Raw genomic sequence first — 72,089 nt, 5'->3', positions numbered from 1 at the left:
AAGTAGAGTTTGAGATGCATACAGAGAATGTGACAAATGTAGAGAAGAATTCACAAAAAGTAGTTCCAATTAGAATTAGTAATGCTTACACACACAAAGATAGAACAATTAATAACTTTTCTAGTAATGTTTTTTCGAAACTGTTATATGAATATGTGAAGACAATGGAAGTAAGGGATTGCTACGTCTGTATGCAATTACCTGCATCCGTTTCAGAGGGTGTTACTTATCATCATTTACCAGCTACATATGGTATTTCCTGTAGTATTTTAAGTAGTGTTTTTTATTTGTTAGGGAAAGTAGATTATAAGATGTCTAACAGAGATAGTATTTTTGGGCACTTGCCAATGAACAAAGAGCTGAATCCAGCTAAAGAAGCTAACACTTTTGGTGAGATTTTTATTGAAGAAAAAGGATTAACATTAGATTACATTTTTAAGAATAATTTAACTTGCAGTTTGAAAGGAGAGGAGAAAGCTTTCCTGGATATGGTAGAAGAAAGGAGATTGAACATGCATGAGAAAGCAGGAAAATATAGAGTGAGTGAGACAATTTGGGACATTGAGATGGGAAAAGAGTTGAAGAATGGGGCTAGTCCAACTTTAGCTCTAGATGCACCACAGAAGGGTAAACTTTGTATTACAAGAAGGAAATCCCAATATGATACGTATTTTGTCGGGACTAGTGAGTGCCATGATACATACTTCATTGCAACAGGTTGGGGTTTCAGAGGTGGAAAAGATACGATTTTTCCAGGAGTATATTATGTTTGTGGGAATAAGGCTTATTACAAGTTGCCTGACCATTGGTATGGCACGTGTTATGTGGGCCTAGTTTTTCCAAAGATTTTTCATATAGATAAAGTAACAGATGTAGAAGATGTTAACTTACTAATGCGTTTTAAGAGAGAGACTTGGTCTGAAATAGTGGGTGATATTTTGGGGGTTTTGATTCCAGCAGTGGGAATTTCTTTGAATGCTTATGGAATTCGGAAGCTGTCTACAGTGGTTGATCGCTTATCGACAAATACCGCTGGAGGGTTTCTTTTGGTGAATACGGAATTAAGTGCCGTACGTGCCATGTCTATGCAAAATCGACTTGCCCTTGATATTCTATTGGCCAAGGAGGGTGGAGTCTGTGGAATGCTGAACGTTCAACATTGTTGCACTTACATTCCAGACGAAAGCAGAGACCTAAAGGTCTATATCAAAAATATTACTGATTTGCATGAAGAATTAGTACCACTTGAAGCTGAAAGTTTGTGGACTAAAATAGCTAATAAAATGATAGCTGTTAAGGATTTTATTGCAAAAATAGGTAGTACTATTATAGGTAGAATATTGTTTCCCTTGTCTTGTATAATTGTGGCTTTATTAATAATAAGATTGGTGTGTGTGTTGTAAAAACAGGGGAGGGAGGAAGAAATTGAATAAAGAAAAGAAAAATAAGAGGTTGAAGAGAGAACCTCAAGAAATTGAACTAGAAGAATTGAGGGAGAGTGTTTACTTAGAGACAAAAAGGGATGATGAAAGAGTGACTGGTGTTTAATGTTGTGTAAAGGGGAAAAAGACATTTCCGATTTCTCCTAAAATGGGACTAAATTTTCACTAATTTTTTTTTTTGGTTTATTTGGTGAAAAAATCACCAAAGGGGGATTGCTGGAGCAGAGTTTTCAGTTTGAAAATTCTGGGGCTTTTGAAGCTCTGGCATGTGTATTCGTTGTATTAATTCATTAATAATTAATAATTAATTATTTGTCTTGTGCAAGTGCGTTTATATTAATCAATCCGTTTGTTTTAACAAGAAAGAGTTACACGTGAATGTGCTTAAATGTGCTGACTGATAATAACGCGTGTGTTAAATGTGTTTTCATGTTTAAACGTTGCTATGTGCTGTTTATTTTTTAGCACAAAATGCTTTTGAATTAATGCTTTTCCATGTTGCAAGTGCTAGATAAATGCATACACATAAGGGTATTAGTGGGGTTAACACTGTTTAATCACTATGCTGTAGTAACGTTGTTTTTGTCTCTTTTAATTAAGATGGTCTATTAAGGCCTATGTTGGCCTGAGAGAGAAGGCTGAATAAAGTGAGCCTGACTGTGATTATAATTTGAAAGCTGAGACGAGGGAGACCCCTGCTGGAAATGGTTCTGAAGCTAACTGACCATGGTCCTTGTCGAGAAACTTTCCATGAGGACAGCAGCAGTTTTTGGGAGTTCTCCAAGAGAAGTGAAAGTGTCCTTGGCAGCCTTGAAAAACAAAGGAGCCTTAGAGGGAAACTCTGAACTGTGGCTCGATAGCCGAGGAGAAGCCGGATTAATATGATACATGTTTTATTTTCTTGGTTCCTGTTCCGTAGTCTTCGCTATGTGTATTTTTCCTGAGCGGAGATTCACAAATGTTGCAATGTTACATCCTTTCCTTCTCGCTCTGCTCAGCAAGTCCGGCGGACATTATGATTTTTCCTATTTCCAATGTATCTTTCTATTGTTTAGAATATTATAAGATGTTAGCCTAGAGAGGGTCTTTTTGCCACTTGCCATTTTGCCTTTGCCGCGTGATGAACCTGCGTTGCTGAGGATTAATGCTGAAGGGACTTCGTCTTGAGAGACATTTACCGAGAGACTTGTCCTGACCCGTTCTGACATTTAGCTAGAATAGGTAACTATGAGAAATGATTTACTCTGATTGAATTTTCTTTGACTAATTTTAGATAAAGCAATATAATTTTAAACATGGTGTTGGATATTCATTTTTGTCAATTATTGGGTTTGCTTTATTGATTATTGTTGTATATATTGTATAGACTATGCTTAGGGACAATCATAAAAACCAGGTCTTATCGGCCTCGATATAGATGCAGGGTGTTTAGGAGTGTTTCCTTCCACAGGTTTATTGCTGGTAGAGTATTTGAGCGTATGTTAGTGAAATGGGCCCTAGCGTATGATGTATGCATGTGCGTGTAACTGTGAGATTACTCTATCCATGGTAGTGGGAATATTATATACACCCTGATCTCTATCACAGGAAACAGTGAGAACATCAGACTACTTTAAATGGAATTGAAACTGAGGCATGCTAGGATAACAATTATGTTGCAAATTGGCCTTTATGAAGAGTCAGCCCAAAAGTTTTGCCTTCCTCCTCCTCTTTTTGCTGTACTGTTTCTGATGGCCTTAGAACTCTGAGCACTTTACCACTGCTAACCAATGCTAAAGTGCTTGTAATTCTCCCCTAAACATGATGGCATTGGTATATACCGGATTGGAATATTTGTTGTACCGGTAAGTCCCTTGTAAAGTGGTATACCATATACCCAGGGCCTGTACTTCAAATGTTACAAGTGGACTGCAGCATTGATTGTGCCACCCACAGAAGTAGCATTTCAAGCCTGTCTCAGGTCTGCCACTGCAGTGCCAGTGTGTGCAGTTAACTGCCACTTCGATTTGGCATTTAAACTACTTGCCAGGCCTTAACCTCCCAATTTATTACATATAAGTCACTCCTAAGGTAGACCCTAAGTAACCCTAAGGGCAGGGTGTGCCATGCAAGAAAAAGGTAGGACATGTATGTGTATGTTTCACATGTCCTGGAAGTGACAAACAGCCTATTTCATATTTCACAACTGTGAGACTTACCCCTCTCATGGGCCAGAATTGGGAATTCCTTAATGCACTTTTAAGCTGTAATTCCTGATCAGAGAGGAGTAGCTTTTTCATGTTTCATATCTTTGGAATGGTAATGATAAATTCTCCTTACTGGGGGAGTTGGATTTAACCTTACTGTTTTAGAAATGTCACTTTTAGAAAGCAGACATTTCTCTGCACTTACTGCTCTATATGCCTGAAGGAGAGCTGGACTCTGACTTCCCACCAAGTGATCTCAAAGGGCTTGCCTCTTGTATTCTGAACTCTCAGGGACACAAACTACTTTCTGTAATTCTGCTGCTGCTGCTGGACTCTGCATTCTGTGAGTCCAACCCCTGCCTGAAGTGCCCCTCCAAGTTCTGTGCCTCAGAAGTGGGTTCTACAGCAGTTTTCTTAAAAACTGATGCATTGTCACCACTGCACCGATGGGAATCAACTCATTCCCGTTCAATGCCTTTGCAGAGGCTGTTCAACTACACTCGTTCTACAGCCTGCGTAGCACAACTATGACACTCTGTGTTGCTCAATGACGACCCATTGCCTTCACCTCAGCAAAGCTTGAAGATGACACAATGACGTGACTGCATGGAACAGATCGATGCATCGTGCCCTCCGCATCGATGATTAGCTCCATCCAAGGTACTTTCTCAGCAGGCCCTGCATGGGTCCTGTAGCCGACCTGCCCTCCATTGCGGTCTGCCTGAACTTTGGATGAGCACTGATCCCTCGCGACCTCAAGTGAACTTTTGACTGATAGTGACTTCTAAGAACTATATTTGCATTGAATCTTTAAAAATTCACATGTCAAATTGTACTGATTGGATTTTTGTCATTTTGGTCTTATTTTGCTCAGATAAATATTCTCTATTATTTTAAATCGATGTGGAGTCTTTTTGTGGTGTTTCATTGTGTGCTGTGTGTGTGTGTTGCACAAATACTTTACAGATTGCCTCTTTAGATAAGCCTGACTGATCCGGACCATGTTACTAGATGTTGACCATAGGTTATCTTTTGGTGTGTATCTAGCTTACCCTGACTAGAGTGGTGTTTCCTACCTGGCCTAGGTCCATAAGTTAGCCAACTTAGAATCCCATTTCTAACAATTTAAGAACTAGGACTTTGTAAACAGCCATGTTTTGAGAGATTTACAAACAAGAGTCAAACTGTTTTGGGTATTTAAATGCAGGGGCAACCTGTTCCACATGATGACATGACATGATTGATTTCATAAGAAAAAGTCAACTCATCATAGAAAATTACTCCAAGATTCTTGACCTATCTGGAAGGATATGGGCAAGTTCTAGAGTCATAAGGCCACCAATCATGGGACCAATCATGGGACCAGAAGAATGTGTCATTTCCAATGAGCAAAACCTCTGTTTTACCAGAATCTAATCCGATTTAAGACAATTTATTTTCATTCAAGTTCCTACGTCCAGCAATCAATCATGAAACCTGATAGTAACCTCAGAGTAATCACTTGAGATAGAGACCATGATCTGAGTGTCCTGTGAATAAGTTACCAAGAAGAATTCAAATGAACAGATTAATCTGGCTGGGGGTATGACTTAGACCAGTGACACTCAAAGTATGGCCCGGGGGCCGCATGCGGTCCTTCTGACCTTTACATATTGGCCCACTGTGCTGCTGTTTACGTGACTCAGTACTAACATTAAAAGAATCTAAATAAACAGGCAAGCGTTTATTTAAAGGTTAATTGAAGTTAAAGTAAGCTAGGGTATCGTGAACTGCTTACCTGTAGGCATACCTTCATTTTCAAAGACATCTTGCAGAAAAAGTTTAAAAGTATGACTAATTCTCTTTAAAATTCAAGTAGTCTATTTCATTAATATGCAAAACCATTTCTACTTACTACATCAGATTATATCAGTGCATTAAGAAGTATTTTTTTAAAGGGTAAAGTTTTCAAACATGAATTGAGAAACATAAATTCCTCCCCCCAACATGATGACATCAATGCCAATAGTGTGGAAAGAGGCAAGCCAGTTGTTAAGTGTACTATTTGGGTGGCCTGGGTTTCTCTTGCACATGAACAACATTATAGTGTAATAAATCAAATACAGGAGAAGGTTTTGTACAGCACCCCTCCTGACGTCAAGTATTTTGGGGTCCTCATATGTGATAATGAAGAAAAGTAGGGAAAGTGAAATAAAACAGTTGCCTAGGATCACACAATTTGTTTAAATGGAGAAGCCAAGATTAATCCCAAGCTTTTGGTTTCACATTGTGTAATTCACACCCTCGATGTAAATGCCTCACTTTCCTTACACTCATCTTAACACCAACTCCCAACCGCCACCCTGCTGGTATCAATGCGGCCCTCTGTCACATCACAGACCAAACTTTGTGGCCACTGGGAAAATGTATGTGAGTACCCAAGGCATAGGCATTGAAATGTGTAGGACTTAATGACATTTAATTGCACCAGCCACCGGCTTCTTAGGAGGGCTTTGGGCACCGGCACTCATTATTTTACTCTTTTACAGATTAAGCACTGAGGTCATAAAATGCATGAAAAAATACAAATATGTAGAAATTATATGATAAAAGGCACCTTTTGGATCATTCTGTGACATTATAATCTAAAATGTTTGACATTTTAATCCATATAGGTATTGATACAAAATAGATCTCAATGAATTAGAAAATGTAGCCGAATTTTTCTTAAACATAAAAAACATGCTACTCAGCAAAAATGATTAAAAATGGTGTTTACCAACAAAGAATCATTTGCTTTTTTGGAGAGAATCACGGGGAGACCATTTTATGAATGATGTCCACTCTGTTTCTCAAAGCCAAACAGTGTGAAAAACACATACAATAGTATACTAAGGTGAAGACTGCTGTAGATATCAACACTTCTTGTGATAACATAATCTTTATTATACTGCCTATGTTACTTACTATATATTGTCTCTGTCCTGGAGCTAAGTGCTGAATTAATTCTCTGATCACACTGCCGAGCTTCGCAACCTATTTTCTCAAGGTAAAATGCCATCTGATGTTTTGACACTCCCCTCCTATTAGCCAAAGTCGACTGCCGGAGTCTTAGCGTTGCAACGGTCCTGGATAGCTGAAATGGTTCGATTCACATAGAGAATTTATAATACAAGCAACTAACACAAAATGTTCCTGAGAGCATGCTGTTTTGGTTAAAACTTTAGATGGTCTGATTGAAAGTTTGCTTAAGAAAGGGCTTTAATTTAGAGATCAATATTTTATTAAATGCTTGATCAAATCTGTGTTATTGTAATTGCTGGTAGAGGTAATCTGTGAATTATTCTTTTGAAATCTGAGCCTGCATAGAAGACGGCCTCATCCTGAACTGAGGAGGCTAGTGATGTAAGATTTTGGCAGTACATCCCTTGTCCCTGGCCAATTTACTAACATTGAAGCTTCACTTTGGAACCAACCAGAAATAACCCCAGAATTATGGTAAGAAGGAATGCATTAGAAGCTTACATTTTAATGACTGTGCCCCTCTTCTACGGCATGCTGAATATATCCTTGAAGCAAATTCAGTAGGGAGCATACAGATATAGCTAAGAAGGGATACAAACTTGGGGGCATATCAGCAACACTCGGCAATAATTATCGCTCAGCGCTCTAAGCGTGAGGATAATTATCGCCAATTAACGTGAATTTTTATCACTGAGATAGCGTGCTATTAGCAACGCTTATCTCCTCAGCGATAAAAATCCTCACGCTAACTGCCTAACGTGAGATCATCACTGGAAATCCAGCGATAATCTCACGCAATGTGGCGTTAGCTTGCTGATAGGGACTCACAAACGTAGCCATGATATTCACTTTCCACCTTCCATAGGATATCATGGCTAAGTCATTCCTGAAGCAGGAGTAAAGAAAGTAGCGATAACAGGGGTTATCGCTACTTTTCATGATGCTATGCTTCATAGCGTGGGGCTTGATGATAGGAGAAATGTCGCTTAGCGCCATTTCTCCTTTGATGTAAGGTCAGGAACGCCCACTTTGCACCTCATTAGAGATGCAAAGCTGGGCATTAGGAATCCTGACGCTAAAGCAAGGTTTCATGCGTTAGTGTGGCCTTGCTAATTAGGCGATAAAATTATCGCCGCTTTTCGGCCGAAAACGGCCGTAAAAGCGGCGATCATTTTTTATCGCCTGCTTGTAAACATGCCCCCAAGAACTTCCGCTATCATTTCGCCATCATTTGCTCGCCCTTTCACCTTTCTCTTTTGCTTTTCAATAATTCCATGGATGACTCGGCTTCCTGACCTATGTATTTCATGTTATTTATTTAACAGTGATATTTAAGGGTCTGAGCCTGTCATCATGTAGGAGCACATCGGTGCTGCAAAGCGTACGGGTGGCTTTAAAACCTGAAATGTCCTATCCTCCTCAAGTCTTCAGAGTTACTGACCTCTGGCTCAGCAATTTGTAAACAACTCCAATCTCACCTAAGTAGGCAGCGTTGCTCGTCCCCATCTTTGTAGGTGCAACTAGGTCTTGACCGGAGCTTAATTTATGCTTGGAGGAGCACGCATAGAGGCATCCACATTCATTTTTGGGTATTGGGGCTTAATTTCCTTTTCGGACTTGGACCCAGAGAAAGATAGGCAGAAAAGTGAGAAAGAAGGAGAAAAAGAAAGATAAAGAAAGAAATGGAAATAGGAAGGCAAAAAGCCAGAAAAGTGAGAACAAGGACTGGCAAAGCCAATAGTGGTCACCTTTGCAAGCTATTGGCTTTGACAATGGTCTTTAGCCACAGTGCAGAGCTTCTCAATGCAGTGCAGCATGGTTAAATTAAAAGAAATAAACGAAAGACTTTGTAGTGGTTACTTGTAGAATTTAGTAGGTGTGCATCGCCTACAAAAGGGCACAGGAGTGTTAATTTCCTTTTTTTAGTTACAGGTCGAATTTGGATCCATAACTAAAAATAAAATAAAACACACAAAAGCAGTGATGGGGTCAGAAGCAACATGGGGGAGAGTGGGGTAACAGAGAAGCAACATGGGAGGGGACATGAAAGCAAAAGGTGGAAGGGCAGGAGCTAAAGCAACACGGGAAGAGGGAAGTAATTGGGGAGAAGCACAGGAGCAAGAGCAAGCAGGAGGTGGTGAGGCGGAACAGTCAGACACCACAGAGCAACACGGAGTGCTGGTGAGAAATGTACTCAAGGGAGTGGGTCTAAAAGACACACATTCTAAAGAAATACTTCACTTAATCGAAAAAAAGTAGTGCTTGAAAAACAAGCAGTTTAAGATGTGATGCCAGCCAATGAAATATATTGTAAAGAGGCACTGTTCCATGGAATGCCGCTGGCCGCGTCCCGCGCAGGGGGACATTAGCACGAGATCTCTTTGTTGCCTTGCACGCCATCTGGACATGTTGTGCAGGCTCGCCGGGTCATCATTGTGCCGTCTTTGCCGTCAGGGTTATTAAGGTGAGCCAGGGTTTGTGTGTGTCGCTCCTGCCTCTCTCGGTGTATCTCCGGCTGTTGTGGTGTTAGGCTGTACTATGTTTTGGCTGTGGTGGCGTGGCTGGTGCCCCGTGAAACTTATTGTGTCGGAACGGCAGGTGCAGGCTTTGAAGCGCGGTTAACCGGAAACAATACAGTCTTAAAATGCTGTGCTGCAATGCTTGTGCATCTACGTCCAGCCATGGTTTTAGCGGGGTTGTAATTTACCCTGAGCGTAGCGGTGCCCGTGGGGTTTGTGTTATGGAGGTCCTGTGGCGTGTTTTTCCTGGATGTGGGTTGTTTTGTGGCCGTGGTCCTGACTGGGTTGAGTCTTGGCATTGGCACAACATGGTGGTTTTGGACAAGTGTCTTAATAGACCAGTCTATATATGTCCCTGGGACTGAAATGGCCAGCAGAAGGGGCCTCGCGTATAGTGATTGAAGTTCCACAGCATGATAGGGGCATGGTTTGAGGTAGAGGATGGTTCTCCCGCGCCGATCTTTGTTCGGATTTGAAGCAGCGAGTCTTTGCAGCTCAGTAAAACGTGCTCTCGGGAGGCTGTGCGAGAGGATCGCACGATGTCCAACCATGTGGTAATTTGTCAGCTTATAACCTCCCCCCACCTCAGGGGGTTTGCTATTACGGCCTCCAATACAGCCGTTCCGAAGGATGAATCGGAGCGATGAAAGTGGGGTGCTAAATGAGCGGCATGGCGGAGACCCCATAGGGGCCGGGCATCCGTGTGTTAGAGCAGGGCGCGGTGGGGGGCCAATTGCTCCATGTGCTTGAGCACCATGAATATCCACATTTTACGTTCATCCTCGGCAGAGCGCATGGGGGAGGGGGCTTAGAGAGGGATCATGGTTTCAGGAGAGTTCGCGTTTGCACCGGCTCCAGGTTCGTTGTTACACATGTGACTTTGTCGTACGGGAACCGGTCTATCAAAACGTTTAAAGTCCGCTCTAAATCGCATATGCGCACGCACTGTTCGCACACATTTACCTGCGAACCAGTGGCTCTGACTTCCGGTTTGGTGTTGCCAGGCCTGGGGGGGTCCAGGTTGAACTGGACGCGCTGGAGCGAGATAGGAGAGTGGCCCACCGAGGGCCTGTCGGTCGCCGGGAGAGTTAGTGAGACCCCACTGGGGGAAGGTCTAGTGTTTGGGACCCTCATGCCAGTTACACTCATGCTGCAGTCACCCTCATACCGCGGGGCATCTTTTTCAGATGCCGGTCCCGTCGGTGGCACATTCAGAGGAGTGTCAGCCTGTACGGTCATGGCTTGTTGATGGATTCTTTTGGGTCTGCCCTGAGAGTCTGAGGGATGGCTGCATCCACCGAGGTGTGGTGCGCTTGCCGCTCGGCATCTGGTGGGAGAGTGTGACCACAGCAGAGGGAGTGGAGGAGCGTCGGGGCCTATCCTCAGGATTTGCGGTGAGCCTAGCACCCTGTCCAAGGAGGTAGCAGTCACAAGATGTATCGGGGTGGTACAGCTTTGAAGATAAGAACGTTGTTGCGGTCTGCGAGCCCCCCTACAATGGCTCCACTGTGCGGACCCCCGGATCGCACAGCCTTGGCTTGGTGCGGAACACAGTGGACCAGGCGGCGTGGCCGTGCCAAATGCAGCCTGCTGGATATGTCGGGGCAAGAGCTGTGACTGATGTGGTGCAGTTGGCGGAGGCAGCAGAGCTTTTGGTCTGCGTGTATCAGGCATCCTTTTGTTACTTGCAATGTATATCGTAAAGCCCTAACAGTCAACTAGAGCTGCATACACACCGCTAAGCATACGTTATTAGAATATTGATTAATGTTGCAAAGAGGGTTAATTTGGCTAGAAATCGACTGGGCTTGTGCTCCTCCATACCAAGCAGCCTTAAACTATACTGGGGCTTGCGCTTACAGCAGTTTGTTTCTGTGTGCACACGCTTGCTTGGTTAGGTGTGAGCAGGGGAGGGCTTTCCCATTTCTTTTCTCCACAAGATTGCCCATGAATAGTCTGGCCTTCCGGTGCGGTTTGACGGTCTCGTGTTGGGGTGCGCACTGGATAACGCAGCGACAAAGCGTAGTGGTAGACATTGGTGTGGGGGATGGACACTGAAGGGAGTGTCCTTTCGTTTGGGTATTTGGTGCATTCTGAGCCAGTGGGGCATGGTGGCGCCTCACCCCCCCCCCCCCCCTTATGTGCAGGGACTCAGGGAGGAGTCCAACACTTTCATCACGGAATATCCTTCTTAGGGTGCTGTCGACCACCTTGTTCTGAAATGTGCAGAGGGTAGCTGACATGGGTAGGTTGTATGCACCGTATCATTGTTGGATGTTTTGCGCGCAAGTATGCGTAATTCATAGTCTTTTGAATGTCAATCACAGTTGCACTGAAATGATGGAAATGTCACACATAGAAATCTGAAACCTGAGCAGCTATGGATGGGAGCGGACAGCTCTCGGATGGCTAGGCAACTGATCTACAACCGTGGTTACTTCACCTTATGCAAATAGAACCACTGATCAGCCAATAGTTGGGCTGGTTGTAGGTAGTGCCCCCTTTTGTAGTAAATATAGGGATGCAATGGCTTCGAGGAATATGTAATGTACCTGGCGCTCATGTGTAGCGTTTCAATGCCTTGGCATCCATATACACGTTACATTTGTATATTCAATTCAATAATACTTTATTTCGACCTGTTTCGGCCATAAAAGTAACAATAAAAACACAATACAATAAAATACAGAATAAAAACATCATCAGTTAATAAAAGACAAACATTTTTCAGCTAACACCCCAGATTAGTCTAGGCACTGTTTCGAATTAAAAAACTCCTTTTTATCCAGAATGCATGGAGATACTTGGAAAGTGCAAACACAATGTGAGCTGCTGTATTAGATTTAAAGACTCTAAGTGCATCTGCATATTTACGAAAGCCCAGGTTCCTACAAACAGGTATAATCCAGTGCTTCCGAGCTCTGCTATACATGGGACAGAAGAAAAGAATGTGGCATTCATTCTCTAGATCCGAGCCACAGCCAGGGCATTTGGAAACCCCGGAGCTAGACCACTTGTTTGTGAAACATGCAAGGGGGAGGCAGCCGAACCTCCATTGGATGTATAACTTTCTGGCCAGCACAGGGTAGATTACATTTAAATAGTCCTCAAAGGAGTATACAGATTTGTACTCTAAAAATGAATTTACCATAGGACCAATGTGTGAGTTATGCAGCCAAACACTAGTGCATCTAGCTCTATATGACTGGGTAAGGTGTTTTCCTGAGATCACACTACAGGCAATCGCTGGCTGGTACCACAAATCCGCAAGACCCATTAACATTAATTCCTGTTTGACATAGGAGAGCCAGGGGATGTGCGCAGCTTTGCTCAGGTTTAATACTTCCTGCAGTTCGGTTCTATATTGTGTGAGTTCAGGAGTTAGCCATAATTTCCTCCAGAATCTAAGGGGTTTAAGAGACAATTCCTCCTGGATTGGGAGTAGGCCCAGGTCAAGCCGAAGAGGAATAAGGGGGGTACTCTGCGGGAGCATGAGCAGCTGCCTCAAGAATCTGTTCTCCGCTTTAGTTAATTCGGGACTCACAACATACCCCCATAGTTCACCCCCATACAGGGCCGCTGATCTAGCCCTGGTTTTATAAATTTCTAAACCTGGGCTTATGGGCCTATATGTTGAGGCATTGTTCATTTTCAATATTCCACCCGCTGTTTGGGTCAGTTTAAGCTGGGATTTTAAGAGATGGGGCACCCAGGAAAAGTTTTCGCTCAACGTGACACCTAGGTATTGAAAGGTCTGCACTCTCTCAAGCAAAACTGTGTCCAGTATAGAAGGGGGTCTGGTGCGTCGTGGGGGATTAAAAATCATGAATTTAGTTTTGTCTACATTGATTTGTAGACCATGATCAATACAGAATTCGTGGAACCCAACCAATGTACGCTGTATCCCCATGGGTGACTTAGCTAATAAGAGAGTATCGTCGGCAAACATTATTGCCGCGATTTTCTTACCTGCCAGCCTGGGTGCATCGTTGTTTAAGACTGCATCCAGGCGAGAGATCAACCCATTCACGTACAGGCAGAACAAAGTGGGGGCAAGGACACACCCTTGCCTAACTCCCTTGTCTACCGGGAACCTTGCGGACAAAACTCCTCCCCTCGCACACCTGACTTGCGCAAAATTCTGAGTGTGCAATCTCACTAATATGTTCAACAAAGCATTAGGTACTCCCATGTCCCGGAGAACAGCCCACAATTTCCCCCTAGGCACGGTGTCAAATGCTGAACGGAGATCAACGAACACCATATAGAGGCTGCCACCCTCTATAGTGACGGTCTTCCAGTATAGCATAGCTAGGCGGAATAGCTGATCCGTGGTGGATGTTTTACTCCTAAAGCCAGCCTGGTAGGGTGACAAAATATTATTCTCATTGATCCACTCTTGCAGGCGATCTAAAATAAGTCGCGCAAATATTTTTTGGGGGACATCAATGAGACTGATAGGTCTGTAATTTGCTGGGAGCAGAGGCGACCCCTTTTTGTAGATAGGTATAATCTCTGCTCCCAGCCACGACCCGGGAACTTCAGCGCCTCGCAAGTTGTTATTAAATAGAGCGCACAGATACGGTGCCCAAATCAGGGGCTGGTCCTTAAACATGTCACCTGGAAGTTTGTCTAAACCTGGGGCTTTGCCCCACATCATTTTTCCCAGGGCAATGATAGTATCCTCGTGTGTAAAGGCCAAGGTCTCAACCTCGTCAACTCCAAGTGCAAGTGGATAAAAATGCAGAACATCTAGATCAGAAGATCCTGCATAGAGAGACTTAAAATGGGATTCCCAAACCCCGGGATCTAAATTTACTTCTATAGCCTTGCTGGGTTCTGCAGTCTCATTGTTTACAATTGCCCAGAATCTCCGCGAATCCTTACTAGTAAGTGCAGAGGCAAGATCGTGCCAGCGCTCCCAATCCCAGGCAATTTTTGCCTGTTCCATTATTTCCTTGTAGGAGCGTCTGAGGGCACGAATAGTTGAACTATCCGTGCCATCCTTAATTGCATTTACCAAAAGAGTTTTTGACTTCCTGCACGCCGCATTATACCAGGAGGAAGGGCGGGGCACCATAGGTTTATTGGAGGTTACAACTGGGTTAAAAATATCGGCTAATGAGACCACCAAGTCCTGGTGAAGAGTGAGCAAGTTCACAGAGGGAGCAGAATGCTCTTCCGCGATCAGGATATCCCGTGCCTTGGTGAGAAAGGGGAGAATAGTTAAGTATAATCTAGGGAGGGCATCCCTCTTATCTTGCAGTTTCGCCCATTTGACACGCCGCCTGTTATTAGATAGAATAAGGCCAGGGTCAGATGGCAGTTCGGGATGTCGCTTTAAAGCAAGAGGAGATAACATCTTTAGCACCAGAGCGTTATGATCGCTATCAATCCTGGGCAGTACCTCCAGATCCACGATCTTTGGCCAAAGCCTTGTCTCGACCATAACATAGTCTAGATGAGATTTGTGATCTTTTTTGTTGTACGTGCATCTAGACGGAATGTCCGAGGGTTTCCTACCGTTAACCGCCCTAACTGAATTGTGAAGGGTAAGAGACATAATCTGTGTAGCTAGTGGGGACCAGGCCTTAGCAGGAGCAGAGTTGCATGGAGGAATTCCCCAGAACTCATCCTCTTCCAACAAGGCTCCCTCGTCCATCCCTGGTAGGGGCTCATAATGGCAGTTAAAATCACCTGCAATAATAAACTGGATCTCCCGATTCAAAGAGTCGAGAAAAGCTGAAAGTTCTCTGATGGTTTGAGATTCTCTAGCCAATGCTGTGGGGCGGGAATAAACATTGATTAGGGCTAGTTTAAAAGAGGATTGCCATGTCAGTAAGACACATAAAATGTCAGCTGAGTTGGTCTCTATTAGTTCTGCATTGCAACCCAGGTGGATACCAACCCACGTGGACAGGCCGCCAGACGGCCTCCCAATGCCACCCCAACGTGCCATGGTATTAAAGGCTACAAACCCCAATCTATGAGCTCCCTCCCTAGCCCAAGTCTCTTGGAATAAAATCACATCGTAGGTGTCTACAAAGGAACCCCATTCAGGGCACTTAAGTTTGGTGCTTATTCCCGCCACGTTCCATGATATTATGGACATTTGCTGGACGTGGCTATTGGGTAGAGATGGAAAAACAGTTGAATGGGGTAGACTCTGCGATGGGTTGAGTTCAATGGGATCCTCGGGGGCAATGATGTCATTGGCTAGATTTTCTGTGGGGTGTTGCTCGATTAGACTACAACCAATACTCTCAAGAGAGTGACCAGAGCTGATCGCTTCAGGGGGGGAAGGTACCTCCCTACTACAGGGAAGCATATTGCCTTCATGAGTTGACTCAACCTGTGGGGAAGCCTGAGTCCCGTCTAGCGACCATATCAGTCAGTCAACCTGATCTAACTGGCTGTACCTGTTGTAGAGGGGGATAAAAGTGCGGGACACGGTATGAGCTTCTCGCCTTGGATGCCCGACACGCCCCCTTCGGGAATGGGATACAAGGGACCATTCAGTTTCTTGACTATCTGTGGATTGACTAGGATAGAAGTGAGAAAGAGGGCATGTTGCAATTTTTGTTTCAAGGTGAGAAAATCCCCCCCTGCAGATATACTCCACTGTTTCGGGGTCCCTAAAATTGACTAGGACACAATCACCCTGTATAGTTTTACGAGTATGCCCTATCCAGCCCACCCTTCTAACCATAATAATCTCACTGTTGACATGGGGGGGCAAAGGCCTGTGGGTACACAGCCATTGCATCGTCTTATTCTTTAGGGAGATGTAATCTTCTGTGATGGCTTCACTTATTTCGGGGACTCCTGTGAGAACGACCACAAGGGGGCAGGATTCGGGAGGTAAATCAATTGTCACAGAAGACCCAAGTGCCTCTCCCAGATCTCCCCTTCTTGTCAAACTTCCACTGACACTGCCTTTTGCCACCAGAGCAGGTGCTGGAATAATGGGAGCAGATGGTTGGATGTTAATGGCCCTGACTTCAGTTTGGAGGGGTGCTGGGTTGACAATGTGGGCAAGAGCTGCCTGATCTATAATAGGGTGATTAGACAGTTGCTGAATGTTTGAATTAATTAGGTTGTTTAAGGGTGTAGCTGGGGTTATCCCATCCGGCCTGTTATTGTGATTGCATTTGCAGGGACGTTGCAATTGTGAGGTGTTATGGACGTTTCCCTGAGCTCCGTTGATAATGATCTCAAGCTGTGCCAGGTGAGTTGTTATCCTATCTAACCTAGTAAGAATGGGATCGAGTAGGGTGTGCAGCATTGAGTTAAATTGCAGCGGTGTTACAACCCCTTCAATTTGCAGCGGGATGTTGGATGAAACGCCTGCATCGACCATATCAGTGGGGGGAACTGAGTGCGGGGAGCATAACTCAAGAACTTCACTTAACCTGATAGGGACTTCCATGGTTAGATTGTCCCGGCGATTTGGGGTTTTCTTACCCCCAGAATGAATTCTTTTCCCCCTAGGTGCTTTAGATTTATTCTTTGGGGGCGCTATCAGAGTTTTATCCTTTTTATTGCGCAGGATAGGGCCTAAGCACGGCGGTGGAGGGGGACTAATTTTCGATGAAGTTAATAGTTCATCGCAGCTCAAGGTGTCACTTTGTGGAGTGTCATCAATAAATTGGGTCAGTGGGAGTGCAGATGATTTTGCGCCTGTACAATTAGAAATACCCTCAATTGCTCGAGGAGTACAAACAGAAGCTATGGGACCCAGGGAAGACCGTCTGGCCTGGGCAAGTTCTTGCGAAACCCTTCGTTCCATAAGAACTATGCCCTGGTCTATCACTGAGTTGGCTCTGATGATGAAATTATCTAAGGTGCCCGTAAGATTGTCGTTGCGAGCAGGAATCCTGCCCGTTTTAGAGGCCATTGCGCTAAACTGAGTATGGGGGAAACAATTGCGTTGGAACGTTAGAGTACCCGCAGCTATGACAGGCAAAGCCTAACACCCACTGTGCCCACTAAACTCTATCAACCCGCATGCAATACGACAATATGGATGTAGAGGCCAAATCAAACCTGCCCCCAAGTCCGTGAATGAAAGGGACGTGGCCCGGACCGGACTCTTGCGGGCTCGAACGGGCTACAACGGGCCCGCCCTTGGCCCGGGCTTCGCCCGCGCTGCGATCCGCGCTGCGGATTCGCGTAGACGGGACTAAGTAGTGAAGAGGGCGGGGCTGCCGGAGGAGGAGCAGGTGAGCTGAATTAACGGAGCGCAATGCTCCCAGGTCCTCGCAGTCCCGTTGTATTAGGCAGTTCAAGGGCCCCACAAGCAGCGTAGCATCCTGGGCACAAAGAGCAAAAAGAAGACCCAACCTTCAGCACGCCAGCCGAGCTTTTAAGTGGTGGTGAAAGAGCCTGCGAGCGGCTCCCGCGCAGCGGGGGCCGCGAGGCGTGGCGTCGGAATGACCAGCGGGAAGAGGAACAGGTGAGCTGGATTAACGGAGCGCAATGCTCCCAGGTCCTCGCAGTCCCGTTGTATTAGGCAGTTCAAGGGCCCCACAAGCAGCGTAGCGTCCTGGGCACAAAGAGCAAAAGGAAGACCCAACCTTCAGCACGCCAGCCGAGCTTTTAAGTGGTGGTGAAAGAGCCTGCGAGCGGCTCCCGCGCAGCGGGGGCCGCGAGGCGTGGCGTCGGAATGACCAGCGGGAAGAGGAACAGGTGAGCTGGATTAACGGAGCGCAATGCTCCCAGGTCCTCGCAGTCCCGTTGTATTAGGCAGTTCAAGGGCCCCACAAGCAGCGTAGCGTCCTGGGCACAAAGAGCAAAAGGAAGACCCAACCTTCAGAACGCCAGCCGAGCTTTTAAGTGGTGGTGAAAGAGCCTGCGAGCGGCTCCCGCGCAGCGGGGGCGCGAGGCGTGGCGTCAGAATGACCAGCGGGAAGAGGAACAGGTGAGCTGGATTAACGGAGCGCAATGCTCCCAGGTCCTCGCAGTCCCGTTGTATTAGGCAGTTCAAGGGCCCCACAAGCAGCGTAGCGTCCTGGGCACAAAGAGCAAAAGGAAGACCCAACCTTCAGCACGCCAGCCGAGCTTTTAAGTGGTGGTGAAAGAGCCTGCGAGCGGCTCCCGCGCAGCGGGGGCCGCGAGGCGTGGCGTCGGAATGACCAGCGGGAAGAGGAACAGGTGAGCTGGATTAACGGAGCGCAATGCTCCCAGGTCCTCGCAGTCCCGTTGTATTAGGCAGTTCAAGGGCCCCACAAGCAGCGTAGCGTCCGAACTCGAAATAGAGCGCTGCTCCTCCGCCGTAACGCTATCTCTGCAGACAGCATAATAGATATGTAATTCACAATGTGCGTTAGATTAATGCTAGGAATGGCGGAGCGGTCAGGCTTTTCACGGAGCGGAATACTTAGTAAATGCGTCGTGTGCCGGTGGCCGGTCTGAATGCCATAGTCATTGCCTGAGCAAGCTGGGTAGCCCTGCAGATTAGTTTTCTCTCTTAAACAATCCTTTAAGCTTGCTCAGGGCTCCCTCAGCTCCATTGGTGTCGTTTTTATGGGCCAGGTCCTTCTTTTCTTTCATGCGTTGAGGAACTCAATCTCATTAAGATTGCTATTGCCTGCTGCCCAGGCCGTGCTATTAGCGGTGGGAGTAGGGAATAGTCTTTACTGTCGGGCCTTTAACACTGCAGCGGGACTACTAACAGCTGGTATAGCCCGCTACGGCGGGCTATAAGGCCGCAATATGTTTTCCTTTGTGGAAAGGTTTTATTGGGAACATTCTGAATGAGACAAGTATTGGTATAGATACATGTTATTTGCTGATACAGTAAACTGGCTACTGTTACTCCCACTTTCATCGAACATAACGGCTTGCCAAAACAGCATGGTTTTCAGAGTCTGATGTAAGATATATAGGCTTTGGTGTCCAAACATCATGCTCACATTGGTCCCTGTGATGCATTTCTTATTGCAGCCCACACGCTGGTGGAACTACAATCCATGCAAGCAACCTATGGGGCAGTTTCGCAAGCTTGAGTTGAGTTAGTGGCTCTCTTAACTTGACGGATGTTTCATTCTGGAAAGCCCTGCTGAACCAGAGGCCACCATCACTATTCACACTATTGTCCCCAAGCTTTCCTTCGATTCCGGGCTTCATGTTGAAAATGCATGGCTTTTTATTTCAAATGTACTCTTTTGCGGCCCACTCGCCATTTTACTAAGGAAGTAGGCCCAGGCTGATTGTGATTAAGTTAGTCACATGTGGTCAAAGATTGGTAAAAGGTTTGGATTTGGAATACCGATGTTATTATTGTGAGTTCCACGCTTGAGTCAAGAGGTGCTGCTGTCTTTCATCGTTGCCTTGCTATTCAAAAACAGCTGGTGTAATGTTTTCTTTCAAATGAGTCATAGTGGCAGCTTAGTCTATACAGGAAAGTCAGCAGCTTAAGCTGTATTGAGACAAGCTGAGGGCCTGGGGGTTGTGGGACATACAGAACATCTTGAAGGTATGTATTATTGTGAGTTCCACGCTTAAGTCAAGAGGCTGCTGCCTTTCATCTTTAGCATTGCTATTCGGAAACAGCTGGTAATGTTTTCTTCAACTCACAGTCATAGTGGCGGCTTAGTCTAGGCAGGAAAGTCATCAGCCTGAGCTGTTTGAGACAAGCGGAAGGCCTGGGTTTGTGTGTCATACATAACATCGTTAAGGTTATTCTCCCTGTTCCACAGGGAGGCAAGGTACAGCCCAGAGTGACATGGTCTACCAAGACCTAGCCTGGCTCGCCTCCTCTGCGACCTGTTGAAGTTCGTTTATTATTTATGACAGTGACAGATGCTATCACGGTTGTTGGATAGGCACCAGGGCCAGATGACATTCAAGTGCATTGTGTTCTGGGAACCAAGGATAGGGTCCAATTTTGTAAGCACAAGGAGCGGTAAATATTTGGTGTCGCTCATAAGATGCCCTGTGTTGGGTGAATGATATCTGAGAGCTGTACTCCTGCGAAAAGGACATTGCCAAATAGGCAAGCCAATGGCACATCAAGGGGTCATGGTGCAAAATCTCGAAAGTCATTTTGTTAGGGAATCCTCCAACACTGCTCTATTTTATACATTCTACGATATTAATGTGTTGACGTGAAATGTTCACCTTCGCCACGTCACGACCCCCAAGATTAAAACTACATGTGGTTTCCCCAGGGATCCTTTACATGGACACACTTTGGTGGAACAAGGTTTATCACACCAGGTCACAGATATTGGAACTCCCCACCTCTAGAGATTAGGTCCTGCACAGACCTCATGACCTCCCGCAAACTCCTAAAACATGGCTAGTTAGACAGGTATATGAGTAACATACCTCCCTATCAGGTTTCAGAGTAGCGCCAGGAAACCAATTTGGTACGGTGCCCTACAAATTTAGTATAACATAACACAACAAATGTTGGATTGGTTTTCATAATCTTTTAGGAGCAGAACATAATGTGTTTGTTGCACAAACTGAGAGATTCGAAAACAGAGCTGTGGAACCACACAGGATGTTTCACAAGGTGACAGCAAGCCATACTGTTGGAATAGACAATTAACGAAAAAAGAATTTACACTATTTTAAATTAATTGAATGGAAGTCAACAAGTGTAACGATATTTTGGACAAATAGTTATGGTTAAAGGTGAGATAAGGTTACATCGTTTCCCAAAATCAATTCTAAAATTGCAGTGCAAGTTGTATCAGTCAATAACATCAACTAACAACATTATATAATGATCAGTACACAAACGGGTAATATTTTCAGTGCCTGTTAAAAAGACTTTGCACATATGTTCCCGATTGTTGTGGTTAGCATTAGGTTTTGAATTAGGGAAGGAGGTGCTGAGCCTATTCACGTATTAAAACTGATTGATTGCTATAAATGTTGGTTCAAATTACATGCCGTCTTCAGGAATTAAGCTTTCATTTTAAGTAAATTTAAAAAAAAGTAGGAATGAACCGAAATATTTCAATAATGTTTATCTTAGTTGATTTATATGAACTATTGTAGAACAAGGCTGGAATAAGACTCCATCATCCATTTTAATGTAACTTAATTTGCAAGAATATGCAATAAAACTCGAATTATCTGGTTAGTTAAGATAGATCCTGAGAATGCCAGGTCATTATTGGCAGTGGGGAGGCCAAAGCCAGGAGATGTTGCGGAGATATTGGTCATTTGAAGTAAACAATAGGATTATAATACAATGTGAACGGAAGCAAAAGTAGGGAGCGTTGGCCGAAAAGGTAAATACGGCAGAGCTAGCAGTTTTATCTATTTTATTGCGTGCTGTAGGAAGGTGAGATTGTCTCAACGAATCACTTGCCAAGAATGCTGTCTCTAGCAAAGGGTGGCAGTAACCATTCAGAGACAGTGTCATGAAGCAGCCAGGGACAGCGAGCATATGTTGCCCGTGTGCTGGGTGAGAGTACAAAGACAGAGGCTGTTCCCCCCCCTACTGTCGGATGTTCACAGCTTTATAAGCGCCCATCCCATCATTAGATACCCGTGATGTCAGCTTGTGTTGATAAACGTAGGGAAGGGAGTAACTCACACGTTACCTTCATCTTGCTTTATTGTGCTGTAGCTGTTGGAAACACACTTCTAAGCCACAAAGGACTCTAATTTGGCCCAATTGAAAAGCACAACAGGATGTCATGTCCATACCACAACCGCCAGTTTCAACGCCTTGTTGCCCATGCCATATTTTCCAGCCTGAGAAACAGAGTTAGGTGTTGCTCTTCTTCGCTCAGTCTTTCCTTGTAGCCCAGGGGCTTGAAACGTTCGCAAAGTTTGGTCCGCGAGCTGAAAGATATGTATCCTTCAGAAGCAAATTCTCATCTTTGGCAGGCAGCGTTATATATTTTGCCCTGCCTAGAAATCATGCAAACCCCGAAGCAGCTGCATGGCGGGAACCATAAACACTATCAACACATCACCTTTTTAGACAAAGTGGAACATGAAACCTTCTTCGTGCCAGGAAAGATGCTCTGTTTTCCGTAAATACATCCACCTTCTCCTGCAGAAAACATAGTCTTCCATTGTTTATAAAACTATGTTCAAGGAACGAAGGGTATAGATGGATTGAAGAAACTATGGTTCAGTTCTGGCTCTACAATGCAGGTTTTAGATCGTCACACAATTACGTTAGGATGATCTGCAGTTGCATCGAAAGTAGCTAGGAACATCAGTCACGTATAAACTGAACAGCAGTGGGGCCAAAAGACATCCTTGCGCCAATTCGCTTTTGGTGGAAACCCCCCTTTGTTAGTCGGCGCTGGTGTTCTGAGTAAAGTTGCAAATTACAGAACAGGATCCATAATTTAGCCCACTAAAAGCTAGCTCGCAGGGGCAGGGCACCTATAACAGCGAAGGGAGGAAGGGGGGGCTCTGGCAGCGATGGAAGCCTCCCCAGAGCTGTGGCGGAGTTACAGGGCGATCTGGAGGCAGAAGGGTACAGTAAGGGTACCTCTGCGACAGTCGGTACAGTAAGGGTACCCCTGTCCGGCACAGTAAGGGTGCCCGAGCCAAGGTCCAGGAGCCGAAGGAGGTTCTGGGAAGACCGCGACGGCGCCCCGTTAGTCCTTCGGGCGGTTGGGGGGCCTGACCAACCGGGGGTGTGCCATAACACGCTCCGCCCCCCGTAAAAAGGGGGCGGGAGTATTAGACAGATCACGTGATCCAAAGGAGGATCTGAAAAGTGGATCTGAAAAGTATGTGCCGCACTGCCGGGCATCGACCCACCGTGCGTGCTGGCTCGTAAGGCGGGCGGAGCAGCGAGGCGCTGCTTGCCCTGGATCGCCAGTAAGATAACCCACTCTATCGTCATACTTATGTTGTATGAAATAAACCTGCAGCAGTTCTTCACCCATAACGAATGTGTCAGTGTAATCCTTGGGTGACGTCTGTGCATGCGTGTTGAGTGGAGCGGATGACGGTGTGGTCACTAAGGACAAACACAAGACTGACAAGCTGGGACACAAATAAGAAGCATGCAAACGAGAATGACAAGGAAAGCTAACCAAAAGTAAGCAATGGGCGGGCTTTAAGCCCTTCTATGTTCAATATGCCTCACAACAGAGAGCACATGTACAGTCCAGTAGATTCTACCTAAAAAAGATGGATTCAAAACTCCAGGTTTTTTTTTTAACAAATTAGGCACTCTTGGAGTTGCTAAACATAGAACCAATGGCGGTTCAAAAAAAATTCTGTACGTCTTTAATGCATAGACATTTATCTTCCATATTCCCATTTTTCACTTGATTAACTATTCATTTGCTCTCCCCGTTTGATTTCAGTATAAGAATTCAACCATTTTTGTCACACCTTTGGCCCTCTTTTCTCCCTATTTATTTTCTCGGAATGGGTCTCCTAGAATGATTTCTTTCTTCCCAGTCTTCTTGTCAGGCTGCAAAATTAGACTATCCCATAGCATTTAAATATGGAGGGATGGAGCGCTCCTAAAGGGTGGGTGTAAGAGCGGAATCCGAGACCAGAAAATCCAAAAGAAAGTTACGTCTACTTTCGAACACCTGGAATTGACAACCTTGGGCGCGCGGCTGCTTTTGTTGAATGCACCGATGTGGTTTCTCTGCTAATTTTGCTTGCGCAAGAGCCAGATCCTTTCTGCATGGCGTCACACGCCGTAATTGAGTTTTCTGCACAGCGAGTTCCCAAGATGGTCTCATCTGCAGTGAGCAAAACAATTCATACTTTGATTTGCTAACTGCGGGAGCCCAGAGTTCATCTCTGTTTTAGTTAGGAATGCGAGCGTCAGGGTAGATGGAATTGCTTAAAGCTTGATGTTGGACAGCATTAGGGCCAGTATCCGTGCATCATTGTCTGGGTGACTTCCGGTTGGTGTCCTTCTTGACGCCACATGAAAACAACAACCCCGTAGAACCCTAGGGGCAGATTTACAAGCCCCTTGCGCCACTTTTGCGTCACTTTTAACATGGGAAAAGTGACGCAAAAGTGGCGCAAAAGTGGCGCAAGGGGTTTGTAAATCTACCCCCTAGTACCTTATATCATAAGATAAGCCGCTGTCGCCACCTATTGCCTGGGGAGCATGTTACAAGCTGGGATGGCTACTTCTTGGCCCAGAGATTTTGAATATTTGTAAGTGTTCCTCATCACATTTTCCATCGATGCCCCAACATTTTCTGTCAGTTCACTGTGAAACCTAGTGTCTTTGTCTTTTTCTGGATTTTTAATTTAAATCGCCGGAAACGTTTCATTCAATATTTAACATCCAGCCTCTCGTGAATTATCCGGAGATCTGTAAAACAAGAAAAAAAACAACGAAATCAATTTATCTTTGGCAGTTGTCTCTAAGGCAACTGCCAATCACTATAGCTCCCGTGTTATTTCGAAAGTCTCATGAAATCAGTGTGCATTAAAGCGGCTGAAGCTGGATCCAAGCCCAGAGTTCCATCAATGTGGAGTGATTTGCTGCAAGTTGAAAGAAGCCCATTCGTCTCATTTGCATATCTCCTGTTTAAAATGCTGAAAGTGAGGACGGACTCACAGACCCGTTGCTGAGTAGCCTCAATCAAATACGCTTTTCAGGGGACTTTGCCAAAGAGGCAGAAAAGATTAATCTGAATTAATTCTACAGCCAATACAATGAAGAGCAGAAGAATGGGCAAGAGGTGGAGTACTCTAACAATAGCAATTCGTTTTAATGTGGTCCTTGGGGGAAGGGCCAGAGCTAAAAGGAATGATGTTTTAAAGGCAGGCGTTGATGACTGTAAATGGCTGAAACTTGAAATCAACCCTCACACATTGAAGTTCGATGTCTTGACTTGTTACAGCAGAATCGGAGGATGCATGTCTGAGGACTTTCTTTAACTGTTGTTGGAGTCCTGTGTTCAATGCCTTTATATCGCACTTAATACTAGTCTTTAGATCAATTTTAAGTGTCTACTCTTAGTTTAAGGGCTTGAAGCATACTCTAGAATATATAACATTACAACGCAAACAATTACAATGCTTGCTTTTACAATGCAGTTTTTACATCGCAACTACCCTTACATTGCATGATTTTACAACGCATGCCATTACAACGCATTTTTAAAAACTACCATTACAACTAATTCCATTACAATGCATACCATTACAACGCATACCATTACAATGCATAATACTTTTTGGGCAACAGTAGGGTAAGTGTTGGATAGTGTAGGGGTAAAATTACTATTCCCACTCCAGTGAGTGCAACAGTAGGGAACGTGTTGGATAGTGTAGGGGTAAAAATTACTATTCCCATCTACCCCAAAACCCATAACCACCCTAAAACTAAAAAATCTCTATTACTTACCTTTTAATGCCTTTTAATGGCATGCGTTGTAATGGAATGCTTTGTAATGGCATGCGTTGTAGTGACATGCATTTTAATGGCATGCGTTGTAATGGCATGCGATGTAAAGGCAGTTGTGTTGTAACAGCTGCGTTGTAAAAGCAGTGCAATGTAATGACTTCATTGTAATGGATGTTTCCCAGGGAGAATATATCTCTCAATGACTGCTTACTCAAAAGTAGCAACTAGTGAAAGATTCACTTCAGATTAGCTTTTTGCAAACATGCTTACTAAGAAAAAGATCGCGGGAGACCTCAAATATTACCACAAATATTCTAGATAATGACTTAGAAAGCTCACCTATCCTAGATTTTTTATTTCATGAAGCAGAATTTATTTACAATTACTATAAACTGTGTGTGTGTTTGGTAAGTTTGTTCATACAGACTACTATTAGTGAAAAACAAGAGATAAACTGATTAGCCCAGGATCACACAATTTCAATCGCATACCGAATTCAGGACTGGAATTCCACTCTCATGGCTCCAATGTGGGCATTTTAGCCTGCCTATTAGATTTTATTCACTTAAAATAGTTTTACTAAACATTTTGCCCTTTTGACTTCTACAGTTATATGTGCCCAGACTCTAGGAAACAGAGTGCATTCCGGAGTCCCATCAGTCCTTGCCTGAGGGCACCCAACTTTTATATATTAATCTTTTCTTCAGTCACACTAGCAAATGCAGAGTCAGGAAATAAACACAACCTAGTTTGGTAGGGATAGTAGACCCCTGGGCCTCATAGAGTGGACCCAGCTAGATAGCTTATTATCAGAGGAGCCCTACTTCTTCTGCTACTATACCGAGCTGAGGGAAGGACTAGCTGGAATCGGATGAGTTAGAGGCTTCTCCTAGGCCTCCGTACTCTATACTAATGGTTTGGCATCCTGATTTGTCAGAAAATGAATCTGGACTAGGCTCATGGTCAACCTAAGGCGAGGGACCAGATTCAGCTAAAAATCTGGTTGGTGAGGAACATTGTATCACCAAATATGGGAGAATGTTTTTTGTGGATCGCAAAGACTCTATTGGATGAAGCTCTGTTTCTCTGATTGGTTGATTGTGTTTCCATTACCTGGAAGAGATAGGAAGACTTCTAAAAGGACTCAGAAGGAGAGAAAATGGAAAAGACATTGAATTTATTTGAGCTCAATTCCAATTGCTGACTTCCTCAATGCTGTGCCTCTGCAACAGGAAGAGAAAGAACAGCAGACTTTCTCCCAAAAAAGGGTGCAGATCACCAGCGGCCGGTGCAGGTAAGCACAGTGGGATGGGCGCTGCAGGGAGGATGTCGACAGACGATAGAATAGGAGTTTATTTATTTTGTCCCATTCCGTCATCTGTCGACATCCCCCTCACCCCGCCGCACAGCGCTTACCTGCACCGGCCGCTGATGGTGCTGATATATTCTCCCCCACCTGCCATCTATACTCTAGAGCTGAGGGGTCCTTGGCTGATTTCCAGGCAGATGCAAGTGCCTATGCAAGTACCTGTAACTGAAGCTGAAATGGATAAAGTGTTGGATCTTTAATCCTGAGTGCCATGGGACAGGGTCAGTGAGTGTGGTAGAGGGGTCAAAGACGTGGCTAAAAATAATAAAATATTCTGTTAGGTATTTCGTTGTTTTTTCACCTTCAAATAACTACATATTAAATAACTCAATACATCGTAAATGAAAAATAAATGCTTTAAGCTAATCACTGGGAAATGTACATTTATATTATGAAACGTCAGTTAGCTAAGGCAATCAGTGTGTGTGTGTGTGTGTGTGCGTGCGTGTGTGTGTGACCTGAGAGTCAGAGAACTGAATCCTAGTTGGTGCAGAGGGGAAGGAGACTGTACATACTAAAAACATTTGCGTCCATTAAAAAGACGCTCTGCAGAACTCAGTGGATAGCACCCTTACATTTCCTCTGAAAAATAATATATCTTTGTCACTATGAGGTTTTAAGTGACTCCATCAATTTAAGCCTAGTGAGAAAGCTTTTTTCTTCTTTACGTCGCCTTAGCTCTACCTCCGTCTTTTGCTCTCAGGCAGAGGCACCTCAAGGTCTGCATTAACCATTCAGGGGCATCTTTTTTTGTCTTTTATTTTCGTAAAAGGTGAGCCATGGGGTGGCAGGGAGGAGGCCAGCAGTGTCACAGTCAGATGCAGAGCCCTGATCCTCCGGACCCTTGGGGCATCCAATTAGTGTTCCAAGATAAAGAGGAAATGTGCGAGATCCATGGATAGACTCGAAGAGATGTCCGAGAAGAGGAGGGCACAATGTAGGTTTACAAGTTGACAGATAGCGCTTCTTCAGAGAGATGCACCCAGTAAAGTGGGTGACAAATGGGGGCTCATTTTGTTATTTTCTTTAGAAAAGGCTCACCACTACCATTAGTGCAGCAGTTACAGAAACCATGTTTGTGAGGGGCTGTTGCACTCCAATTATGGGCGTCTTATTACAAGAAAGCGGAATGCGGAACCATTTTCCTTGATAGCATTAGAGCCAGGTTACCCTGACTGGTTTTGTTTACACAAAAAGGTAGACGGCCCGCTTTGGACCTCAGGCATAGGAGTAATGGCCCAGTGGAATGGACAGAGCGGGCAACCTCCGTTGTAGGACTCTTGGTATCATTGGTGTTGCAGGTGCAGTGGTTGCATGGCCCAGTGGTATGAGAGGTCAACTAAACTACAATCCTTTCTTGCATTAGGGCCCAGAACACACTTGCTAAGCCACTGTTGCTTTGGGCCACATAGCAGTGGTCAGAGAGAGAGGGGAAAATGTAAGCAGGGGAGATACCTTACTTTGGGCCTCAGAGAGATGACAGAAAAGGGGATGAGGCAAGATGATAGCCCATGTTTTTAGGAAAGTGTAGAGAAGACAGCCTGCTCTGCAGGACAGTAGCTATCTGTTGTAAATGGCACTTTTTGCAGGGTCATCCCCAAACATTTAGCTTCTTCCTCCTATTTTTCCTGAACTGTTTTTGTTGGCTTTAGGACTCTGGGCACTTTACCACTGCTAATCAGTGCTAAAGTGCATATACTCTCTGTGTAAATTGCTATTATGATTGGTTATCAATAATTGGCATATTTGATTTACTGGTAAGTACCTAGTAAAGTGCACTGTGTGTGCCCAGGGCCTGTAAATAAAATGCTAATAGTGGGCCTGCAGCACTGATTGTGCCACCTTCACAAACAGCCTGTAAATGTATCTGAGACCTGCCACTGCATTGTCTGCGCTTGCAGTTTTAAACTGCAATGTCGACCTTGCAAGTGCACCCACTTGCCTGGCGCTAACCATCCCTTTTCTTTGATGTACAGCACCCCTCAGGTAGGCACAAGGTACCCCCATGGGCAGGGTGCAGTGTATGTAAAAGAGAGAAAATGTGTTGCTGTGTTTTACATGTCCTGATAATGAAATACTGCCAATTTTGTTTTTCACTATTGAAAGGCTGTCTGCCCCATAGGCTAACATGGGCAATGCTTTGTAACATCTTACAAGTATAACTTTCCATTGGGACAAGGTATAGAACTGGAGTTTAGGTTCTCTAAACTCAGAATTTAATTGCACATCTTTTAGTAAAGTTGGTTTTTGAATTGTGTGCTTGACAATGCTACTTTAGGAGCTGGGGATGTGCATTCACTGTAAACAACCACCGGGGGGTTGAGGTGTGTCCTGCCTTTCCTAGATGACTCAGGCTGAGCTGAATATACCTGGGCTTAGAGTAGTGGGAGGAGTTTTTTCCTTGCACCTCAATAGGCCCTGTCTTCTGTGCACACTTCTGTCTCTACCTCCTGCCAAGAAGCTAGACCAGAGAGGACAGACCTGGTTTCGACTGAGCTGGGAGACGTTTTGCCACAAGAGAACAAAGGAAAATGTGTTATAAATATTGGGGCCAGACCCCAGAACTTTAGAATACTCTGGACTCAAAAGGAACCTCTGCCAAGGAGAAGAGCTGGAGAAGATGTAAGGAGGAGTACTGCCCCATTGCTGTGTGGATGCTTTGCTGGGGTGGCCTGCAGTGGCAGCTTCAGCCAAGGAGAGGACAAAGACTGAGTTGTTCTGTGTATCCTGCTAGAAGAAGATCACCTAGGGCTTGGTATAGATCTTGCCTCCTGTTCTGAAGTCTCAGGGACACAAAGACTTCACTTCCTCTGTCCTCCTGTACCTGAAACCGATGTTGCAGTTGCCACAGAGGGAAAAAGCAACACCAACGCCAGCAAGTGACGCCAAGACCTGCGAGGAAGCCGTGGGTACCGCTCGTGAGGTGCACGCCACACCGCGCGACTAGCACCGCAGCCCCGGTGCCTGTCGATGCCACACCATAACTACTCTGGTGCCTTCACCGAGGCCTCCACCTGCACTGGTGCTAAGGACACCACTCGTGACGCTCACGACGCTCTGTCCCGACTCATACCGCAGCCGTGACTTCACCGGCGCTTCATCATCGCGGAGTCGTTACCTGATGTGGGTGACCTCCTGAATCCATTGACCCCGCACAGTCATAAGGAACCGACACATAGCCGCCAAAATGACATCACCTTCCCGGCAACACTTAGAAACTGATGCCTCACCTCCCCGGCAACAGTAAGGAACCAACGCCTCACATCCCCTGCCTCGCAGTAAGGAACCAACGTCTCACCTCTCCTGTGGTCGTAATGAACCAACACCTCACCTCCCTTGTGGTCGTAAGGAACCAAAGCCGCCCGGCGCCAGTGACACATCCCCTCCCCAATGCCACGCACTGTCTTTATTTTTATCGGTTGCCAAGGAACTTTTCTCTGGGACTCTGTGCCCGGCCTGCGCACAGCACGGTCAGCGCCCTACTATGGGATTTTCATCTCTCACAACATCGTAATAGCCTCAGGGGAAGCTATTTGTTGATACATTCCTTATTTTTGTGAATCACCTATTTTTGACGATGGCTGACATGTGTACAGTAGATTTTGGTCTTTTCGGTCTTTTTTTGTTTAGATAAAGATTACCTATTTTTCTAAACTGGTATGGTGCCCATTTGTAGTGTTTTCACTATATTACTGTATGTGTGCACAAATGCTTTACACATTGCCTCTGAGGTAAGCCTACCTGCTCATGCCAAGCTACCAATGGGGTGAGCAGGGTATGTCTAAGGGCATAACTCCCTTACCCTGACTAGAAGCAAAGGTCCCTACTTGGACAAAGGTGCAAACCATTGCCAACTAGATACCCCCATGTCTAACACTGTCATAAGTGAAGCAGGTGCAGTGGCACTGGGGCTGAGGAGCCTGAGGGACCTACTGCATCCCATTTATGACTCTTATTTTGAAAAAGGAGCACAGGGCTTATTTTCTTTCAATCATTAGGGCAGAGGGCACCCTTGCTGCAAAAATGAAGACAACATGTGGGAACTCATTTTCATCGTAAAAGGGACAGAAACTTTGCAGTATTTTTGGGCCAATTACTGTTTTTGTTTGATGCACTTGCTCTTGTGTAAGTCCCACATTTAGTGTGGATTATGATCTACTGAAAAAATACCCCTGAAATGATCTCATAACTCCTACCTCTTGCACTGAGCCATGCCTCTCACACTGCCCCAGTCCTTGTCATAATGTTTTGGAAGGGGGCCCAACTTCAAACCATGTTGTTTAGGGTGTTTAGAGCCAAAGGCTTTGAAGATCCCTGGTCTAGAGACAGTGAAATAGAGCCAATTAAATATTGTTTGTCATTTTAAGGCAGTTTTAGAGAACGTTTGAATTTGTTTGTTTGCTTTTTTTAAGAGATAAAAATAGGTTTCAGTCCAGTGTGATAAATGCAGAAAGAGAAAAATTAGTAAATTATTTTGGGACTTTGTAGGCGATTTGCCTTCAAATTTCCTACCAGAAAACAAATTTACAGTCTAGAACCTGGTTCAAATGCCAAAAGACTGTTCACATTTTGCAGTTGTTCCAAGTCACCATCAGTGGTGCAAGCGCCCTCTGTTGCCCCTTGAGGGTTTGGTCATATATCACAAAAATGTATTTTTTGTCACCGCTCCACTTTGTCATCTAGAGATTGCTCATAAACTTCAGAACCCCACCTGGGACTGCCTGGTCCTTAAGCAAAGGAGGCTTTAAATGACAATACAATGCATGCCTATACCACACATATGTCTTTACCACACATGCCTTTACAACAAGTTCCTATTCACTATATTTAAAAGAGTATTTACCATGCATACTTTTACCACGCATACTATTTCCAGACTTGAAACACTTTTTATACAGTATTTTTACAAAGAAATTCGCTATATAAATGGTCATTTTGTTTTATCGCAATTTAAAAATTCCCCTACCAAGATGGTGGTACATTCCTCATAAGAAAGTCACAATAAAACCTTAAAATTTACATAGCACATAAATTAAAGGTTTAGTCATATTTTTAAGTAAAAAATTCTAAATTTCAAACGCATTTTTTAAAATTAATTTAGGTTTTACCCGCAAAATAGTATACAGATGGGTGTCCACCATTTTGTCATCAGTGTGTCATTATTCACGGAGGTGACTACACGCACTTGAGCGAACAACATCAACTTCTTGGCTGACTTCGTTTTCACAGTGCCACTTATTGCTGAATTGAATTATTACTTCACACACAAATAAATACTCAAATTAAACGTTTTCTAATTTACTATTTTAACTTCCACCCTTTGCCAACTCGGGGAAGCTGAATATTTTTGTATTCACTCTTATGACAAAATGAAACAATAATGATTTTTCCTCTTCCCCAACAGAAAATTTAATTACTACCTTTACAGATATTTTTTCAACAGAATTCCAGCACCTAGCAGCTTTTCTTTTTTTGGTGCAACAAGAGAGAAAATAACCACATTTTTTCAATCTTTACACAGGATAAAGCAAAGCATGTAAAACATTGTCAATGCATATTTTCTTTCAGTTAGAGGATCAACATGGAAAATACAAGGCAAGCTGCATACAAGCTGCAGAGAAGAAATAGGCTACTCAAATAGGGTGGATCACTTTATTTTAAGGAGAGACTTACTGAGCCCATATCCGCTCTGCCTCTGCAACTGAGTTGGAAGTGAGGCAACATGTACAACACATTAAAGCACTTAGGGGCAGATTTACAAGCCCCTTGAGCCTCATTTACGCTGCCGTTGCGTCACTTTTGTGATGCAGCGGCGGCGCAAATCCTGCGCCATGGTGCGGGGTACTTACAACGTGACGCATCTGGGAGATGCGGTACAAAAGGGGGTGGTGATGGACAGAGCATCAGAACCCATCAAACACTCACACCCAGTCCACAGATCTGGGTTTGATCCATCACCGTTCTTTAGCCCACTCTGCCACCCCAGTTCAGACATGGCCATATGCAAATCAGTCTGACCCTGTGCCTCATGGGAACAGTCCAGCCCGAAATGCCAAGCCATGCCTTCCCTGGACCGGAAACAAGCTTCCTAGGACCGGTTTCTGGCATTTCAGCCGTCTTCAGCCAGGCTTTCTTAAATCCAGTGGCAAAGTGAGCAAGGGACTCACGTCTGAGCATACCCTGCCAACTTATGGCGAAGAAAGCGGTACAAAAGGGGGTGGTGATGGACAGTGCATCAGAACCAATCAAACACTCACACCCAGTCCATAGATCTGGGTTTGATCCATCACCGTTCTTTAGCCCACTCTGCCACCCCAGTTCAGACATGGCCATATGCAAATCAGTCTGACCCTGTGCCTCATGGGAACAGTCCAGCCCGAACTGCCAAGCCATGCCTTCCCTGGACCGGAAACAAGCTTCCTAGGACCGGTTTCTGGCATTTCAGCCATCTTCAGCCAGGCTTGCTTAAATCCAGTGGCAAAGTGAGCAAGGGACTCACGTCTGAGCATACCCTGCCAACTTATGGCGAACAAAGCGGTACAAAAGGGGGTGGTGATGGACAGAGCATCAGAACCAATCAAACACTCACACCCAGTCCACAGATCTGGGTTTGATCCATCACCGTTCTTTAGCCCACTCTGCCACCCCAGTTCAGACATGGCCATATGCAAATCAGTCTGACCCTGTGCCTCATGGGAACAGTCCAGCCCGAACTGCCAAGCCATGCCTTCCCTGGACCGGAAACAAGCTTCCTAGGACCGGTTTCTGGCATTTCAGCCGTCTTCAGCCAGGCTTGCTTAAATCCAGTGGCAAAAGTGAGCAAGGGACTCACGTCTGAGCATACCCTGCCAACTTATGGCGAACAAAGCGGTACAAAAGGGGGTGGTGATGGACAGAGCATCAGAACCAATCAAACACTCACACCCAGTCCACAGATCTGGGTTTGATCCATCACCGTTCTTTAGCCCACTCTGCCACCCCAGTTCAGACATGGCCATATGCAAATCAGTCTGACCCTGTGCCTCATGGGAACAGTCCAGCCCGAACTGCCAAGCCATGCCTTCCCTGGACCGGGAACAAGCTTCCTAGGACCGGTTTCTGGCATTTCAGCCGTCTTCAGCCAGGCTTGCTTAAATCCAGTGGCAAAGTGAGCAAGGGACTCACGTCTGAGCATACCCTGCCAACTTATGGCGAACAAAGCGGTACAAAAGGGGGTGGTGATGGACAGAGCATCAGAACCAATCAAACACTCACACCCAGTCCACAGATCTGGGTTTGATCGATCACCGTTTTTTCGCCCACTCTGCCACCCCAGTTCAGACATGGCCATATGCAAATCAGTCTGACCCTGTGCCTCATGGGAACAGTCCAGCCCGAACTGCCAAGCCATGCCTTCCCTGGACCGGAAACAAGCTTCCTAGGACCGGTTTCTGGCATTTCAGCCGTCTTCAGCCAGGCTTGCTTAAATCCAGTGGCAAAGTGAGCAAGGGACTCACGTTTGAGCATACCCTGCCAACTTATGGCGAACAAAGCGGTACAAAAGGGGGTGGTGATGGACAGAGCATCAGAACCAATCAAACACTCACACCCAGTCCACAGATCTGGGTTTGATCCATCACCGCTCTTTAGCCCACTCTGCCACCCCAGTTCAGACATGGCCATATGCAAATCAGTCTGACCCTGTGCCTCATGGGAACAGTCCAGCCCGAACTGCCAAGCCATGCCTTCCCTGGACCGGAAACAAGCTTCCTAGGACCGGTTTCTGGCATTTCAGCCGTCTTCAGCCAGGCTTGCTTAAAGCCAGTGGCAAAGTGAGCAAGGGACTCACGTCTGAGTATACCCTGCCAACTTATGGCGAACAAAGCGGTACAAAAGGGGGTGGTGATGGACAGAGCATCAGAACCAATCAAACACTCACACCCAGTCCACAGATCTGGGTTTGATCCATCACCGTTCTTTAGCCCACTCTGCCACCCCAGTTCAGACATGGCCATATGCAAATCAGTCTGACCCTGTGCCTCATGGGAACAGTCCAGCCCGAACTGCCAAGCCATGCCTTCCCTGGACCGGAAACAAGCTTCCTAGGACCGGTTTCTGGCATTTCAGCCGTCTTCAGCCAGGCTTGCTTAAATCCAGTGGCAAAGTGAGCAAGGGACTCACGTCTGAGCATACCCTGCCAACTTATGGCGAACAAAGCGGTACAAAAGGGGGTGGTGATGGACAGAGCATCAGAACCAATCAAACACTCACACCCAGTCCACAGATCTGGGTTTGATCCATCACCGTTCTTTAGCCCACTCTGCCACCCCAGTTCAGACATGGCCATATGCAAATCAGTCTGACCCTGTGCCTCATGGGAACAGTCCAGCCCGAACTGCCAAGCCATGCCTTCCCTGGACCGGAAACAAGCTTCCTAGGACCGGTTTCTGGCATTTCAGCCGTCTTCAGCCAGGCTTGCTTAAATCCAGTGGCAAAGTGAGCAAGGGACTCACGTCTGAGCATACCCTGCCAACTTATGGCGAACAAAGCGGTACAAAAGGGGGTGGTGATGGAAAGAGCATCAGAACCAATCAAACACTCACACCCAGTCCACAGATCTGGGTTTGATCCATCACCGTTGTTTAGCCCACTCTGCCACCCCAGTTCAGACATGGCCATATGCAAATCAGTCTGACCCTGTGCCTCATGGGAACAGTCCAGCCCGAACTGCCAAGCCATGCCTTCCCTGGACCGGAAACAAGCTTCCTAGGACCGGTTTCTGGCATTTCAGCCGTCTTCAGCCAGGCTTGCTTAAATCCAGTGGCAAAGTGAGCAAGGGACTCATGTCTGAGCATACCCTGCCAACTTATGGCGAACAAAGCGGTACAAAAGGGGGTGGTGATGGACAGAGCATCAGAACCAATCAAACACTCACACCCAGTCCACAGATCTGGGTTTGATCCATCACCGTTCTTTAGCCCACTCTGCCACCCCAGTTCAGACATGGCCATATGCAAATCAGTCTGACCCTGTGCCTCATGGGAACAGTCCAGCCCGAACTGCCAAGCCATGCCTTCCATGGACCGGAAACAAGCTTCCTAGGACCGGTTTCTGGCATTTCAGCCGTCTTCAGCCAGGCTTGCTTAAATCCAGTGGCAAAGTATTTGGTGGTGTGGGGATGTCTGGAGGAAAGGGACATAACCATAGTAAATATATGTTCCCCAAATCAGGACCAGAGCGCTGGGAGATGCGTCACGTTGTAAAGCCCTGCGCCACATGTAGGCGTTCCTGCGCAGGTGGGGCGTTCCGGCGCAGGAACGCCTCCTAAAAGTGGCTGAGTGAAATCTACAAGATTTCACGCAGTCAGTTTTAGGCCTATGCTGCGACAAAACCCTGCACCTGCCTGAAGCACAATAACTGGCGCATCTCTGCTGATATGCAGGGATGCGCCAGTTATTGTAAATATGCCCCTTAATGCCTCCTCCAATGAGCCCTGTGGCTCAACATTGAGGTAGGTGGCCTAGAACCTCTACATGCATGGTGCTAGTAGTATGCCCACAATTCCTAATCTTAGAAGAATGGTGCAACATCAAAAACAGGTGAGTAATCCCCAAGTAACATCTCTACATTCATACTCTGATATTAACGTTCCCCCAGAATAAACAGAATCTTTCAACTATTAATTTTTCCTTCTCTATGACAGCTAACACCCTCAAAATGTATTCTAATATTTGCAACCACTCATAATACACTTACTCCAACCACCAGTGAAATTTGGATGAAGGATGGCACCTTTAAATCCACACACCATCCATTCATCCAAATTTACACAATACATGCTAACATTAATCACACTAATATCCCACTGATTTATAGTTTACTGCCTGACAAACAATTTTCAACCTATACTGTATTTTTTGCAGTTTTCCAAATCAAAAACAATAAACAAAAGTCCTTGTAAAATAATGATTGAGTTTGATTTACAGATGATTAACATTAGCGTTAAACTTTTCTCAAGTACCCATATTCAAGGATTTATTTTTTCACTTTTCCCTAACATAATGGAAAAAAAACAAAAAAAAACCTTAGCTGAGGATTACATGTCAACAGTAAATTATCATGTACATTTATAAAGTTACAGATTTATGTTTTGTGCCTCTTGATTATGTGTATGACTGCTACACATCACTTTTTCAACCAGAAGTTTTGTACACAAAATAAGGAAAACGTGTCTCCCCATTTAAATTATTTTAACCCCTTCTGTGCCCGCCCCTTTCCCCGCCCTGTGCCGGCCGTTGAATTAGCGGGCGGGGTCTATGACGAGCTGGACTCGTCATGGGCACAGCGCCACCGCGGCCCATGACGAGTCCAGCTCGTCATGGGCACTGAAGGGGTTAAAGATAAATGAATTGTCCATTGAGGGGCCAAGTTTTTCACACCATTTACTCGGCTTATGCAAGAGGGGTCCTCATATGGATTCAGGCGGGAGTACCCTTCCAGTGCACCGGCATATTGGTCGACCCAGAGGGATGGTATTTGGTGGTGTGGGGATGTCTGGAGGAAAGGGACATAACCATAGTAAATATATGTTCCCCAAATCAGGACCAGAGCGCTTTCCCGGAAGGCGTCCTGACCCTTGGCACCACATCTCACCAATCCAACCATTATGGGGGGAGGGGCAGCAACAATGGGGGCTCATCGATTCCTGGTGCTAGCCCCACGTGTAAGGACGTGACTATTCCTTCTTCTCTAGCCTACATGAAGTTCATGACTGACTCAACATGTTCCTCTGCGCTCTAGATGTACACATCTCCATGCACTCAGTTGAGTATGTAGCTCATACTATCTCTGGTTTCAATCCTGCATTATTACATCTTAAATGTGCACAGACCCACCCATCTATTCCTCCTTGGCGATTAAAGCATGAATACCTGGAGGACCAGGTCTACAGGGAAATGATGCAAGACAAACTGATCCAATATTTTGGCAACAATTACCGCATAGTATCCTCTCCCCAGGTGGGATGCCTTTAAACAGTCCTCCAGAGCCATTATATAGCAGAGTCAAAAGGAGTGAGACATACTCTGCTGCGAGACATGCTGATTGCCATTACCATGACATCCGGAGCTGCAACCCGACCTCTTAGAGGCAAAGGAGGCAGTAACAGCCCAGACGGAAAAGCTCAGGAACTTCAACTTCCAGCAGTACACGGATAGGACACACTCTGAGTGAGACAAGACAGGGTCCTTACTGGTGTGGCTCCCATTGTGGAGATTGCAGCGAGTGCAAGGAACCACACTATATTCCTCAGTAAATATCAACACCCAGTTTACTCGCTATTATTCAACTCTATACCAAAGTGTCACAACCCATGACAGATTAGCAACACAGATCTATCTAGTTACCCTACAGCTTCAGCACCTTGAGGAAAATGAATTGAGGAGTTGAGAGGAGACACAACTCTGCAGGAGATAAAAAGCATAATCAAAACATGGTGCAGAACAAGACACCTGGAACAGATAGGTTCCCAGCAGAGTTTTACACTACCCACTCTGCTGAACTCATGCACAGGCTGGTGGCACTCTATGCTGTGGCCTGGGACACGGCTTACCTGCAGGATACCACCTGTGAAGCTCTAATAGTCCCCATTTTGAAACAGGGCAAACCAGCGTCCAATCACACAGCCTATCAGCCGCTTTCAATATTGAACATTGGCTACAAATTCCTAAGTGGAGTACTAGCTGTTAGATTGTTTCCTTTTCATGACTAGATTGATCCACCCGGACCAGGCAGGTTTCATGCCTGGGCAGAACACAGCCACCAATATCAGAAGGCTCCAGGCTATGCTGAAAGCCAAAGACTAAGATCGAGAGAGCACAGCAGTCTTTGCTGTCGATACAGAGAAAGCTTTTGACAGCCTGGAATGGATCTACCTATACAAAGTGTTGCTGCATATGAGGCTGGGCAGGACATTTGCAGCCTGGGCAATGTTGCTGTATACAAACCCGAACGGCAGAGTCTGTGCGGGCAAGATTATATCAGAGAGGTATCCTGTGGGCCGTAGAATGAGGCAGGTATGTGCCCTCTTGCCATTGCTCCTTTCAATGTCCATGGAACATTTGGCCAGCTACGTGACAGGGGAGCACGCATATCGGGTACTATCCATCCAGGGGCATCATCACCGCATCGCGCTCTATGCGGACAACCTATTGATCCTCTGTGAAACTGGGGAGGACCTAGAGGGAGACAGACCCATGATGCACTCTTTTGGGCTCCTATCTGGGATTCGAGTAAATTGGCAACAATCTAATCTTTGACCTGTGGTGCCCCATGGTGATGCACCTGAGTGACTAGATTGCCCGCAGTGGGAGCCCTGCTGCCTGCCATACCTGGGGGTCAAGGTCTATCATGATTAGCAGAATCTCTTAGAGGGTAACGTGCGACAGGCCATCTGCTCCCTTCATTTGCAGATGGATTTCTGGAAAACGTTGCCACTATCAGTGGCAAGTTGAATAGCTTTGTTGGAGATGGTGGCATTGCCTTGCCTCCTCTACTTTTTTAACACCCTTCCAGTTTGGATCCCAAGGGCACTGTTTAAAGACCTTGAATCCTTAACAATTACTTTACTCTAGGGAGCAAGCTGCAGAAGTGGGACGTTAGCCATTATGCAGTGCTCCTCAATGGATGGCAGGCTGGCAGTCCCTGTCTTTGAGGTGTATAATATTATGATGCAATTGCAAAGGATGATGCAATGGATGGCAAACAGACGGGGCCCCACTAAGCCCCACAATCCATTTTTGCTGAGCCTCACTGACCTAAGTAGAGTGTTTATTAAAGTTCTATGCTCGGCTACTGATGACACACAAATACAGATTGATTACTAAATGCTGAAACTGACGATTGCAGAAGCTACACAAAAAGTGTCATATTTGCCTGATCTTCCCCTCACCATGCTGAGGGAACTGCCCCATGGTGGGAATTAAGGGGGGATCCACACTTGGGTGGAGACTGGGGCAACGACGGTAGGGGATTTGTTCAGGGTCTCGGAACTGGTCTAGTTTGAGACATTCTACAAGGAATTGATCTGCCAAGAGGCCATTTTCTGCTACACAGAGCGGTAGTGGACGCACTGAGGAAGCACTGGTGTAATGGCACCGCTGATCCAAGAGCATGGTGTCCCTATCAGTGGGCTCCATGAAGGCTGTCTCGCGCCTGTATGTGGCTATCTGGGAAATTCTCGGACGTTCCGCTGGAGAGGCTATGACTGAGATGGAAGGAGGATCTGGGAGCTCCCACTGAGACTAAATGCTGGGACAATACCCAAGAAAGAACCCTGAAAATATTTAGAAATACCCGCTTCAAGCTCATAAACTAATATGTCCTCCATAGATCGCACCAGACCCCAGAGCGGATAATGTAGTACTTTCACTAGCTGAGGCAGCCTGACCTAGATGCAGGGAGCTGGGTGCCATTTTTACATATATTTTGGTCCTGCCCACACTTGGCAATTTCTGGAAGGAAATCATAGCAATTGTTGTGACTGTTATTGAGGAGGAGATCCCAGCCTCCCCAGGCCATTGTCTATTGGGATGTTCCCTCACACCTCCGAAGATAAGGTCACTAGCAAGTTTCGGAAGTTAGCATTTATATAAGCTAAGCGTGAAATCGCGAGAAACTGGAAATCACCGGGAGGCCCACTGCTAGCTACATGGCGAAGGGCGATAGAGGAATGGTTGAGCTGCGAGGGAAGGTTGTTACAGAGAGAAGTGAAATGCGGGGTGGGCAAAATAGTTACAGACCGAGCCTGGGACACCCTGGCAGGTATCTTTATATGCCCTAACTCTGATACACCTGCACCCTCACCTACGGGAACCCCGTCATAATCCTGTCATTATAATTTTCCGCAAAGTCACATCTTGTAGACAAGCCTGAAGAAAAGAGCCAGTCTGCTACGGCAGCCAACCGTGTCCCCCCACTCACCGCCGCTACAAAATAGCACACTTAGACAACATATCTAATATGAATGCATATACTCCTAAGTACTGGTTCAAGGGGGAGGGAGGGAGGGAGGGAGGAAGGGGAGCGTTTGTTGTTGGATGCAGATATTAATGTCACTTTAAAGGCAGACTGTAATCCCATGGTTGAATGTCTCAATACAATGTATTGCATATTGTGCAAAACTTCAAAAAAATCAATTAAAAATGTATATGACTTGGCCATCTAAGCAGCTTAGGTCACAAGAGGAAGCCATGCTTTTCAATTGAATGGTGGAACTGCCAATCAACCAGCTGAGAAGGAGGTGCAAAAATGAACAATGCAATCGAGGGTTGGCATAACTCCTCTGACAGTTAAATTGGGAAACAACACCCAAAACGTATAATTTTCTGGAAACTTAAAAAAAGGAGCAACGTTTACAGGAAATGAGACAGGCACAATCTTCAACAGGTAATCTAAATCCTTTTGTGTCCAAAACAAGTAAGGACATTTCTGAATGACTATTGGCCAAAATGCAACAGTTTTCTATGTGGGAGGTTCAGACTACCTGGAAAACGTTGCTTAAATCCTACACTATTAATCTTACTAACTTTTGAAATATATCACACTCCTTTCTTTATGCAATATTTTACTTAAACTGACATCTTAAAAATTGTTCACAAAGACTTGTTTTTGTTTAAAATGTCCTACCTGTAGAAATTTTCTTTCTTCAACTCTTGGTAAAGTTTTTAACGATCCACTCACCAGCAGTCTTTTGTATTTGGTACTTCAGTAGTCCAGTACATGTAAATTCTAACCAAAACCTGAAAAAATAATAATAAAATTCATAAATCGCAAAACTTAAGGGCCGATTACGATGGTGGGCAGACCTGAGTCCACCCGCCATCGTTGCGGTGCTTGGGACCACCTGCCATGCATGCGGCGGTCCCACCACTGCAATTACGATGCGCCATATTTCACATTGCGGACGGTGCTGCTGGCTGCATCACCGTTCGTAATGTGAAACTGTCATGCTGTGCATTTCCCTGCACAGCGTGGCAGGCACCTCACGGTGCCTGCCACGCAGTGCAGGAAAATGCAGGGGTACATGGTACCCCCCAGTACAGCAGCACCTCCTCCCAAGAAAAGGGGGGCCCACAACGGGCCCCAAACCCAATCCCCGCCAGCCTTTCAAAGGCTGGCTGACGCCAGCACTGTAATCTGCCACGCTTGTGGAATGATTGCCCGGCCATAGTAATGTGGCGGGGGGAAATTGGCAATCAGATGGCGGTGGCGGGCCTTCCGCCATCCTAATGACTCCCTAAATTCACAAATCTTTCTTGATTGTACCAAATAAAATCTCCTATGAAAATTCTTAAAATGCTGACAATTTCTTATAGTTCTTTCAAAAATTGACTTTTATAACCCTACACAATTTAAATCCATATGTTTCCAAAGTTTCTGACCCCTCTTTTCTCAATTGCTGTTTTCCTCGTCAAATGCAAATCACTGATACAAAAACACAAAGAATTAAATACGTACTCGTGTCTCACACCGGGAGGCGGTGTGAGGCATGAGTACGTAGATTTCACGGCCCTAGAATCCACCATTTGGCCCTTCTTAAGGAGGCTTTTTTGGTCCTCGGACCCGCCACATTATACACGACTGCAACTTTAGCAACATTGGGTGTTTTTTGAGAAGATCATTTACTTACAGGATACATTTTCTACTTTGGAGTCAATATTCACCATTACACGTGCCCTGACGAAGTTCATTCTCCTAAACGAAACGCGTTGGCTGAGATTCTCTTCATAATTTTGTTGGATCATTATAATAAAGAAAAACTTTTTCATTGAAGAAAATTGACCACTGGGTGTGACTTAAACAAAATACTATGGTAGTGCACCACTCCATTTTTTCCAAACCCAATGATTATCAATTAATCCCTGAGCATTAATACACTTTCCCGCACAATACCCTTGCATCCTGTCCATAGAACTTAATATTCTAAGTTTTTCCAATTTATTCAACCAGCACTTTTAATTATAATTTAAATGTAAAACGAATACCCAAGTATTATTAATTAATATGTGAGTATTGATACACTTCCCCACACAGTATATCTAAACCCCTTGCTTCACATCCCTAGAACTTATTATTCTATTTTTTGTCATTTATTTAACCAGAAACTTTTAATTATATTTTGAAATCTAAAATGTTTACCCAAGTATTAGCAATCAATACTTAAGCAATAACACACTTCCCCATCCAATACCCCATATATCTTGCACCCCATTCCTTAACCTTACTATTCTAATTTGGTAAATGTATTTAGCCAGCAATTTTTATAATAATTTAAATTCTAAAACTAATACAGAAGTAGTAATAATTAATACCTGAGTATTAAAACCCTTCCCCACCCAATAGCCTATATTACTTGTATCCCATCCCTAAAACATATTACTCTTTAGGTCAAAAATATATATTATTTTTAATAAAAACAATAAATTAGCGATTTACATGTTGCTAAATAACATGTTTGCTCAATTATTACAAAGCCCAGAATCCCTTCTATCCCCTCACAGAAATCTTCCATTGAACTTATATTATATATTAAACTTATTTAAAAGAAACCTAATTACATATTTCTTACATTTCTAAAACTACCTTCTTATACATACCAATATTTACCAATATGCGTGGTAAGGGAATGCGTGACAAAGGCATGTGTGATAAAGTCATGCATGGTAAAGTGGCATAACACAGGCCTCTGCAGTGCGAGGGGGCCTCTCAAGGTTAGTTACGTAAGTGGCATGGTAAAGACCAATGCATGGTGAAGACTGCATGTTAAAGCTCTCCCATGGTAAAAATTGTATGGCAATGGCTGTTTCCGCTCTCAGTCCCTGCTAGAATGCCAGTGAGTAACATTTTTCCTCACCTATCAGAAAATCAATTCCATTAATGAACCTTCGCATTGCATATGGGGGGAGGAGGCTGGAGGGAGAGGACTCTCAAGTTCAAATATTTTTGTTAGCAGCTATTGCTTGTGGGATTGTGCACCTCACTTCTTCCTGGACTGTTATGTGCAACTGCAGATGTGTTGCTTTTTATTTAGAAAATTGCAAACAAGTGGTATATGGTTAAATCACTATTCCAGTTGGACCATATTACATTGCATTCGTTAATCATTGCCATTTCAAATTGTACAATTCCAGGTGTATAAGCCCATTTCTCACTGTTTCCCATATATGTGTCTCATGTTCTCCACAGGACTCCATGCCCTCCAAATCACCACTCATAAGCCAAGCCCAGTTTTCAACACCAGTGAGGCACATTTACCCCTAAAACCAGATAGTCACTAAGGTGGGGTTTTGATCCCCAAAATTTTCCGGAGGGAAAATATATCTTTCCTCTACTACTTATTCAGAACACCAGCACCCAACCGTGTCTAGACCCATTGCCACCAGAAATGCAAAGAGACCACCTGAAGAAACTAACAAACCACTAGAATACTGAGGGCCATATTCACATTGAGACAACTCCGATTTATCTCCACCTTAATGCAACAAAAGTGGAGATAGATTTAACACCCCATTCACAAGCAGGTGCAAACTGCAGACAACGCCAGTATTCCCGCGATAACTGCCCCAAAATCTAACACCATGGCGAACACCTCAAACTAACTCTAATGAGATGCAGAGCAGGCGTTCCCATGCAAAAACACATGAGAAAACAACAACACCACTTTCACAACGAACTGACAGAACTGGGAAGCAAACTAAAAACAAGCGATAAGCCACAGTGACCACAGGTATTTAACACCTGCCTCAAGCAGGTGTAAAGACAGACGACTCCCTGCAGTAGGAAAAGCCCCGCACACAGCCACACCCGAGGAACAAACAACGCCATGGAGCTACTTATCATGCAGCTCGGAGCCCCAACAGGGCCACAACACCCACCGCCAAAACCAGGACCGCCACCACCCCCAGGACCCGGACCCCCACCCCCCCGGACCACCACGGAGGCAGCGTAGAGTAAGATAGCAGACCTACCAAAAATGCACCACTCTCACAGACCTAACGCCCACGGAAGTCATTGCCCACTACAGGCTCAAAAGGACAACCATTCTCCGCATCATGACCAACATCGCTCACAGGTCCCAACACAGCATAGAACCAACATCCCACCTCAGACAAAGCTGCTGGCTGTGCTGCACCTGTTGGCCTCTGGGACATTCCAACCAACAACTGCCAGAGTCGGAGGAGTCTCACAGCCAGCCCTATCAATGTTCATTACACCTGTCCTGGATGCCATCCTCAGCTTCATGCCTCAGTACCTTCACTTCTCCAACACTGTGCAGCAACAGCTGGAGACAAAGCAAGGCTTCTACGCCATAGCCGGATTCCCAGCCGTTTTGGGGGCAATTGACTGCACACATGTTCCACTTGTGCCCCCTGCGGATACTGCACACCACTACCACAACAGAAAGCACACGCATACTATCAATGTGCAGGCAATAGTGGTCCACCGGGGACTCTTCACCAATGTCGTCACCAACTACCCAGGCAGTGTACACTATGCCTTCATCTTCCGACAGTCCATCATCAACCAGCGCTTCCAGGATGGCACATATGAAACGGGACTGCTCATTGGTAAGTACCAAATCAACACACCACTCATCCCACAGCCACCAACGCACAAAGCACATCTGTGGGGATGCACACGTGACCAAGCCACATTCAACAAGTCAGACTACACAACCACCTACCAGACACGACTACACCACTCCATGGTCATCCTGGGCTACCCCTGCACCCAATACAGACATTTCATGACACCACAGCCACACAACGGCTGGACGTATGGAGATGCGGAATGCAGCCATGACACACTGCTCTGCCCTCATGACCCTGCCCCATTCTCCCGCAGATCTGTTGGCTGGGTGTGAGTGTTTGATTGGTTCTGATGCTCCGTCCATCACAACCCCCTTTTGTACCGCTTTGTTCGCATTAAGTTGGCAGGGTATGCTCAGACGTGAGTCCCTTGCTCTCTTTGCCACTGGATTCAAGCAAGCCTGGCTGAAGACGGCTGAAATGCCAGAAACCGGTCCTAGGAAGCTTGTTTCCGGTCCAGGGAAGGCATGGCTTGGCAGTTCGGGCTGAACTGTTCCCATGAGGCACAAGGTCAGACTGATTTGCATATGGCCATGTCTGAACTGGGGTGGCAGAGTGGGCTAAAGAACGGTGATGGATCAAACCCAAATCTGTTGACTGGGTGTGAGTGTTTGATTGGTTCTGATGCTCTGTCCATCACCACCCCCTTTTGTACCGCTTTGTTCGCCATAAGTTGGCAGGGTATGCTCAGACGTGAGTTCCTTGCTCACTTTGCCACTGGATTCAAGGAAGCCTGGCTGAAGACGGCTGAAATGCCAGAAACCGGTCCTAGGAAGCTTGTTTCCGGTCCAGGGAAGGCATGGCTTGGCAGTTCGGGCTGGACTGTTCCCATGAGGCACAGGGTCAGACTGATTTGCATATGGCCATGTCTGAACTGGGGTGGCAGAGTGGGCTAAAGAACGGTGATGGATCAAACCCAGATCTGTTGACTGGGTGTGAGTGTTTGATTGGTTCTGATGCTCCGTCCATCACCACCCCCTTTTGTACCATTCTCCCGCAGGTCAGCGTCCCTTGGTGATGGGCCTGTGTCAGCCGCTGTGCATCCGGGGCCACTGGCCCTGTGCAACTCGAGTCATCCCCCCTTGTGGTTCTGACATTGCATGTCTGAGTGCCAGATGACTGTTGGTGTAGTTGCCAGCACCAGCTACTCCCTGAGGGCTGGCTTATACTCACCACACACACAGCCAACACAGGCCTGCAGAACCAAGTATTGACTCTTTTCTCCCTGCACTGTCACAGGTGATCATGGATATGCACTCTGCCCTTGGATGATAGCACCCTTCTGGGACCCGAACACACCCGCCCAGAGGCAGTACAATGCGGCCCACATACACACCAGGGGCATCGTTGAACGTACATTTGGCATGTTGAAGTCACGTTTCAGGTGCCTGGACTGCACAGGTGGGAAGCTCCTTTACAGCCCGGACGTCGTGTGCAAGATGATCGCTGCATGTTGTGTGTTACACAGCATCTGTGTTCGCACCAAGGCCCCATGGATCCCAGTTCCAGAGGTACCGGACGATGATGATGGTGATGGGGCTGGTGGCCCACATCCCACTGCAGCTGCGTCTGGAATGGCCCGTAGGAACTACATCATTGACACCTACTTCTCATGAGCACATCAAATTGTGTCCGTCTGTGGCAATCATGGGACAGTAGTAGATGTCCAATTGCACTGCATGTGTGAAAAAAACATATTTGCAGGTTACAGGTTGCAATTGTGCATTATTGTTAGACCTGGCACCATTGGCGTGGGTCACCCTTCCATTTTTGTCTGTGCCTCAATGTGTTTTTGTGTTGGTGTTAGCTGCTCAGGGCGCTGTGCCACTGCCATCCAGTGCCACAGTGCAAGTGCTCCCTATGGTAAAATGTATTATGTGAATTGACTTCCACGTTTGGTTTATTTGGTTTACTATCAGTCCCTAGTAGAGTGCACCAGGGGTGCCAAGGGCTTGTATATCCAAATGCTGCTAGTGGGCTTGCAGCACTGGTTGTGCCACCCACCGAAGCAGCGGGGTAAAATGTGTCTAGGGTCTGCCACGGCAGACCCTGCGCGCGGTCTGGTACCGTCGCGCTGACTGAGCAAGTGTCCCCACTTACCAGTCCCTAAACCTTCCCTTAACTACATGTTAGTCACCCCTCTGGTAGGCCTGAGCGCAGGGTGCATTGTAGGTATAAGGTAGGACATGCCCTGATGTGTGTGGCATGTCTTAATAGTGAATTACAGCCATTTTCATTTTTCACTATTGAAGGCTACCTGCTCTCCATAGGCCAGAATGGGCTGCTGGGATCGCTACACGCTGTGACCCCAGTGGACTCAGAGAGCATGGTAGAAAGTCATGTTTAGTATGCCTGAACTCAGGATAATAAGATACGTCTTTTAGTAAAGGTTATTTTAATATCCTGGGTTCGCAAATGCTACTTTTAGAAAGTTAGCCTTTGCGTGCCTAACCATCTCAGTCCGCCTCTGCTGTGTGTGTGTGTTCTGCCTAGCAACAGTACAGGAGCAGGGCTGGGGGGATTCCAGGAGACAGGTTGGCTGCCAGGTGGTGGGTAGAGAGATTACCCCAGGATGGGTGGGAGGAGTGCACCCTGACTCTTGAATAGACCTGTGCTCTGCCACCACAAAGCCGGCGCCGCCCCCTGTGGAGCGGCTGATGTCTCTGCCCTGCTGCTGAAAGGAACAAGCCGAGTCACCACAACAGAGTGCTCCAAAACTGGACTGAGCCAGGCCCAGGCCCCCTGGCGCTAAAGAACAAAAGAATCCCTGTATAAAAGTAGGAGCCTGGCTCCTAAGAAATCAGATCCAGATTGAACCACGAAGGAACTCTGCCTGACTAGAAGGACCTGGAAGAAGCTGAAGGAGGAGTAACTTTCCCTGACCTGAGGGACTGGCCTGCAGTAGGTGCCTTGCTAAGGAAGGAGAGGAAAAAGACTGAAAGAGACTCTTGCACTTTGTTCTTCAACTATCTCCAAGGGCTTGGAAGAAGAGCTTGCCCCCTGAACTGAACCCCAGGACCAGTGGGTTCACCGTGTCTCCGCTCGTCTGAGAATTCGAGCCGTGTGCTTTCTCCCGCCGGAGTGCCCTGCGCACCTTCGCATCCCTCCTAGGGCCGTGACACCCAGAAGCCTGGCCGCCTCCACTCGCCGAGAGCCCCGCTCTACCTGAGTCGCTCTGGACCCATCGAGTCTGGCCGTCCCGCTTCCCTGTCACCTGCCTGCTACTGGAGCGCGCTTGGTGCCCTTTCGCCCTCCCGCCGGATTTCTAGTGGGGAAGTGAAATCCAGCCTCGGACGGCCGCCCGTACGTCGTAACGTATCCGGCCGCCCCGCTTCACCCCCCAGCCTGAGTCTGACCGTGCCGCCCTCCGCAGTGACCTCCCGCACAGTCCGTGTCGGAGGCCCTGGGCCGCACCTGTCTACCGAGAGCCGCCCGCTGAATTCTTGATCCGGAAGACCCACGAGGTGCAGAACCTGCATCTCTCCTGAAGACTCGTCCAAGCACATCGCACGTTCCCAGGTACAGTGAACTCTCTATCGGACTCGGGGTCCGCAACGTTCTGATTTCCCCGTATCACTGTACCCTGGGTGCCCTGCGCATCATCGTGACTGGACCGACTCAACCGAGCCCTGTGAAGCGCTCGTGATCGAATGAGTTACCAAAGACAAGAACAGTGCCTAATTATCATCTTGTGGCTTCCATTTCGCAACCGTTATTGATGGTCCTGTACATGCCTGCGTAACAAAGAATCTTTTATATAAAGCATCCGTATTTTTGATACAACTTACGCCTGGTGTCCGTTTGTGGGGGATCATTGTGGTTTACTGTGTGTGATCATAAATGCTTAACTGACTAGCGCCCTGAAGTTTAGCCCTGACTGCCCGCGCCACACTACCTATAGGGTGAGCAGGGGTTGTTCTGAAGGGGTAATTCCCTCGCCCTGAATAGAAGAAGGGACCGCTGCTTGTCACAAGTACCTACCTGTGCCAACCAGAGGTTCCCCATTCTAACATTGGTGGCAGCGGTGGGATTTCGAATTTGCATTTATGATTTACATACAGTGAATTATTGATCACCACGTAGAGCAGACCTATAACGCAGCCACAGATTGAGTGACAGTTGTTGCTAAAGAAGAATCTCCACCTTAAGGAACCATGCCTAGCTCAGTCAACGGAGGCGGAGCGCCCTCTGTATTCTCTGGAGTAGATGACATCGATTGGGAGCCCGAGGCACTGAGGAAGTGCACAAATGATGTCCTGAAGGGATATCTCTCCAAGTACAGAATCAAGCAAAGTGGACTAAGCAACAAGGATCAGTACGTGACAGCACTGAGAGCCTGGCACGAATCAAAGTTCCCAGAGAATGCCCGGGAGGTGATACCCCCCGAAGGTGTGTTTGAGCCTAGCAGAGGCCTGTCGCCAGAGGAGTTGGCCGACAGGAGTGCCGCCCGAGCACACGAGGTGCAGATGGCAAAACTGCAAATGGAGAGAGAAAGGCAGAAACTGGCCATGGAGCATGAGGTAAAAATGAGGGAGTTGGATCTCAAGGCCAGGAGTTTAGACAACTCACCCTCTGGTGGCAGCAATTCAACAGAGTCAAGGGTGCACATTCCTAAAGATGTAGTCAAAGAATATTATAAGCAGGATGATATTGGGCAGTGGTTTAGGGCCTATGAAGTAGCCATGTCCTCCCACCGGGTCCCTGAGAAGGATTGGGGAGCGGGGTTGTGGGGAAGGTTCCTGAGTGAGGGGCGGGACACACTGCTAGACCTCCCCTCTGATGTCCACACATCCTATCCACACATGAAGGAGGCTCTTATGACAAGGTATGGGTTGACTCCTGAATTGTACAGACAGAGATTTAGGGATTGCACCAAGAAACCTGGTACCACTTATGTAGAATATGTGACCTTTTTTTGCAGAGCGCTGGATGGTTGGGTGAAGGGTAGCAAGGTGGATGATTACCAAGGGCTGTTTGATTTAATCGCATGGGAGCACTTGTCGGATAATTGTTTTCCTGAGCTACGCCAACACCTGATCGATAGCAAGCTGTCCAACCCGAGGAAGCTTGCTGAGGAGGCGGACCGCTGGATCAGCACCAGGGTCCACAAGGGTCCCGTGGGAGGCCCCGCCAAAGGTGTTCAGGGTCCCCAGCAGAAGAGTGGGGGGGACAAGGGTAAACAGAGGGAGTTCTACAGAGGGCCCCAAAGTAATTCCCAAGGGAACCAAGGGAAAGGTTCTCAGCCACCCCCACCCCCGAAGCAGACCGGGGCCCCGACAGGTAACCCTGTTCAAAGAGGGCCCCTCAGATGTTACAAGTGTAACAACCTGGGGCACATTTCCGTGGATCCCAAGTGCCCCCTGTATGGTAAACCGGCACCCTCTGGTGCTCCACCCCCCAAGCAGGTGAATAGCGTAGCCTTGGGGAGGGAGATAGATGTCCAAGGGGCGGGGGATCCCGTACAGATGACCCTAGTCTCATTAGGAGACAGTGAGATGGTCGCGGAGGCCCAGCTGCCCCCCAATACTCAAAAGTATGGGCAGTGGGTGACCATAAATGGCAAGAGGGTGGGGGCTCTTAGAGATACAGGAGCCAGTGTGACTGCTGTCAAGCAACACCTGGTGTCTCAAGAGCAGGTTGTCCCGCACGCATTCTGCCGTGTTGTCAACGCTGACAACACAGAGAGTCAGTGTCCAATGGCTCAGGTTCCCTTTGAGTGGGGGGGGGTCTCTGGTACTCTGCAAGTGGCTGTGAGAGAGGCCATGCCTGTTGATTGTCTCCTAGGTAACGATTTGGAGAGCTCCCCTTGGGAAAAGGTGGAGAAGACGACTCACCTGCGGATGGTGGGCTTGCCTGATTGGGCGTGTGTGACCACCCGGTCGATGGCAGCCAGTAGGGGTGTTGAAGGAACCCTGGAGCCTGAGGGAGAGGCCCAGGAACCGGCCTTAGAGAGAGGGCAAGGGAGGCACGGGAATCCGGCTCCTGACGTTCCCACGGCCCAGGAGGAAGCAGACCTTGAGGGGGATGCCCTGGAGCCTACCGGGGAACAGATAGCCGAACTGGGGGACCTGCCTGAGCTGACCCATTGGCAGCAAGAAGGAGGCCCCACCAGGGAGGAATTCTGCAGGGAGCAGAAAGAGTGCCCCTCTCTAGAGGGTATGCGGCAGCAGGCTGCAGCCCAGGCCAATGGTGATCAGTCCGGAACTCACTTGATCTACTGGGAGAACGACCTCCTATACTCCGAGCCTAAGGTTGCTGAACCTGGGTCAGCCCGTGCGCTGGTGGTACCCCAGAAGTTCAGAGCCTTCCTACTGGGGCTGGCTCACGACGTACCGTTAGCAGGACATTTGGGGCAGGACAAGACCTTTGAAAGGCTTGTCACCCACTTTTATTGGCCCCAAATGCGCAGGAGTTCTGACACTCACTGCAGGACATGCCAGACTTGCCAGGCAAGTGGCAAGAGTGGAAGGAAGCTGAGAGCTCCACTCCAACCTTTCCCTGTGGTCAGTACCCCATTCCAGCGGGTGGGGATTGACATTGTGGGGCCACTGGACCCCAAGACAGCCATGGGCAACAGGTTTATCCTGGTCTTGGTGGACCATGCCACCCGGTACCCTGAAGCCATCCCTCTGAGGACAGTGACGGCCCCCGTGGTGGGACGGGCACTGATGGGAATTTTCTCACGAGTAGGATTCCCTCTAGAGGTGGTGTCTGACAGGGGGACCAACTTCATATCGAAATATATGAAGTCCCTTTGGCAAGAGTGTGGTGTAACCTACAAGTTCACCACACCTTACCATCCCCAAGGAAACGGGTTGGTTGAGCGCTTCAACTGAACCCTGAAGGGCATGATTATGGGTCTCGAGGAACCCATGAGGCGTAAGTGGGACGTCCTCTTACCATGCCTTCTCTTTGCGTACCGCGAGGTGCCACAAAAGTCTCTAGGGTTCAGTCCCTTTGAGCTTTTGTATGGCCACCCAGTACGAGGACCTCTTAGTCTGGTCAAGGAAGGCTGGGAGCAATCTCCCAGGAAACCTCCCCAGAATGTATACAGTTACATGCTGGCTTTCCGGAACCAGACTAGGCGTTTCAGGCAATTTGCTGAGGCAAACCTGGAAGCCAGCCAGGAGGAAATGAAGCGGTGGTACGACCAGAATGCCACTCTGGTTGAGCTTCAACCTGGCCAAAAAGTGTGGGTCCTGGCCCCTGTGGAGCCTTGTGCACTCCAGGACAAGTGGACAGGACCCTTTGAGATTGTGGAGCGCAAGAGTTCTGTCACCTACTTGGTGGACTTGCGGTCTCCTAGGAACCCCTTAAGGGTCCTACATGTCAATCGACTGAAGCCCCACTTGGAGAGGTCCGAAGTGGGCATGCTCTTGGCCACCGATGACGGAATGGAAGAGGAGTCCGAGCCTCTTCCTGACCTCTTGGTCGCCTCAGAGCGCGACGGGTCAGTGGATGGAGTTAACCTCTCACCCACCCTGACCCCTGAGCAACAGGGTGACTGTCGCCAGCTGCTGGGGCAGTTCCCCGACCTGTTCTCCCTGGTTCCTGGTATCACAACTTGGTGCGTCCATGATGTGGATACGGGAGACAGCTTACCTGTGAAGCACAAGGCCTACCGGGTAACTGACAGGGTCAGGGCCTGCATCAAAGAGGAGGTCTCGAAGATGCTTGCTCTAGGGGTGGTTGAGTCCTCCAGCAGTCCTTGGGCCAGCCCAGTGGTCTTGGTCCCAAAGGCTGCAGCGCCGGGTGCCACGCCCGAACTCCGGTTCTGTGTGGACTACCGAGGACTCAACTCAGTCACGAAGACTGACGCGCACCCCATCCCCAGAGCTGATGAGCTCATCGATCGGTTAGGGGCTGCACGGTACCTCAGCACGTTTGACTTAACGTCTGGGTACTGGCAGATCGCCTTAACTGATGGGGCCAAAGAGAGGTCCGCATTCTCTACGCCAGATGGGCATTACCAGTTCCGGGTGATGCCCTTTGGGATGAAGAATGCCCCTGCCACCTTCCAGAGGCTGGTCAACCAGGTGTTGGCTGGGCTGACCGAGTTCAGCGCCGCCTACCTGGACGACATCGCAGTGTTCAGCGGCACATGGGAAGAACACCTGCACCATCTCTGGGAAGTGTTGATGGCGCTGCGCAAAGCAGGCCTCACGATCAAGGCAAGCAAGTGTCAGATCGGGCAGGGTTCAGTGGTGTACTTGGGACACCAAGTGGGGAGCGGCCAGGTGGCGCCCCTCCAACCCAAAGTTGAAACCATCCTGGCTTGGGAGCCCCCAAAGACCCAGACGGAGGTGAGGGCCTTCTTAGGACTCACCGGGTACTACAGGAGGTTTGTCAAGGGGTATGGCAGCATCGTTGCCCCCTTGACAGAGCTGACTTCGAAGAAGCAGCCCAGAAAAGTGATATGGACTGACACCTGTCAGAAAGCCTTCGACACCCTGAAAACTGCCATGTGCACGGCGCCCGTGCTCTTGGCTCCTGACTTCTCCAAAGAGTTCCTGGTGCAGACGGATGCATCAGAGCATGGTGTAGGGGCTGTTCTCTCACAGATCACTGAGGAGGGCTTTGACCAACCCGTAGCCTTTATTAGCAGGAGGCTACTTCCCCGGGAACAAAGGTGGAGTGCGATAGAACGAGAAGCATTTGCTGTGGTCTGGGCGCTGAAGAAGCTAAGGCCCTACTTGTTTGGGTCTCACTTCCGGGTTCAGACCGACCACAGGCCCCTCAGATGGTTGATGCAAATGAGGGGTGAGAACCCAAAACTGTTGAGGTGGTCCATCTCCCTACAGGGTATGGACTTTACGGTGGAGCATCGCCCTGGCACAGATCACGCCAATGCTGACGGTCTGTCCAGGTTTTTCCGCCTTAGTGATGCAGAACTCCCTGGGGTAGGGTAGTTCTCCCCACTTTTCAGCTGGAGGGGACACGTGTTAGACCTGGCACCATTGGCGTGGGTCACCCTTCCATTTTTGTCTGTGCCTCAATGTGTTTTTGTGTTGGTGTTAGCTGCTCAGGGCGCTGTGCCACTGCCATCCAGTGCCACAGTGCAAGTGCTCCCTATGGTAAAATGTATTATGTGAATTGACTTCCACGTTTGGTTTATTTGGTTTACTATCAGTCCCTAGTAGAGTGCACCAGGGGTGCCAAGGGCTTGTATATCCAAATGCTGCTAGTGGGCTTGCAGCACTGGTTGTGCCACCCACCGAAGCAGCGGGGTAAAATGTGTCTAGGGTCTGCCACGGCAGACCCTGCGCGCGGTCTGGTACCGTCGCGCTGACTGAGCAAGTGTCCCCACTTACCAGTCCCTAAACCTTCCCTTAACTACATGTTAGTCACCCCTCTGGTAGGCCTGAGCGCAGGGTGCATTGTAGGTATAAGGTAGGACATGCCCTGATGTGTGTGGCATGTCTTAATAGTGAATTACAGCCATTTTCGTTTTTCACTATTGAAGGCTACCTGCTCTCCATAGGCCAGAATGGGCTGCTGGGATCGCTACACGCTGTGACCCCAGTGGACTCAGAGAGCATGGTAGAAAGTCATGTTTAGTATGCCTGAACTCAGGATAATAAGATACGTCTTTTAGTAAAGGTTATTTTAATATCCTGGGTTCGCAAATGCTACTTTTAGAAAGTTAGCCTTTGCGTGCCTAACCATCTCAGTCCGCCTCTGCTGTGTGTGTGTGTTCTGCCTAGCAACAGTACAGGAGCAGGGCTGGGGGGATTCCAGGAGACAGGTTGGCTGCCAGGTGGTGGGTAGAGAGATTACCCCAGGATGGGTGGGAGGAGTGCACCCTGACTCTTGAATAGACCTGTGCTCTGCCACCACAAAGCCGGCGCCGCCCCCTGTGGAGCGGCTGATGTCTCTGCCCTGCTGCTGAAAGGAACAAGCCGAGTCACCACAACAGAGTGCTCCAAAACTGGACTGAGCCAGGCCCAGGCCCCCTGGCGCTAAAGAACAAAAGAATCCCTGTATAAAAGTAGGAGCCTGGCTCCTAAGAAATCAGATCCAGATTGAACCACGAAGGAACTCTGCCTGACTAGAAGGACCTGGAAGAAGCTGAAGGAGGAGTAACTTTCCCTGACCTGAGGGACTGGCCTGCAGTAGGTGCCTTGCTAAGGAAGGAGAGGAAAAAGACTGAAAGAGACTCTTGCACTTTGTTCTTCAACTATCTCCAAGGGCTTGGAAGAAGAGCTTGCCCCCTGAACTGAACCCCAGGACCAGTGGGTTCACCGTGTCTCCGCTCGTCTGAGAATTCGAGCCGTGTGCTTTCTCCCGCCGGAGTGCCCTGCGCACCTTCGCATCCCTCCTAGGGCCGTGACACCCAGAAGCCTGGTTGCCTCCACTCGCCGAGAGCCCCGCTCTACCTGAGTCGCTCTGGACCCATCGAGTCTGGCCGTCCCGCTTCCCTGTCACCTGCCTGCTACTGGAGCGCGCTTGGTGCCCTTTCGCCCTCCCGCCGGATTTCTAGTGGGGAAGTGAAATCCAGCCTCGGACGGCCGCCCGTACGTCGTAACGTATCCGGCCGCCCCGCTTCACCCCCCAGCCTGAGTCTGACCGTGCCGCCCTCCGCAGTGACCTCCCGCACAGTCCGTGTCGGAGGCCCTGGGCCGCACCTGTCTACCGAGAGCCGCCCGCTGAATTCTTGATCCGGAAGACCCACGAGGTGCAGAACCTGCATCTCTCCTGAAGACTCGTCCAAGCACATCGCACGTTCCCAGGTACAGTGAACTCTCTATCGGACTCGGGGTCCGCAACGTTCTGATTTCCCCGTATCACTGTACCCTGGGTGCCCTGCGCATCATCGTGACTGGACCGACTCAACCGAGCCCTGTGAAGCGCTCGTGATCGAATGAGTTACCAAAGACAAGAACAGTGCCTAATTATCATCTTGTGGCTTCCATTTCGCAACCGTTATTGATGGTCCTGTACATGCCTGCGTAACAAAGAATCTTTTATATAAAGCATCCGTATTTTTGATACAACTTACGCCTGGTGTCCGTTTGTGGGGGATCATTGTGGTTTACTGTGTGTGATCATAAATGCTTAACTGACTAGCGCCCTGAAGTTTAGCCCTGACTGCCCGCGCCACACTACCTATAGGGTGAGCAGGGGTTGTTCTGAAGGGGTAATTCCCTCGCCCTGAATAGAAGAAGGGACCGCTGCTTGTCACAAGTACCTACCTGTGCCAACCAGAGGTTCCCCATTCTAACAATTATCATGTTACATATCCCTTGGGTTACAGATGTGATTTGCCTGGTTGTGCACATTTGCCGATCCGGTTGTGTCCTGTGTTCAGTTGTGGAGGGGTTGCTGTTTGTACTGGGATGTTGCCAATGTCGAGGTGCACTTCTGCTTATGTGCGTATGCTGCACGGTGGGTGTGTCGCTCCTGCGGCTCTAATTTGTCTGCCACTGGTCTCTTTCATGCATGTGCCTGTCGGTTCTGTCCTTCAACGATGCTTGGATGTTCTGGTGTGCATGTTGTCCTCTGCTTGGCCAGGGTGCATTTGTGGTACTCCGCTTTTGCTGTATTTTGTTCAGTGGCATTTTCCGTATGCTGTTCTTGTGCTTGTTCACGTATTGCGCATGAGTATTGCTGCCCTTGCGCTGCTTATCCCTGCTTTCCTCATCGCGGAAGGGCTCATCGCAGGTTTTCTGGTGTTGTGGTTTGTGTCTTTATCTCTGTCGCAGTGGTTGTATCGTAGACATTGTCCGCGTTTTTGGCAGACTATCGCATGGTACCGCCGTGTTGTGAATTCCACGTTGACACAGGGTTATTGTCCTGCGATAGGCTGCGATATTTAAAGTTGCGCTACGCTACTCTTGCGGTAGTTATCACACGTTCTTGTGAATATACCCCTGAGTTTAGTGAGGGTTCAAAGAAACACTATTAATGCTATCATTTCAGCTCTGCCACACCATCATCTTGACTGCATGCTTATTTACTTAGATGTCTTGTTTGGGCCCTAAACTCTACAGCTTGCCTGTTTAATATAACTAGATGGTGAATGATTGATTACCATTCTTATATTTAGGTCTGAGGTTTGCCAGCATAACTATCAAACACAACTATTCCTAACATTATACATAAAGTGGGATTTGAGTCTGTCTCGTTCAAATCCTGTTTTTCTTTGAGCAGCCTTTCTTTCAGTCTTTGCCTTCTGAATTGTCAATCACATCTTGGCCCAACCTAGTAAAATATTAATCTCTCACCTAATGTTATGAGCTTTTGCTCTATTCCTCGGCCTACACTCAAGTGCTTCTATTGAATCACACAAAATACTACCTTACAACAATTGCATTTTCTGTGCCTTCTTGCTGGATCTCTCTTGTTTGTCTCACTGTAATATGCTAACACTGCATGTATTTACATGTTAAAGTTTGCCAATGCTTGTCTGCACTTTACACTTGCTCTCATATTTTTCTGCCTGAAAAACAAGGATTAATGAATCACCTAGATGACTTTAGAACACCACAATTTTCTAGTATCCAAACTCTTCAACACCTCTGCTTTGCTGTGTTTTCAAGTCTTCATAAGGCAAGCCACTGCTTGATCAAGCCACTTGCTATGTAACTAAATGTAAATGTTCTGGGTGCTAGTTACCTGGAACTAGCAGGGAGTCTAGCTCCAACGGGGTGTTTGGGGTGTGGAATGAATGCATACAAATAGTCTAATCAGTGACAGTCACTCGGGATAGTATTCCAGCCCTTTATTTTCATCCACTGTGCCGCTCTAGACAGAGGCCCACTTAATGCAAATCAGTACTGACCCTGTTCCTCGTGGAAACAGTCCATCCCGAACCTTGGTCATCTTATCTTTCCACCCTGCAGCTCAATGCTTTTTTAGTTGGAAAACGTGAGATTAACTCCCCTCCAGGAATTGCACTGACTAAGGTATGCCCCTGGGAATGACCACTAGCACACCCAGCTGCACATGAACATGCAAGAGTGGTGCCTGGCTGCCTAGCAGGTCAATAGAGGGGGGCAGATCCACGTGTGAGTTGCATCTGCCAGTCACAGGGTAGGCATCCTTCAAAGTTATTTAAGTTTCTGGTCACACCCGGGGCATGGCCGGATCGGCGACCGTAATGGCCGCTTAAAGCTGCAGCTCCATGCAGACCCCACGCACAACAGCTTATAACGGCACCTTGATACATCCTGAACACACATAAAGCGAAGATTCTGTGATCGGAGTGACAGCAGCAGCAGCGGGGGTGAAAATTGCGGCTTGAAATGGACCAATGAACCTAAAATCGGAAGTCGTAAACGTTGAGATCTGTCACACAAAATGGTGCCTGCGGATCGTGAACCCACCACTGGCTGGGCTGAGAATGGGGCGGCCTCCCTTGCATGACCCAGATGCTGCAGCAGACCCCGGAGTATCTAGACAGTACACGTCTTCCTGACTTCTGGAGAGACCCCATCCCCGTGAGCACCGCTGGAGCCAGGACTATCATACGTGGCTTTGGTGCTGGACAAGGTGGTTATACGCTGCAACGCGCTGGGGGGGACCCGGGATTGGCACTGAGGCGAGATGAGCTAGCGGATCCCCGAGCTGGTGTCGATGGATGGGGAACCTACATGGCCCTTTGGGTAAACCCTCTGAGCGCGTTGCACACATCGGGGATTTTGCGTTCCGTGACTCGGAGCGCAGCATCCCCTGCCATTGTGGGTCTTGGGCCATGATCTTTTTAGCCAGACAGCCATCCTGCTTCCGGAGTGGGAGGGACAAGACGTGTGTTTTTGGCCCCCTGGCTCCCTACTTTACGAAGTTGAGAACGGGGACAAACTGAGAACCGCCGGCAAAGACCGGGCTGAAATAATGCAGGCAGGAGCCCCCACAGTGGCCATAATTACCTACAGCAGCCTGGGGAACTGAGCCTGAGGAACTGATCATCCAGGGCAATAACGTGCAGATGAATGACTATTGCGCACCGACACAGTGAGCTGGTGAGTGCCCCCATACCCCAACGGTGAGCCATGCAAGGACTCAGCTACCTTTCTGGAGGAGGGGAGGAGTATGCCATAGCACAGCTCTGAGTCCATGAGTGTCAGAGAACACCCGGCAAGGTCCATGTGGTCAGTATAAGCACTCCTCCCCCGGACAATGATTATCAACTTTGGGAAGCTCTTCCTCTAAATTTGCGACCGCCTACTGTGAGGGACTGTTGGTGTGGGAACGGGAGAATGCCTGGGAGAAAACTCCATGCCACGCAGTTGGGCTGACTGAAACTCCTGTAGATAGTTGGGAATGGTGCACAAGGACCCTAAGCAGAAACAACTTTCTTTTGAAGTCCTCACAAAGACAGACAGCCGGCGAACCACAGCAATCCCTTATTGTTGGAACTACGCTCTGGTTTTAAGGCATTAGATACCAGATTCGACTCGCTCGACCACCGACTCGACGGATTGGGAGAGAGGCTCGATCGCCAGGACACCAGATTGGACACTGTGAAGAGTCGCACATCGTACCTTGAGGACTGAGCAGCTCAAACTACCAAGCGGGTAGAATGGCTGGAACGCATACTGAAGATGGTTGCCGCAAAGAACGAGGACTTAGAAGCAAGAAGCCGACGCAACAACGTGCGAATCGTGGGAATTCCTGAATCAACCAACACCGGAATATTGGACCAATTCGTGGAGCGACTTCTGATAGACCTGTTCGAGACAGAACATTTTACAACCACTTTCACTGTAGAAAGAGCCCATAGAACACTCGGTCCCCGTCCTAATCCGGGACTACCGCCAAGACCAATCATGGCGCGATTGCTAAACTTTAAACATAGAGACATGGTGCGCAGACTTGCTAGAGAAGCGGAAACATTGTTATGGCAGGGCTCCAATGTTTCATTCTTTCCAGACTTTACTGCTCTGATGCAAGAAGCCATGTGTAATTTGTGGGGGCCAAAGCAGTGGTTAGGATACTGGGTCTATGATACGGCATGTTGTACCCAGCCCAACTTAGAATTGATGTACATGGTAAAGTGAAAATCTTTGGCAACCCCGACTAGGTACAGAACTTCTGCAAGCACTACGCTGGAGTTCCTGAAGGTGCATCAGGAGGAGCCTCCCCTAGGGGAGCTTCTCAGGAGGCTCTGTCCGGGACGAGTGCGGATCTATTTTCAGCGAGTTAGACACAACAACCGGATAGACGGACGCTATGCAGCAGCGAACCACGTCTGGTCAATCCTTGATGGTAACAAATATGGGCGCAGATTCTGAGTAGCACTGCGAAAGCCTGCTCATACATATACTGCTGATGTGGGGTAAACGTTAATTCATTGCTTGGGTGCGTGGGGTCCCATGTGGCGTTACCACCCCCCCCTGAGGAAACACAATGATACTGAACTGGGGAAAATGGCCAAGTTGGCTTTTTGAGCAGCAACAGCTATTAGGGGGGATACAGGGGTATCACCTGGTGCGCAGCCACAAAGTGAGGGTGGGGGAGGGGTATAGAATTGTATTGTCATTTTATTGATGCAGGTTTACGATTTCATATTTCAGTTTGTTGTATTATCTTCAGGAAGCAGGGACAGTACATACACACAGCATTCCCGTTAAGGCTAACAAGGTAGAAACACGGCACAGTGCTAACATTGCCCTACTGACCTGGAACGTCCGCGGTCTGAATTGTCCTAAGAAATGCAGATTAGTCCTCCAGTATATGCGTCAGAACAATGCAGATATAGTATATCTTCAAGAAACGCACTTATCTCCTTCATCCCCGTCTAAATTTGCGTCTCCTTGGGGAGCCCATCGATACTTCTCCAACTACAGTTCCTATGCTCGAGGGGTGGCCATACTTATTAGTTGATGAGTGCCGTTCACACACACAGACACAATTTCTGACCCGGGCGGATGGTTCTTGATCGTATCAGGAGCACTTGCAGGCCATAAAATTGCACTGGTTAATGTTTAAGCCCCAAACACTAACAAATTCGCCTTTTATGAAGAACTGCAGACACACATAGACAGATTATTGACAGAACACATAGTGTTGGGAGGAGATTTAAACATCCTACTAGACCCACTTTTAGACAGCACGGTCCCGGCAAACAAACCCTGTTCCCGCAAGGCTTTACAAGACATATGTCAGGACCACAACTTAGTGCACACATGGAGATATTTGAATCCTTCTGACACTGAATACACCCACTAGGCACAACAGCACAACACATGAACGAGGTTCGATTATTGGTTGATCACTAGGCTGACCGTAGCATGGGTCAGCAAAGTTAGACACTTAACCTGTACACTATCTAACAATTCCCCAGTGTCTCTTTCCCTACAACTTCCAGCAGAGGGGGGCTTCGAGAGTCAATGGAGGTTCCCCTCCATGGCGCTGAAAGACCCAGTATTCCAAGATGAATTACGCACAGCCATAGTGGATTACTTTGCCAACAATACTGGGTCAGTCTCAATGCAGGCGGTTCTTTGGGAGGCATTTAAGGCGTGGATGAGGGGGGTTTGTATCTCCACCCACACCGGAGTATTGAGGGATCTAAGGAGGCCGCTGGCTAGACTTGAGGACGACCTACACCTACTCGACTGGGATAACATGACCAGGGATGACCGAGACAACGCGAAATACATGCTCCGCTAGACGGAGCTATTGGCAGAATACACAGACGAAGCTGGCCGGGAAGCGCTATATCTAGGGAAGTATGCCACAGGTCGCAGGTATCGGGAAGGGGAAAGACAAGGCCGCATCTTAGCGAGGCTACTCAAACCCCGATATATACCCAGAATTACATTACCAAGTTGTACGATGAGGAAGGGCGAATTATAGCGGGAAATACCGCCATCGGGCGCACGCTTCTGAAATACTACACAGAGCTATATACTACTAAGTCAGAAACCGACATGGCGGGGATTAAAGAGTATCTGGACAAGATCGCCATGGTGTGGCTCACTGACACACACATAGGACGTTTCTGAGCTAACCCTACTCAGTCGTAGAGATAGAAGAGGCCATTGAAGCAATGGATGGGACTAAAGCTCCTGGATTAGACGAGTTTCAGGGAATTTTTTACAAAACTTGCAAAATGCTCCTAGCCCGCACCTTTTGGAAGTCTATGTTGAAGCATTGGAATCAGGAACTCTCCCATCTTCATTCAGGGAAGCGGTATTGGTGCTACTCCCTAAGCCCGACAAACACCCTGAGCAGTGTGGATCGTATCATCCATTATCACTTTTGGACTTTGACTACAAAACCCTTGCCAAAATAATGGCGACCAGATTATCGCCTTTAATGGAACAGATAGCGCCCGCCCAATCTGCGTTCGTGCGACAGAGATTCACTGCACTTAACCTCCAGACTTTTTTTTCAGTAGTTAACAGAATAAACCCTGCCACGCCTGGAATTGCTGCCTTTTTGGATGCAGAAAAGGCGTTTGACTCTGTAGAATGGCCCTTTTTACATGCAGTACTAGCCAAGATGGGTATCCCAAAGAGCTTCACGGATCTGGTGAAACTACTTTACGCAGGCACATCAGCTCATATCCGCTTCAATGGCACAATAACAGAACCATTCACAGTGTCCAAAGGCCCCTGACAGGGCTGCCCTCTGTCCCCATTCCTTTTTATAATCGCAATGGACCCCCTTATAAGGTATTTTCAGAAGGACCATCTACACAGAGGTCTCCAATTCAAACATGGCCCTGTGCTAGTGACATTATATGCAGACAATGTGGCACTACACGTTAAGAAGCCTGAAGAAAATTTGCAACCGTTATTAATAGAAATAGAATGTGTTGAAGCATTGTCCGGCCTCAAAATCAACTGGGGGTACATCAGAACTGTTCCCCCTGACAGACATACAGAATCGCGAGTGCGGGAAGTTTCCGGTACAGTGGTGTGAAGCGGAAACCAAATATTTAGGAATTTATTTACATAGAGACCAAGAGCAGGTATTATACTTAAACTACAGCCCAGCACTGAGCCGCTTACAGACCCAAGTAGAACAGTGGGTAAAGCTACCATTGTCAATGGCTGGACGCATAGCCATTATAAAGATGATGATGCTGCCTCATTTTCAATACTTATTCACTAACATTCCCATACCATTGACCAACCTATTGTTTGCGCAACTCTGCACGCATCTCATAAAGTTGGTATGGGGAGGAAAACAGCCTAGAGTCAACTGGGACACCTTAACACTTCCGTACGATAGAGGGGGATTTGGAGTTCCAGACGTGCTGCTTTTCTTTTTAGTAGCGCAGAGTGGATATGCGTACTACTGGTTTCACCCTGATGCACGCATATCCTAGGCCAAACCAGAGAGAGATTTAGCAGACCGTACACCACTAAATGCAATACTCCCGATTGGAATCCAGCATGATCCACATGATATTCAGCCACTATCCACTACTTGCTGGGCATGGAAAAAACTGCTCACCAAAACAGGAGGGTCAACATTATACTCTCCGGCACTGCCGCTAGCAGGCTCCCCCTTGCTGTAGCAGCCGGGTCCAAGCGCACTCTCTCCAGACTGGGATTAGAAACAATTGGGGATCTATTCCCTGGAGGTCATGTATTTTCTCATATCAAAGTCTCATCAGCCACATTAATGGACTATTTCGTACTGTCCCATTTGCAGAGTGCACTTATAAGCACAATATCTACCTATCCACTTGAACTGGCAGAGTTGAGTCCACTCACGCTAGTAAATACAGACACCAGTGGAGAACACATCACATCTAGACTATACAAAGCCTGTCTCGCATTGATGCCACAGTGATATGCTAAGGTCAGAGAAGCTTGGGTCGCCGATATAGAACAACAACTCACAGATGACATCTGGAAAGGGTGTTGTAAGCAGATTAAGCTAGTTTCATGCAATCACAGACATAAATTATTACAATTTAAGATGCTTAGGAGGGCCTATGTCACACCCGAACAGATGGTCAGGATACGGAGTTCTACCTTTACTCATTGCCCCAAGTGCAATTTGCAGGCGGCATCATTCCTCCACATGACCTGGTCCTGTAGTATAATAAGCGCTTATTGGTAAGACATATATGGTCTAGAGCACCAGATGGTGGGGATACAACTGTCAGATTCCCCTCTGGTTACACTGATGGGCTATGTAGATCCGTTACCCAAAGGCGCACGCAGATTCATAGCAATTGCCATGATGTTGGAGAAACAAGAAATAGTACTTTGCTGGGGCACCAGGCAGAAACTCAATGTGAAGTGCTGGCTTAAGAGCATGACATACTGCAACACCACGAGCGAGCTATACACAGATTTACAACCACCTGCATCATGACCTAAGGATATATGGCAACCACTTAGGGAATACCTTTGTTTACAAAAGCCACCAGACACACCACCTGGTCGAGAGGGACAGTGAGCAAGTCAGGGCGCACAGCCTGAGGGGTAATGTAGAGAAGACTAAAGAGGTTACTGATGTGTTTGGGGAAGCATGTAGGCACTAGACTGGCAACTGGGTCATAGGACTAGGGAAGTAGGAATTCACTAAACACACTCCAAAATGATCATCAGCCATATCAGATAAGAGAATGTTTTATTTCGTTTACATCTGTTTTATTATGCTTGTTTTTCTTCAAACCTATGAGTAATGTACCTGCATATCTAAGCATCATGAATCTATGTGCATTGGTAATAAAATGATAAATAAAGTTTTTTTTAAAAGTTTCTGGTCACATCCAGATTGGCATCCTGTCAGGGGAAGGTCAACCCCTTTCCTTTTGTCTCTGGTCTGCGAGCCACTTCACACCTGATCAAAGATCAATTCAGCTCCAGGGTGACAATGAACACTGGCAAGAACGCACATTTGGATCAGGAAGGAGAATGACAACTTTCTAAAAATATTGGTTTCAAAATATTAGCATAAAATACGACCTGACCATTAAAGTGGATTTTAAATTACTTATAAAACGGGTCCTTGAATTGTTTTTATAGCTACTCCAAATCCAAACTGAAGTTAGGCATTATGAGGTGTTATAATGTAACCCAGTGCTTTCCTGTGAGAGAGCCAGCCTTGCCACTGTGAAAAATTGTAAAGCATAATATACATGCCCTATTTTTTAAATACTATGTACTAGGGCCTACCTTAAGGGTTACTTTAAAATATTAAAAAGGAAGGTTTAGGCATGGCATAAGATTTATTTTGCAAGGTCGAATTTGCAGTTTTTAAACTGTACACGCAGTCTACAGGGGCAGGCCTAGAGGCATGCTTTGCATTATCACTTTAGTTGTGGCACAATTTATGCTGCAGGCGATTAATGACATTTAACTTACAGCCCTGTGTACACTTTGTACCATACACTAGGGGCTTGCAGCTAAGTTGAATATGCCAATTAGGGGTATACCAATGTGATGCGTTTTTACTGCTCCGAGTACATATGCTGGGTACTGGACAGCAGTGTCCCAGTGTAGAGTTAAAAAACTAGCAGAATAATCTATCAAAAAGTGGAAATACAGTGTGTAGCTTCCATTTCTCAGACACCTATAATAGAAAATTCTCAACTTAGAGGTATATCAGCAACAACTGGTGATAATTATCGCTAAGCGCACTTAGCGCTAGGATAATTATCGTCGGCTATCACTGTATTTTATCGCTGAGATAGCGTGCTATCAGCGACGCTTATCTCTAAAGCGATAAAAATACCAGCGATAGCTACAAAATGTGCGATTATAGCTGGAAATCCAGTGATAATCGCACAGCGAAAGGCAATACCTTGCTGATAGTGCAGGGCGGACTTAGCCATAGTATCCACCTTCCATTGGATACAATGGCTAAGTCAGAGTGAGAGAAGGCGTAAGAAAAGTAGCGATAAGCGCGGTTAGCGCTACTTTTCTTATTGCTATGCATGTCAGAGGGAAATTTGTTGACTGGAGAAATGTCAGTTTGCGACATTTCTCACGTTATTTTACTGCGGAATGCCCACTTTGCATATCATTAGAGATGCAAAGCTGGGCATTGAGGGAAAGGGCGCTAAGGCAAGGATTCACGCGATAGCGTGACCTTGCTGATAATGCGATAAAATTATCGCCGCTTTTCGCCCGAAAACAGACGCTAAAGCGGCGATAATTTTATTGCGGCGCCTTGATGATATGCCCCTTAGTTCCTACACTTGAGGAAATTCGATTTTCGATCTCGCTTGTATTCAGCCACCATTTTGTGTTCCACCGCCATTTTGTGTTGCCCTCACTCAGGCAGCACAATGAGCGAAGTTTTTCTGCTGATCTTACTGCGACGTGTCAAATAACCTTCTGCCTCTGTTTACAAGACTGATGTCAGGGACTGGCTGAGTCCACTAATCCTCGTCTGGTTTGACTAAACCCTGTCTCAACTCTCTGTCGGTTCACACCATTCTTTCCTGACTTTATCTTATCTTCTGGCCTTTGCTATTCTCTACTTGTATTCTCTCATTTCACAACTGTCCTTCAAAGCATACAAATGTCCTGCCACCTGCAAGTTGAGTTGTAGACACTACCACTGATTATCTTGTGGGGAGGGGTGACAAAACAGTTGGAAAAGAGGTTTATTTGGGTTACTTGATATCTTGTTTTCAAACTTTCTCATTGGTTATATCTTGTTTTCAAACTCTTCTCATTGGATAACCATGTATGCATTGCGAGTGTTCTTGGTGAATCTATGTGCTATAAAAGATTGTGCGCCACGGAGTAAAGTGGCAGTCTCCTAAGAACATACTGAGTGTACTTCTGGGACAACTGCAGCTCATAAACCTGATCTTCTACGCTCAACAGAATGTCCTATGTCTCTATCCAACAAAGCAGGTGAACTCAGGAGATTAAGGCGTGCCCTACGCCGCCAGGCCCATAAGGCCCTGGTTCTTCAATTGGTGCCCTCTGTGAGGCGGCTTTAGAGGTAGCGATTTTGCCTGAGGGTCGTGAGGAACCCCGCAAGAAAATTCTGGAGGAATCGCGAACCACGTCAAGCTACCCCTGTATGTCGAAGTGGTCCGAAGGTCTTTTTCAGCGCGGTTTCTCCTTCCTGACGGCTGCTGACGACTGCTGCCCTGACTGCCGCCTTGCTTTGGCCCCTTTTGGTGAGGTATGGTATCGCGAGACGTTAGACGGGCCTCTGTTGGCGTAAGAAGACACTTAGTTAAGTATTGGTGGGTAGCTCCCACTATTTTTGTTTTGATTTGGGTCTTTGATTTGGCTATTGCAAAAGCCGAAGCCGAGGGGTGAGTACAGATTGTGCTGTGTTATTTGATTTAACCCCTTGATGTTTGTGAACAGTCCAGTGAAATAACGATGCCTGGTCTGAGTAAGTTTAGAAAGTTTTGTTGTTTTGGTTGTGATAGGGATTCCCGGCTGGAGGACTCTTGTCCAATTCCTCCTGTTGGAACTCCCACTTATGAGCTTTATTCTAAACATGGTGTTGGCCCCATTGCCTTTAATGAGGCATGGATCCGATACACGAAGAACGATGGTGTTCTACAGTGGCCACAGAATGGTAGCTTTGAGCCTGACATATTAGATAATTTAGAAGCAATTTTGTTTAAAATAAAATCCCGGCCGGCAATGTTTGATTCTTTCCGCCTCTGGCGTAAGGAAGCCAAACAGAGAGAAATTAAACAGGCAAAACGAGATACGAAAACACAAAGTATGACAATTATACAGTCTGCCCAGCAGTTTAAAGATAATGAGATTAATCATGATATGGAAATTTCAGAGAGACAGCATCGTATGGCGATAGATAAATGCTATCCGGTGTTGCCCATTTCCCTTTCTGATAAAAGTAAGGATCCGGAGGAAGACCCTTTGATGTCTCACTTATTGAGATTGCCTCCTCCCTATGTACAAGGTGCTAATGCAAGCCCATTGTTACAACCAATTCAGCCATTAGTTGCGCCTCCGCCTGCTCCGGCTCTTCCGCATTTGCCCCTTCCGGTAGTGCCACCCCCACCTCTTCCGACACCGACTTCTTTGCCTCAGTTTTCTGAACATCAATCTCCTTTGCCTTCGGCTCCCCTTATAACTGTTAATTCTTCTGTTAGTTCACCTAATACCTTGTCCCCTGTTCTTATGTCTAATTCTCCTATTGTGCGCAAACGAATCACAGATACTGTCTCTGGGTTTCTGTCTCCTTTCTTTGAGACTTTGAATATGTCTCCGGCTTTTTCTCGAAGACAGTCTCGTAGTCAACTCCCAGGTTCCGACGAACGGGTGGTATTGGACTCTCTCGCTCGCAAATGGATCGAGAAGGGTCCCCAGTATAGTGTGAAAGATATCATGACCACCTTTCATCAGTGGGAGGCGCCCACGCAGAGATATGTATTTAATGTTATGTGTGACACTCTCGCTAAAAAATGGGAGGATATGGATTTGGGTTTACTTCCTTAGGGTTTGTTAGATGTTCAGGCTAATTTCGATAAGGGACTCATTGAGGGTTCTAAGGTTGAGGATGCCAGAAGGACACTTGTCACTTTTAGGTCCTTATTTTCCTCACAGACTTTTTTTGATTCCGATCCTGCTGTTAGGCTGACATCCAAACATTATCCCATGAGAGAGGTTCCTCCAGTGTGGAGAGAAGAGGTTGCACAAGCAGGTGGTAATCCAGCTGTTCCCACGCATTTCCAGCGTATATGGGTACATGTCCCCTGGAAGAGATCTGAAGTTTTGGCTCTTAAACAGTCTCTACCAGATCCCCGTAAAAACCCTGCTGGCTATTATAAGGAGTTGTCCCAGACTGTTGATACCTGTATTATGAATTTAACCGATATTGATATGTTGATGGGAAATGTAGTCCCACAAGAATTATGGGCTCGGATTCGTAGAGAGGATCACGCCCAAGCATTGGGTGGCAATTGGGCTGCTATAATTGCTGCGGATGCAGCCCAAGTGGGTGGTGAAAAGCCTGATGTTTTGATTTCAGAAGTCCCTGGTAGGATTATTACTTTAATGAAAACGATGATGCCCGCCTTGCGAGTTAATTGGGATAAATTAGCTGCGTGTAAGCAGAAGAAAGATGAGTGTCTCTGATTTCTTCACTCGTTTTGAGGGAAACGTTTATTGATCACAGTGGTCAGGATATGACTACGGAGGGTGGACAGCGATTATTTGTAGATAAATTCGTATTTAATTTGCTTCCCGAACTGTCACATAAGTTGAAAGACTGCGAGAGTTCATGGGCTGTTTCTTCTTCGGCCCAGATATTGGCTACTGCTCAATATTATGAGAACAGGGATAAAGAGGAGAAAGATAAGCAAGAGAAGAAGACGAAATAATTAAAAACGAAGGTTCTTCTGCAACAATCTTATCCTCCTCGTTATACTCAGCGCCAGTTTCAACAGCCTCCACAGTTTCAGAGGGTGTATCAAAAGCCTGAGCCCTTTATTCCGTGACCTTTATTAAGTCCTAACCAATGTGCCTATTGTAGAGAGGAAGGTCATTTTAAGAATAGCTGCCCGGTTTTATTGCAACATAAGGGAGAACTATCTGCTCCACGAGGCCGTGGTGGATTCCAGATAATATACAGGGGTAGAGGTCGAGGTGTGATGCCTCAAGAAAAGCGTTCCTTACCCCCTCCAAATTCTATGAACTACTTCGATCAGCACAATACTCAGTCTACACAGTATTACAATGATGATTATCATGTTGAAGGTGAAAATGAAAGCCTTCACGCTAACTAGGACAGCCATAGACAAAGTGAGGGAGTTGTATCGATTCCAGTAAATCAGGATGGGCCTTATGTCAATGTCACTACAATGGGTGTTTCAGAGCCATTTCTTTTAGATACTGGTGCGATGAGAAGTTCTATCATTCACTCTAAACTCCCGGGAGCACCTTTGTCTGGCTTAACAAATGTATCGGTAGGATTTTCTGGCGCCCCAGTTCGGAACCCGGTCTCCTGTCCTTTGCCTATTTTAATTGGCCCTTATGATATGGAAGCTCCTCTTCTTTTAACGACTGGTTGCGGCGAGAATCTGTTGGGTTTGGATCTATTGAAAAGAATGCATGCAACGATATATTGTTCTCCTTCTGGTGTGCATCTTACTTTAGGGCAGAAATTGACTTCTTCAATGTATTTGTCTAAAGATCAATTCCCACCTGAATTGCTCTCTCTTTCTGCAACGCGCTGGGCTACGGGTCCAAATGATGTTGGTTGTCTTGAGATCCCGCCTTATGTTGTTACTCTCAAGCCCCATGCTAAATTGCCACGCATTCCTCAATACAGAATTTCCAATGAAGGTGGAAGAGCGCTTTTGGATATCATTTATGATTTGGTTCAAAAGGGTGTGATTGAGGAAACGAGAGGAAATGTATGTAATAGTCCTATTCTTCCTGTTCTTAAATGCACTGATCCTTCTAAGCCTCCTGTTTATCGTTTTGTGATTGATCTTCGGGAGGTCAATAAAATTGTTGTACCACAGTTTCCTGTTGTTCCAGATATCAATGCCCTGTTAACTATGATACCTGCCTCAGCGGCTTGGTTTTCTGTTATTGATCTGAAAAATGCTTTCTTCAGCATTCCCATTGCCAAAGAGAGTAGGGATATTTTTGGTTTCTCTCTAGGAGGCCGAAGTTTCCGGTTCAAGCGCGCACCCCAAGGCTATTGTGAAAGCCCCTCCATTTATAGTCAAGCTCTGAAATGACAGCTCGATGTTTTTCCTTTGCCCCCAGGTGCTACTCTTATTCAATATATGGATGATTTGCGGATTGCTGCTGATTCAGAGGATGTCTGCAAGAATGTGACTGTTGCACTGTTACGTCACTTGTCTGATCTTAATCATAAGGTTTCGCCTTCTAAACTACAATATGTCCGTCGAGAGGTTACCTATTTGGGTCATCTCTTATCAAAGGAGGGAAGGCGATTAACCCCAGAACGAATTCAAGCAATTGCGAAAATGTCTGTGCCATCTACACAAAGAGAGGTGCGCGCCTTTCTGGGCATCACTTCTTATTGTAGACAATGGATTCCGAATTTTTCTTTGTTGGCCAAACCTTTGTTAGCACTCACTTTGAAAGACACACCCCAACCCCTTCCTTGGACTGACGAATGTCAGAAGAGTTTTTCTGATTTACGTACTGCTCTGTGTTCTGCTCCTGTGTTGGGTACTCCAGATTACAGTAAGCCCTTCACGCTCTATGTCCATGAAAGAGAGGGTTGTGCGTTGTCAGTCTTAACACAACGATTTGGAGACAAACAGCAGCCATGTGCCGATTTTTCAGCTACGTTAGACCCAGTAGCCAAGGCATTGCCTAGTTGTCTTAAAGCTACAGCAGCAGCAGCAATTTCTATTTGTCAGTCTGCTGGAGTGGTGCTAGATAATACTCTCATTGTTATGGTACCACATGCAGTGGATACCTTGCTAAATAGGACGAAAACACAACATCTTACAAGTGCTCGATTGTCTGGATATGAGCTGACGCTCTTGGCTAGTCATGTGCACATCAAACGATGTAATATTTTAAATCCAGCCACACTGTTACCTCTTCCAGAAGAGAAAGATATTCGGAAACAACATGATTGTTTTCTCCATACTGAGGAGGAGACAAAAGGCAGGATTGATTTGAAAAATACGCCGTTAGTGGATCCAGATGGGATCCTATGGGTGGATGGGTCTTGTTTCAAAATCCCAAACGGTGAGACAACTTCAGCTTATGCTGTT

This window comes from Triturus cristatus, chromosome 11 (assembly GCF_964204655.1).
Source record: "Triturus cristatus chromosome 11, aTriCri1.1, whole genome shotgun sequence".
NCBI lineage: Eukaryota > Metazoa > Chordata > Amphibia > Caudata > Salamandridae > Triturus > Triturus cristatus.
The sequence above is the reverse complement of the archived record's forward strand: the minus strand, read 5'-3'. Positions refer to the sequence as shown.